This window comes from Tetrao urogallus (assembly GCF_951394365.1).
Source record: "Tetrao urogallus genome assembly, chromosome: 4".
NCBI lineage: Eukaryota > Metazoa > Chordata > Aves > Galliformes > Phasianidae > Tetrao > Tetrao urogallus.
The window spans coordinates 24,831,276-24,903,364 of record NC_136817.1 but is presented as its reverse complement, the minus strand read 5'-3'; the positions used below and the strand labels follow the sequence as shown (position 1 = coordinate 24,903,364).

Genomic DNA, 72,089 nt, shown 5'->3' with positions numbered 1-72,089 from the left:
CTTGCTATTCAATATTATCAGAATCCTTGGGATGTTAGTCAGCACCTTAGCTTTGAACCAGTACAGGCTATATATGGGCATTAAAATTGGAATTGCTCTATCTTACATATGGATAGAACATTAGACTTCTTGAATATTGGACTGTATGTTTCCATGTCAATTTGTAGGAAAAGGAGAGGCGGAAACAGCACACACGCAGCAGATACTCCTGGATTCTCCAGCGTTATAGCCACCACCCACCTGCTCCAAAGCCTAGTGAAGCTGGTAGGAAAATGAGCAGCATTTTGGCAGGCTCTTTCCAAACTATCCTCGTATTTAGAAAAATACTTCTGTCCTCCACCTGGGGTTTCTAACCTTCCAAGAATATGGAGAACACACTTCCACCTCTGAATTACTGCACCTCTTATCATGCTCCTCCTACGTCCCATGGTGCTTCATAATTAAAAAAAAGGAAAAGGAAAAACATACACCTTAAGAATCCCATAGTGCTCAAAAGACAGAAATGACTGAACACCCAAGGATGCAGACAATGCAGGTATCCCAGGACCACATCCATTTAAGTCAGTGGAGGTTTGCTGTAGCAGAGCTGGGAGTCAGGCCAGAGCTACCAGGGGAATCCCAGATGCCCACCTTAAGATAATTTCTCTTAAAAGACTTCCAATGGAGACATTCAATTTCTACACTTCACAGGCACTTAATAGTTCAAAAAGCAACCAAACTAACCCTAAATGGTGCCTGAATAACTCTTTCAGGACTTTCCATGCTGTAGTTTGAAAATGGCACCTGAATTACAAGAGTGCACCTGAGCAGTTTATAGCTGTTTTCCCACACTGGTGTATCTTTCCTCTGCCTCAGTGAACTGAGAGGTCAACCCAGCACAAACTGCCCTGGGTAACACCCAGGGCCACACAACCCAGTTCAGCTGCCCCTAGACTCTGTATGTTTTTGCTGAGCTCATGGGCACTTCTGTGCCCATTCCAGAGCACGTGCATATATGTGTGCAAGGTCATCTCCCCAGCCTGCGTCACTGCCCATTCTTATTTGGAACAATCAGGAAGAAACTCCTGGTGTTTCTTGGCTCCTGCACATATTTTTCATGCACAGGGGAGCACCCAGCCCATATAGAACATTTTTTGCTGCTGTAATCTTGATGGAAAAAGCAGTTGGTGATAGAGGAAGGCATTCAGATGGCTGAGAAGTGCCTGAGGGAAGAGAACATTCAAACATATTTGCACATGAGAAATCACGAACGTGCCACCAAAAAAGTCAGAAGAAGCATTAACAAGGCGAGGGGAAAGGGCAGGAGAATTTCCAGTCCCACAGCTGCTTTGTAATATACAGTCCAGTTTCTCCTGATCTGTTTTACAGGATCAGTTCGGAAGTTACAAATCTCACAGGTCCATTAAGCTCACTGCCCTTTGCCAGGCTCAGCTCACACTTAACATCGTATTCATGCTTATCTTGAAGTTCACAGTTCTGCCCCTTGCCATGAGAAATCTGCAAGAGAAATTTGTAGAAATTCCTACCTGGAGATTTCCACAGCCATCACTCCACCTATCACAGCCATCACTGGTCTTGCTTCTGTGTATAGACCCGGATCTGAATTGAAATTAGACAAAAGGATTGAATGCCATGGCACAGCCACCAGGCACTCAGCTGGGAACTGTGCCTGCAGTTATTTTTCTTACTGGAAAAACAAAACAGTATTAAAGCAGGCTGGATATTCTTCTAGATCTGCGTTATTCAGCATAAGGGCATGCAGATCAACACCAACACTGCATCAGGTGCTGTGCCAGAACTGCAGCGACTGCACCCAACAAACCAACATGTGAGATGCTGGGGATTTCCAAAAAGACCCGATGCAGATAAGGCCACGTGGCACCTTCCTCATGTTTTGCTCGTTGAACATCATCCTTCAGACAGACATTCCTTCAGCCTTCCCAGGTTGGATGTTAGGAAACATTTCCTCTCTGAAAGAGTGGTGAGGCTGCCCAGAAAGGTGGTGGAGTCACTGTCCCTGGGGGAGTGTTCAAGATCCACAGAGATGTGGCTCTGAGGGACATGGTCAATGGCTACAGAGGGGATAGGTTGCTGGTTGTATCTGGTGATCGTAGAGGTCTTTTCCAACTTGAATGATACTGTAGTTCTATGATTTCATGACACGAGCACATGATGCCATAGTCTCGAAGAGGGGAAAAAGGCACAAGAACTGTTAGCCAAAAACAGCATGATCTGGCTGTTTGCAGATTAGCAAACCAGGGATGCCCTGAACACACCAGGTCCTCCCTGTTATGCAAAGACACCACAGCAACCTGCTCAGCCTATGGGTTGGCACATAGCCTTCCAAATTGAGATTAGTATTTATTGGACAGCTTCCTGGAGCAGTGCTCATTCACATCTGCCACTGAGCTCTGTCAAACAGCTGGCAGAAGTCAATGACATGTGGTTCACCATGGGATTTTTCATAACAATGAGACACAAACAAACTTAGCGTTATGTACAGAGATGATGTCAAACAAATTAGCTTTGCCTGAGTTAGTCACATGCTCTTGCAAAGCATGGTGCTGTCTGCTCATGTCACAGCCTTGGCTATGCTGTTTCTCAGAAGGAGCTACAGAGAGGCATCTGCACAACAGCACTGAGCAGAGCAGAAAATCCCAGAGCTCTGAGTCAATTGCAGAGGTGGCCTTATTGTCACAGTGGGGGGAAAAAAAAAAAAAAAAAAAAAAAAAAAAGAGAGAGAGAGATGGAAAACTCCCAAAATATGGAACTCCAGAGCTGAACTGTATAGTGAGCATTTAAAACTGCCTTTGCCCTGGTTTGTGAAATTCTCTGGCAAATTTTTAATTTTCTTTCTCCCTTAAATTGAAATGTTAATTTGTCTGAATCAATCCAGACAGAAATCTTTTGGGACTGGCTACACAACAGCCTCAGGGTGGCTGAGGGAACTGCTGCTCCTGCGCAGATGTAACAGCCAGACACAGACCATAACCAACGCTTACAAATGATCTGCAAGGAAAACTCCATGACAAGGGGTACTACACTCACATTTTTTCTGTGTTCCTGCCTACATTTTGACTTCCTTTTCTGTGAGAGCATTTATCCAACTAAGTAAGGAAGACAAAAGATCTAGATTTTGGGCTATGGAAAAGTGACCAAAAGTGCTAACAGATTTCCATCCTTTCACTAGTGAGAAACCCAGCAGATGGCAGCCCTGCCCCAGGGGGGCTTCTTTTGGTCTCTTTCAGGTACTACACCTCTGCTGTTTCCCTTACAACCACCTGGGTCCAGGCTGAGTGGCCTGAGGGCCTAGGATCTACACGTGTGCTTTGCCTTATGGCACTTAAGTCTAATGACTTTGCTTTCCCAGGATTGTTTCCTTCCTCTTGTTCCATCTGACTTCCTCCAGAAGAGGTGTTCTTCTCTCACTGTGGTTATCTAACCTCACCTTTCTTGCAAGGGTCCACCTGCCTACATGGCCACGAGCACGTGAACTGAGTGAAACATAGCTCTCCACTCAGGAGTCTGGGCCAGAGCTCCAGTGGGTGGGTGCTCCTTCTCTCTGCACAGCCATTCCAAAACGGGCTAGGAAGAACAGTTCTCCAAGCAACACCACAATCAGTATCTTCCTCTTCTGCTCAAACCAGAGGCATCAGCAGTTCTGGGACATGTCCTTCCGCTCACCAAAATCTGCTACTCACAGAGCCTTCTCGCTCCCCTGCAATTCAGCGAGAGTAGGAGCAGACAGAGTCTTGTCATAGTACAAGATTTTATTGTTGTCATGATAATTAACAACTACATACAACGAGCTTTTAATGAGTACCTGCACTCTTTTTTTCCTCCCTGTTTGTTTGTTAACTGGATCATAAAGGAGTTCTGAATGATTTCCTGGATTTACAGTACAATGGAGACCTCTACAGGTGCTTTCCTCCTCAGAGCCAGGCTAATGTGACGTGTACACACATCACTGCAGGTGCCATCGGTGCTCCACTGCTCAGAGTACTTACAGAGTTGTGCAAGCAGCACTTCCAGTCTCTGTTGTCAGGTCCACATACTCAATCACAGCTTAGGGCCACCCAAGGCTTTGAGATGCTAGCGATAACCTGCACATCCCATCTATGCATTTCTTGTTTGTCAAGCTGATCTTCCTCAAGACAGCCATGAAGTTGTTCTGCTCTGAGCCAGGAGTTCCCAAGGAACAGGACCATTGGAGACCCTATACACAATGGGCTCAGTCTGCAGACAGCATTATTAGGACACAATCCAGCGTTATATGGCTCAGACTTGACACTAGGTGGCCTTATGCCATACACATCAGCACTCTTCAGGTGAGTTATTTTAACATGCACAAGCACCAGCTGTTCTGCCATAACAAATATTATTTTGCAAGGACAGACATTTTTCCCACAGGTTTGTACCCCATTCTTCTAAAGGAACCTTGCTGGGGTCAGAAAACTGCAGGGTATGTAGATGTTTCAGATGGAAATGAGTGTTAGCTACTGGACAGGTACCTGAGCCCCAGCATTAGTAGCAACAAACACGCCGAGATGCTGAGAGCAGGCACCTGTGCAGCAGGGACAGGACTTGATGGCCTGAGGACAGACAGGCTGGAGTGATGCACTGCCAGAAAACACAGTGTGGTTCCAGCAGCCAGGATCAGATCATAGGTGCTGTTGCCCTTTGGGAAGGCAGCCTCAGCCTTCAGCATCTGTCTGTCAGTTCTACTGAGCTGCTGCCCCCAACAAGCCTGACACAAGACCGCCAGGAGCCAAATATCACAGGGTCTCCTCCTAAAGAGGAGAGCATTCTTGGCATGTGCAGCTTCCAACTGTGTGCCATTACAGTAGTCTGATAAACAAGGCAGGAAAGACAGTCCCACTCCTCTGCCAGGCCAGTTCTGCAGGAAATTCCGCACAGTAAGCAGCAGCAGGCAATACCAGCCAGGCAGCATCTGTCACTGATGGAGGCAGGGCTCAGCACAGCCAACTCCACAAAGCGATCTGAGGCAGCATAGATTTCCTCAGCATGGTCACTGCATTGAGCCACACTCAATGGTGAGTCGTTCCTGCAGCGATGCCTCAGACCCAATTGGCCAGATGAAAACCTCAGAACTGCAGCAATGACTTTTCTTCCACATAGGCTACAGACTGTGAACACTGTGCAGACTGACAGAAAGCATCACCTGGGTGGGTGCCCCCCTGAGCAGGCAAGATGCTGGCAGCCTGCTCCCAGGTCCAGCTTAAGCACATATAGCACCGAAGTGGGGAGTAACCCACCTCTGGAAGCCTCAGCACCATTTAGAATAAAAAATATAAAGTAAAGATATCCTTTCCCTTCCTTCTCCCCACCTTTGTCTCTCTGTTTTCCTTTCCCTGCAGTTATACCAAGTCTCATTTTGCATAGCAGGGGCCCATCTGGCATTCTGCTCTCGAGCTTTTCTTCCATTAGCTTAAAAACCCAACCAGCTTTTACAGACTGCCCTCACAGAGCTGACTAAGTCCACAAAGCAACCAGAAGAAAACACTGCACAGTGTTTAACTTTCTCCCTAATTGAAGTACACACCTTCCTTTCCAGTTGGCTTAAATATTTATCAAAACATAGAAGAAGTAGCTATGCCTTTCTCTAGGTACAGAGCATCTCACTGCAACGAGTAAATTTCTTTCAAGAAGCACTACTGTATAGTCAAATACATCAATGAGAGAATTCACAAATGGTTAAAACACATACACAATAACCCATCGCTCTGTGACAGCAGGAGAGACATTCAGAAGAAGATGAACCTGCATGACAACGTTTTGCAGCTTTTCCTCTTTTGGACTGACCAGCAATTACAACTTTCTCAGAGGAAGATATCTCACTTGTGCTTTCCTGATGATATGCAATTTTTAATAGGCATTTCAGTTCAGGATTCAGCTACTGACCAGGAACCCCCATATGAAAAGCCACCAACTTTAGACCAGCCAAGTGCTTAAGCACATTTACCCTTGCAAAAGCCAGTCTTTCATATACATTTCAGCACTACCACTGTAGTCTCATAAATACACAGGGTTTTTTGTTGTTGTTTTTTTTTGTTTTAATAAAAGGATCACATTCATCATTTGGTAAAAACGAACTCATGGAACAAAGAAATTAAACTTCCCAGCAATTCACCTAAATTAGGTGAATTGCAAAACAAAGATTGCCAAGGTACCTAACTGTCTTTCCCTTGTAGATGAAAAAACATGGAAGAAGTGTCTACAGTTTGCAACAGCTGAAATGAAAAAAGTATCTGGGAGCCATCTCCAGTCCCATTAGCATTGGCAGGTAACTCCAAATGTCAGTGAGAAATCACAGTTAGTGTCACCAACATTGGAACCAATTTTCTTCCCTTCTCCATGAACAAAATCTTCTCTTCTTGCCTTTGCACTTCTTTGTAGGAAAGATGAAGCAAAACAAGCATCTGATAATAAATAACCTGTCTGGCTGGAGTGGAACAAAATCCTTATGCTCATTTCTTTCCTTCTTATTAGAGTGATCACATCATGCATGCAGTATGAGAAAGGAGTAAAGCTGTTCTGCTTCCTTGGCAAAGCTCTAGCAAATTTCATAACATAATTCCAGCTTCTGTAGCAACCAGAGTCTTGCTCTGAAATCAGAGTACAACAAGGCAAGGTTTGCTTTAAGTTTCAGGAATGTAATGAGCCACCCTATGATCTTTGGGAGGAGTTGTGTTCTTTGTCGTGAGTGCACTCAATAATCCATTGGCAGAAAGATGTCCAGTTCCTTTTGAAAGGCAGTCAACACTGCAACAGCAGAATCCAGACAGCTTCTCATCAGCATGTGATGTTCAGAATACAGTTTCATTGTGAAACAGGTGGTCTTTCTCCTCCAGAGCAGAAAAGGGAAGGAAAAAAAAAAAGACAGAAAAGAGCAGAGCAGAATACTCCAGTAGGGCTTGAAATGACTGAAAATAGGTGAAAGAAATCAATCCTCCCCTCATCAAATCTGAAGCACAGGAGAGCGTTGAGAAGGCTGCAAGTATTCTCCGCTGTTTTGACCCGCTCTTCTAGCAACCTTGTCTAAAAACATTAAGTCTTTCTTCAGAAGCAAATGGAGCCCATCAGTTCTGCAGGAGCTCCATTCATGCCAACACTCTGTCATTCTCTTTATTTCATCCCATCAGCGAGGCTGGGACATTGCTAGACTGCATGGAGTGGCCCTCGAAACAGAACTGCCTCTTGTTTACAGACACACTGGTAAGCATTTTGATGCCAGGGCTTCACAGTGCTGTCTCTCCCATGCAGACTTTGTAGGGAGATTTCAATTTCCTGCATCTAAAATAGAAGACATCGTAACATTTTAATTAGACAAATTTGAAACCATAGTAGCCTGAACAGAACTCAATTTAATTGCTTAACTCACTGAAGTAGCCCCAATGAAAGCCACTTTTAGTAACATTGTACTGTGCTATACAACTGGCAGAACAGACAGCAGAAGTATTGAGCATCAGTGCCTTTAAGATCACACAGCAGTGACAAGAACATACTCCCAATGCTCTGGTACAACTCCGCTGTCCTCCCCACCATAAATCAGATCAATTCAACGAGGTTACATATTTCCCATACCTCTTCCTTACGTAGCAGTAGATGATTGCAAGTATCCCACTTGTGAGTATTCCTATGCCAATCCCCACAGCAATGTAGCGCTCATAAGAATTATGCGCGTAGGAATTCAGTGTTAAATGTTCACACCTCTCTCCATTGTAACCTGCAAGGCATCTGCAAAATAAAGATACACCATGTGAAAACTATTGAGAACTTCTGCTCTCTATTTCAGAAATACATGCTGGTTTTAAGTAGCTTTAAACTATGTTGAATGAGTCTGAACTAGGAAGGGTTGGATGTGGTGCTTGGTCAGAGCCTCTTCCTTAAGACTACCAGTTGTCCCAGTCCATCTGGTTTAAAGCTAGCTCCAGTACTGCAGTCACAGCACCAAATACCATCTAAACATACCCTCATAGCAGAGGGTGTGGACGAAGAGTTGTGTGCCCTGCTGATCCTTAGCTGCTGTGATCTCCAAAGTTGTTCAGTACTTTAGAGATACTCAAGCACACCATGGTTCTGATTGGTATGGAAATAGCTGTGAAGTGATGGAGCTTCAGCTGACATCTTCAAATATCCTGGCCTCTTCACAGTTCTGATGTGAGATACCACCAAGTCAACATCTCTCTCTCCCCTTTCCTTGCTATCACATTAGCACTCCAGACTTTGCCAAACTTGAAGCCTGAAAAAAACTTCACTGGCACATGTAAGTTTGACTAATTTTCAGCAAAGCAAAATTCCAATAATAACTTGTGGCAGACAAAGAAACAATGCCACTGTTGGCAGTTCTCTAAGAAAGACACTTTAAAGCAATGCTGTTTACTTGCATATGGGTTTCCTCAGTTCGCTGTGGAAAGCACAGAGCCCATTTATGCAATAACTGTGGTGTTCTTCCAGACAGGCCTGCATGAGCTTCAGGAGCCTTGGTTGCTCTGCATAGTCTGCTGTGAACACAGAAAAAGGCCATGTTACATCTAGAAAAAGTACAAAAATGAAAGCATTTGAAAGTATTTTCACAACTCAAGACATCTGCAGAAACAAACTTAATATGTTTGCTGTGATGTGTCTCTCAAGATGGTTCGCACAATGCTGATCAGAACAAACTTCTGCAACATATCAATTTGGCTTTGAGGAAGAACAAATTGCTAATAAGTTACTTCTTAATGAGGAGTGTGTATAAAAATGATATGGAAGACTCACCCTGGCTAACACTAGTATTACCCAATGTGCTCAGAAAAAACATCCCAAAACATCAGGGGTTAAGGATACAACAACAGCATATGATTATTCTCAGCATGTTTCCCTGCTAGAATTCAAACAATGAATTATTTTTTTCTTCCAATCCCTAGACAAATCATTGCATTCCTGTCCCTCAGTGCTGCAGCTACAATTTCGTGATGAATGGTTCTCCGTGGTTCTATGTCAGCAGAGTGTCCAGTTATGGTTTTAAGTAATCAGCACTCCCCATGTGGCCTTTCTATGTGAGAGTAAGCCAGGGCCACAACTGCTCAGTGTTTAAACTTGAGGGCCTTAGTATTTCAGGGCACTGTCTTAGAGATGACTGATGGCGATTTCCTAACTGAGCATATGCCAACACCAGGCTTCTGCAATGACCACAAACAAAATAATATCATGCAGGAAGGTGACAAGGTCTGCTCAGTGATGAAGCAATGGGGCAGCAGCAGAAACCCTCCTTCTGACTAAGTGCTGAATCAAGCTTCAGAGATGGTACACTGAAGAACAGACTGTCAGATATGTATGCCTCCAGCCCTTCTGTGGTCAACTCGAGATGTCAAGACACATTTTTCAGGAGCAGTAAGACCAATTCCCCCATTTCCTTAACAAACTCTAGTCTGAGTCATTCCTTAGCCACAATCCAACTGTGTACTCAGCTTGGTGACTTTCTGTCCTTGGCGCAGCTGCATCCCAAACATGGCAAGTGATGGTGAACAGCTGCTCTGTGCTATGACCTGCTGAGGCACTTCACAACTTCATCCATGAAGTTGGTTTGGATATCAAAGAGGTTTGATACTATCATTACTAATCCAATTGAACACCAGTGCTTTGAAAATAGTGTCCTCCAAAATCTGAGAGAGAAATCTGACTCGGAGAGACTTATAGAGGAAAAAAAAATTTCTTGGAAAAGCACAGATGGACTAGCTCCTTGTTTCCAGGGAAAGCTGTGGAAGTGGTAGAAATCAACTTATTTTGAAAATAAAGTTGTTGTTGGCTGAGAAAAAGATTAAAAGAAAAAAAAAAAAAAAAGATGCACTTGTGAATTTTTACACTAGGGATAAAGCAGACCTACAGCTAGAAACAGTGCTAGAAGGTATCCACCAGATACACATTTTTGGCTGTTACAAAATGACACACATGCTGATGGAGGACCCAAAGGTTATGCCCTGTATTACACCCAGTAACAGTAATGAAGTAACAACGCTACAACTGCTAGCCTGTCCCCATCTACTGGAACCAGCACGCTGTCCCTGCTCAGAAAGCCTCATGCAGGGCAGACACACTCACAACCCTGGATCACGCTCTCTGTGAGGGAACCACCAGCAGTGATGGCACACGAGCTCCAATACAGAGCTCTGGAACTCATTTGGTTGGCATGGGAGCACTGCAGACACACTCTAGAGATGCCAGCCAAGACACTGGGCTCACTGGCCAAGAGCACAATCAGGAGAGGACCAGGCCTTGGAGAGGTAGATTTAAGGAAGACAAGGCTGATCCCATGAGAAGAGATTCATGATGCTACTCCGTCCACAGGACAGTATGATGAGTATGATGCTAATTGCTGGGAAAAGTACGAGATAAAACACAAGGCAAGAATGTCCGCAAAGAGCAGCATGCTGAGATCCAGGACACAGGAGAACTGCAAGGGCTGATTTTCACGATGTTGCAAGTGAGAGCTTCAGGGAACAAGCCATTCACACTCATTCATGGCTCTCCTCAGCTTCCAGCACAACAGGGCCAAACCACACAGTATGAAGCAGTTCAACCTGACCCTCAAGTAAAACCTTTCACTGCCCATCCCTGCTGCTCTTCCACCAGGCTCTGAGAAGACATTTACTGCATAGTCATAGTATTGCCCTTAGGTCTCTGCCATAAAGAAAAAGAAATGGAAAAGGTGCAAATACAAGTGTCAGATATGTGGAATGTGCAGTTGCCTCTGCTCAGACTTCAGCCCAATATCTCTCCTGGTTTACACCACTTCTGCCAGGAGATGGCAGCCTCCCATCCACCCACTGCTTGGGAAAGCTGCCTTTTCCTGTGGGCAGGAAAACCTCTCTCCCCTGTGGACCGTGGTGGTTAACATTGTCTTAGAAACAAAGGTCAGCCCAGAACAGAAACATGACTAGAAAGTGCTGGAGACAAACACTTTGTTACACGGACCACAGCCTCCATAGTTGTCAGTAGAAAGAGCTTTGTCCAGTTTTGGTTGCAAGATCTGATCTTACGTATACATGAACAAATCCTAAGTGTTAATTATTCTGACATTGCAAAAGTACAAATGATGACCTTCAAAAGAATGATGAGTCTCAAAAACAAAGATTTTCTAACCCATCCCAGAGCATGATGCTAACTCCTATCATATTATCCACCTCGATACTAAGCAAGCTGTTGAACAAACACATGTGCCTTTCAAGTCCCGTGAGGAAAGACAGACAAGCATGCTGTGTAAGCACCTGACAGCTGCCTGCAATTGAGTCACTCAAACAGATCCACCTGGCAAGATATGACACGAAGTTAAAACCTGCAGGTACCTGAAAGCCGAGGCGCGTCAACACAGACCAAGAGGCAACAAGAAGAGCGAGCCACCAAGGCCACTACAGCTCAGCCTTCAGTATGATGCTCAGAGAAGAATGAGAGCATCAGAAGGGGAGGAAAGGAGTCAGATCCAGGGTCGGAACCTTCCCTACAGTCACATAGAGGAAGGCTACAAAGACCTCCCTTCAGCTGAAGCTGTGCCTGAAATTCTCCATTCTTGCTTAGCCAGCTCCCAGCCAAGCATCCTCTCCAACCATCATTTTCCCCTGTGAGTGATCCACTTTGAACCTCGAGTACTCTGTTCTGTTTTGGGCTTCTCACTACAAGAAAGACATCGAGGCCCTGGAGCACATTCAAAAAAGGGCAACAGAGTTGTGCAGAGTCTGGTGCACAAGTCTTATGGGAAGCAGCTAAGGGAACTGTGATTGTTCTGTCTAAAAGAGGAGGCTCAGGGAATACCTTATGGCTCTCTACAGCTGCCTCAAAGGAGGTTGTGGTGAGGCGGGGATTGGCCTCTTCTCCTGCATAACTAGTGATAGGACAAGAGGAAATAGCCTCAAGCTGCACCACGGGAGATTCAAGTTGAATGTTAAAAAAAGTTTGTTCTCCAGAAGAGTGCAGAAGTGCTGCAATGGGCTGCTCAGGGAGGTGGTTGAGATACTATCACTGGGAGTCTTCAAGGAAAGGGTAGATGTTGTACTGAGAGACACAGTTTAGCGGGAACTAATGGGGATAGCTAGATGGTTGGATTGGATGGTCTCAGAGGTCCTTACCAACCTTGGTGATTCTATGATTCTACGACCATGGAACCTAACATTTCCTAGCCCTGGCACAGCTACACAGGCCCACTTGAGGTGTAAAATAAGGAAGCAGGACATGATCTTGTAGGAGGGATGCAAATGGATTTGTTCTTCCTTGAGCAGAAATGAACCTCCCGCAGAAAACTGCCAGCTCCTCCAGTGAGTCCTACCCAGGCATTCAATTTCTTTGGTGATCCTTCTGGCATTTCTTTCTCATCTTCTTGCCAGATGTTTCCAAGGGAAACATTCTCTAACCAGAAGCATGGGTACCTGGTTGATTTGCACAACTGCAACTAGCAGAAATACACATGGAACAATTGTAGTCATGGTTGTGCTCCTGTAAACAAAAATCTCTTATTTGTTAAAATCTGACCCATAATTCCTGCTTTCTAGAAATACTACTGGGTAATTCTGGAGTAACAACGCATATTACTAGTTCATTAAATTCCTGTATGCTCTGAAATACCCAAATCACAGACAAATCATTAAGCCAGCATTCAAGTGTTGTACTGCTAAGTCAAACTATTGCTGTCAAAAATCAACAGCAACTTGATTTCTGTATATATATATACACACGTGTGTGTTTATATTACACAAAGTAATAGCGTAACATTTATAGCATACAGATGAATGCATACATATCTGTAAAACTGTACCACTGTGAGAAACTAGATACAAGAAGAGAACAGAGCACAGCAGCTTGACTTGTTACGAGAAAAATAAACAGCATATGGATCTGCTAAGAAAACTTGCAAGACAGGTGACCTAAAATTAGCACAAGATGATTCGCATGCAATATGTTCTTTTAAAAGTACAAAGACATTAATAAGTATCACAGTTCAAATCCTTTCCTCCTTTACTGACCTGCCAAAACCTCAGGTCCAGATTGCATGGCTCTCCCCAAAGCAGTGACATCATTAGCACCTGAAGTAACATCAAGAATGCAGCTGGCAGGTTAAACACAGCGCTCTGGGCTCAAATGTTGGCAGGTAAATAGCTTGAGTTCACATTTCAGTCAGAATAGAAAGAAAAAAGAGAGCTAACACTCTGAGAAGGGCTGCAGAAGCCGTGATAGCCAAGAGCAAAACTGCAACAAAGAAAAACTCCTGAGTAACAGCAATAAAGGTAGCATCACTTTACATTGGTTTGCTGCATTCTCACTTGAGCGCATAAAGATTCAGACTGAAGGCAGACAGAAACCAGGCATTACTGAAAAACAACCATCAAAATTCCAGGCAATCTATCCCAAACAGCCTCAAAATACGTCCTTTTACTCAGTGATTAATAAACAGAACAAAGCACAAATACCTTCAGTGTTGTTTTTTGTCCAGCTATTCCACATTTCTGTGCTGAGGGATGAAACAGTGAGAGCCGCCTCCTCACTCAGTGCCCCCATTGCTGTGTAATGCAAACAGATGCTGACTGAAACAGAAAACTCAGCATGGCTATTCAAGGTTCATTTCATCCAGATAACATTTACTCATTTCGTGCACTTCTGATGCAATGCAGAAATACAGTATACGAAATTCTTGCCTCAAACCTCCTTTTGTTACAGAGCTACTATTATGATTGAAGGGAAAACAAACATTTGCAGAATCCCTAAATGCACATCCACTCTGTTCTCTATTCTGTTATCTATGTAACTTATGGCACAGATACCTGCAACGTACTACAAACAATGTTGCACCTATTTAACAAAGAAATTTCTCTAGGCCAGGTCTTGGTTCCATTCCATCCTTCCAAACCTTGCCCAGTTTCAAAAAGTAGTGAAACAAATCTGCTTCACATTGCCATGGTTCCCACCCCTACAGCTGGTTTCAGAAAGACTAAACTCTTCCTTAGGATAGCCCAGTATACCACGACATGGAAAAGACCCTCCAAACCCACCTTTCAGCAAAATGTAGATGAGCATTCCAAATGCCATGGCAAGCAGCTGCTTTAACACCTTTGCAACTCTCCTTCGCCGGTGCTCGTTGGCTCCACTTATCTGTGCTGCTGTGTTTTCTCTTGCACTTATACGCCACGAAGCGTCATTTGCTGCTCTCACCAATCAAAAGAAGGTGCGTCTGGCAGCAAGCTCAGCCCTTAGGGCAACCACACATTTATTTAGGAAACTGCTATTATCTAGCACTGGGATCAGGTTTTCTCTTGAAACCCCAGTTTCCTATTACCCGTGGGCATTGTTGTGCATGCAGAGATGTAGTTTTAGAGAGACCTGGCATCTGACAGAGCAGATCAATGATATATGGCAAAACCAGAAGGTTGCAAAACAAACAATATCGTGAAAAATGAGATCTTTGGTCCCTAGGTGATAAAGCCTTACATTACTTCCAGGGGGGTGGTCAGCATTCAGCCTGTTGCTTCAGGTACCAGGAGCCAGGGTCCAGTCCCTGCTGTGCTCTAGTTCCTCCTGCACTTCAGCTCCTCCTCATCCAGAAAAGGAACGGTGAGAACAGCCGTGCTGAGACTGAGAAGTGATCAGACAGAGATAACGGTGATATTCCCCATCAGTGACTGCCAGCAAAAGGCTTTGATCACAGCTGGAGCTGTGCAAGGGTGGCCACCTGGAGATTTGTACAGACACACGGTGAGAGTGATCATGCTTTTTACATTAAGAACCTGTAGGTCTTTAATACCTGATATACACGTTTCTTAACGCCACTCTCCACAGCCCTAAAAGCTGTCAATTCCTTTGTCACAGGCAGCTCAGAACAAGCAGGACTGCTCCCTCTGCAATGTTGTTACATAGCACTGAGGCACATCACCAGAAATGTCCAGTTCAATAATGGAAAAGCAGATCAACAGCCTCAAAACTCTTCACTCTCACCCCAAGAGAGCTGCTATCTTCACTTCAAGTTTCAGTTTCCCCACTGTGAGCTTCAGAAAATAATAATAAAAAAAACTTTTCACAACTTAATCTTTTCTTTAGCCAAAACCTAGTGACAGATGCTCTAGCAACTCCGGTCAGCTTGAGTTCTCCCTCTGCACCAAGCTCTTTGGTGATGTATGGGATTCAGTGTAACCACTTCATAAGCTCAGGGAAAAAACACAAGCTGGTTATGCACACTTTAATTATGTGTTCTGATGCTCATGGGCTGCTTTCCAGGAGGCTTTTCCCTTCCTTCTGTATCCTGAATGGCTGCATGCCTGCACACTGATCGAGTGCAGCCTGCGCACTCCCCACTTGCCAGGACTGGCGTTTGTGCTACCTGCAGATCCTTTGCTATCAGTCCCAAGCAGAGAGCTTCCTTTCAACATACTTCTACACAATGGGAGTTTAATCCAGTGTGAACGTGAGCAGTGGCTCTGTCGTTGGGCAATGCAGTGGGTGTGGCAAGAAGAGGGCAGCAGATGAGGCTATGGCTGTCCCCACCTGGCCTGATCCAGGCACACGAGCGCTTTGCAGGCTGGAAATAAGAATCATAACCCTTCTGCAGATTGCAATGGAGAACAGATGCATTTGGCAGCTCTGAAAACAGCTTGCCACTAAGTGAAACCTTGGTCCTGCTGGCTTTATGTCATACTAACTCACTCGTGGGAGGTGAAAAGAGAAAAAGCTGAGGATGCACTATAAGCTGCTGGGAGGATATGACAGAGGCAGACTCATTCCAGTGACATAAGCGAAGTGCCTCGAGTTGTTATTCCACCAAAAATGCAGACTCTATTTTTAGCTAAAGCAAAGTAAATGAACACGGATTCGGAAAAGCAATGCAAACAGGTGAATTAAAGGTAATGAATGAACACGCAAAAGGCTCCTGTTGTTACACTCTTTAGATAGAAAGGAAAAAAAATCCAACCCAAACTGTATCAAAGTATCTCACAGAAAGATTAGCAGAATAGGCAAATTTTATTCCATCTGAGCCAATGATGGGTTAAATTATCTGAGCATTACCTGCACATGCACCTGGATACCCCTAGCATTCTCATAACCCCTCATTTTGAACAGATACACGGGTGTCTGCACCATTGGTTCCATACACTTAGTAATGGATCTGTCAAGCGATTCTGCAAAAAATGTATTTATGCAAAACTCTCAGAGCATCAGAAGAAACAAGCAGCACAGAAGCAATTCTCCATCTGTTTCTTTTTTTTTTATTTTGGTATGCACTTTTTTTTTTTTAATAAACAGAAGTTGTATTTAGCCACGCCTTTTTGTATTCTTACTTTGAGTAGTCTTGAATCTACTGGCAATCACTAAAGACTCTTGATTAAAATAAAGTTACCCCAACCAAGATAAAAATATGGAGATAGCAGCCCAAAGTGACTCCCACTGGCTTCAATGGAAACCAGGGTAGGCTCTTCAAGTCAATACAGCATATGCATATTCAAAGTGGCATCCTAGCAGTAACATGACTCTGACTCTTACACTGCATGAGACTATTCTGAATTCACCTTTGGAACACCTTAGGGTACAGAAACGCACTGATAATCATTTCTCTCCCATTTATTTTTATGATTTCTATTTCGTTTTACAGCAAGCATCTTATTATCTCACACAGTCCTCTCTAAGAAGCAAAATATTGTCAACAAATACTCACAGGGCTCAGCCTTATACCAGGAATTAAGAACCCTTCATGTTGCTTCAGAAAATAAGAGAATAAACAAATGGCTTAAATTCCAATACAAGCATTTCTACCAAGGGTAAACTTTTGATTTTCTCTTCCTCTTCCCCTCCATCTTATACAAGAAGTACATACATAGCAGCTTTAACAGCATTCTATCCAACTGAAGTCCAATCCAACCACATCATCTACTCAAAACCTTTTTGTGGTATTATGCATGAAAATACCATCAACCAAATTCAGACATGGAAAGAAAACAATTCTGGCCTCACAACTGCGAGTACTTCATGCAAACCTCTTGCATACATTTCAGAGTAGAGTTTAGCCAATATTGAAGTACACAGGACAGCTTTAAATGTGTACTGAGCATTTGTATTCACTGCCAGAACTATTGTCTAGTAGCTGAAACAAATTCAAGCCTTTCGTTCCTTTCAGACTCCAGATCACTGTTATATAAGCGTTTTCCAACTTCACATTACACCCAGAACATTCCACATTTTCCATAAATATCCACTATGTTGAAACCTACTTTTCATACAGATTGAGCATATCTAATGCTTAAATAATCGCATCAGTAGCATCCCATCTCAAAATATACAAGCATAATTCAAGCTCTGGAATTCAAGTTCAGTTCTTCACTTCCACACACACAGCTGACCAACAACACGGTACCAACAAAGTCTGCACCATTCAATTCAGTGATGCTCACAGTAAGTCAGCAGGAGGTAACATAAAGTATTGTAACATTTTGTAAACCATCAAGTTCAATATAGTTTACATGAAAAAATAAATACAATGTAGAAATAAATATCTTTCTAGTAAAAAATAAAGGTTTTGTATAAACAATAAATAGAACTTGCATTCTTCTTCTGAGACAGCCCACTTCCTCTAGTAAATGAGCTTCTTAGCAACTATCAGCGTGTTCTTCAGAAGCATTGCAACAGTCATAGGTCCCACCCCTCCTGGCACTGGAGTGATGAAGCCAGCCTTCTTCTTCACTTCTAAGAGAAAAGAGAGAAAGGAATTGACTAAGAATGTTTCCAGAAAATTTTTTCTCATTCATTTTTCCAGAAAAGTCCAACTGGCAACAAGCTTAAAGGACCATGATTTGGACAATACTGAAGAATATGTGAAAAGTTACCGCAGAAGTCCTCAAATCCACAGTAGTTCCAGGATGAGTTTGAGGGACACGGTTTAGTGGACATGGTGGTGATGCACTGACAGTTGGACTAGATGGTCTTAGTAATCTTTCCCAATCTTAATGATTCTGTGATAGGATACAATCAGGACCAGAGTTGCAAGGTAGTCCCCTTCTTGTCAATGTCATTATCAAGGCACCAGTTTTGGGCTATGGTTTTCCCACCAGCTTAAAGCAATCTGCCTGCAGAAGGCTGCCTTTTCCTCATGGGAGTACACACCTCCAGCCAGCCTGTAGTCAGCCACCTAAACTGCGTGTGTTTCTGAGGAACTGCAAGAGCAGGAGTCCATCAAAAAGAACAGCTGAGCACAAGCACAGCCTTCTTCCCCCACTGCAACCTGAAGCTTCTAATGAAAATACTCTACCTGTTCTGAAGTTCTGAAGGGAACTTCAGAAAACTACAGTGGGAGAAAGTACAGCTTCCTGGTTGGTTTGTTTTCTGCTTCTCAACATGGGCAAAGAATAAAACAGAGCTGAGTCTGTAGAAAAACAAATTCCCATTGCAACAACAGCCATAAATGCTCTGCTCCTTTAGAGAAGGTGTGGTTTTGTTGTTGTTTAACAAACAAACAAAACCAAAGCAAACCAAACCACAAAACAGCCTTATTATGGTGCCTACATCAAACTTGGACTGGGAGGCACTGGTCTTACTGAAGCGTCAAAGAAAGAATTTTGACAACTGAATTAGCTGCAACTACCCAGGCTATGTGGCTGTCCAAAGTTAGCATGTACCTTGCTAAGAGATAGATACACCTTTTTTCTTATTTTTTTTAAAGCATTTAGTTAGCAATGCACTTTAGTTAACAGTGGCATACTACTGACTGCTGTAGATATTTTCACAAGTGCCACCATGAGTGGTGCATCACACCACCCCTGCTTTTTTTTTTTTTTTCCCCTCCTTCCTCCATCTCCCCCCCCCCCCAGTGTCTGAAGTAAGGCAGGGAAAGTAACTGCAAGCATGTCATATAGACACACTCTATGGTGAGCATTACTATTTGAAAAGCAGCTGAGAAGAGCTGTTAATTACACCAGGGAGGGCTTTGATTACTCTACTAGCTGTACCACCAGATATACTGTTAAAATACTTGGAAAGCTTAACAAATTGCAACTTGCAATGCTTTTTGTTGTTACTTTGTTTTTGTTGTACATGCAAGTTGTAAGAAATAAATTAAGGTCCCATATGACAGTTATTCTTAATATTCTCACACTCTTACTAATTATTCTGAACTACCTGCTCTTTGAGATTGGTGTTTATGGTTAGCAGCTACTGAAAATCCCTAACTCAATGTCATAATTATTGAAATGTACCCACATCTGAAGTGAACACCATCATAATTGCCATACAAATTGTTTCAGCCATTTAAAATTGAAATAAGTCTATTTCCATGGCAATGTTATATGCTTCTCTTTGTGGTGCTATTTGGAATACTCTTATCTTAGTTACCAAATGCTGCAGTTCACAGCTGCACATAAGGAAAGCCTTCCAATGCACATCGTGCACAACATCATTGCCTCTCGTGTTAGGAGCTGTACTGAAGAGCACAGGCACAGAGCACAGTGTGCTGCTCTCACAGGTTGCAGAAGATTTTCTCTCCCCATACTCTATCATTACAGAAATCACTGTGGCTCAACGTGGCAGAAACCACAGTTTATATTTTGCATACAACCACCTGGATACCTTATTCACAAAAGCTGATCCAGATGTATACACAAAGGCTGCTCCAGAAGTAATGCCTCCTGTTTTATTGTGTTGGCCCACAACATAAGAGGTGGATGTCAGTTGTACGGCAGTAGAGGTTGAACCTTCCCACAACTATTCCACATGCAGTTTCTTGTTCATCACTGAACAAAATGCATATCTAACAGTGGTAACTATGTCAAAAAAAAAAAACAACAGTGCTTTGTAGGTAAGAATTTGCTCTATGAAACAGTGTTATTGTACTCCTTGTACCTGTTAGAGTTTCCACGGAAATAAACAGGAGGCATTACTTTTGGAGCAACCTGTGTAAACAAATGACAGTTGTCTATGTTTAGGAACTACCATCTGATACATCTCCACCTAGAAGAGTAAATACAGGTCAGATGAACGCAATTCTCTAAGATGAACATTAGTGAGCAAAGGGGTAAAAACATCAAAAATGCTAACAGACTCTCCTTCTCTTGTGAAGAGTAGAAAGCCAAAGCAGTCCTAAGGCAGCACCTTGGTGTGACCCACCTCACATCAGTAAATCAGGTGCTGCACCTTTGCTTCCTTCGGGAGGTCTCGTTTCTGCTTCCCAGCAACGGTAAATCTCTAACCTAGCTTCTGGAGACCAGCAATTTGTAAAATGTTGGTACACAAATGAGATGTCTATGGGGAAGGAGCTGCTATTTTGCACCTTCTTTAGAATCTTCAAGTCTTCCTTTGATTCTTCAGAAGAAATGAAATGTAGATTATTTCCTTGACAAACAGGCTCTGCTGCTTTGGAAGCAGCCCTTCATTCCTCTGTTCCTTTAAAGCAGGAACATCAGACACGGAATAGGGTTCATCACATAAACCCAGGGCAAGTCTCAACCTGAAGGTGGCTCTGAGTCTGGCGCATCTGCATTGAGTGATGCAGAATAATTCCTGCCTAAGCATTGTTTGCACATGGCTTTATTAGTCCCTGTACAGCTTCTCCAGGATCACTGCATCCGTGCAGCAGTGCACAAGTGTGAATCACGTGCTCAGCAATCATAGTAGATATCCCATGATCTGCTTGCTTTACACAGTCTGGAATTTTCCTCACTGTGCACTGTGGAATAGTAACCTGAAAACAATGATTCCATTTCTCAAAATTCCTTCTGTTTGATATTATCCCCCTAATGCTCCCCAGCAGAAAATTAAGCAGCACAGCTACTTTCAGATGCAGCTAATTAGCACAGACAAGTGGTTGAGATATTGCAACAGCCTTGGGATAAAGAGCAGTAGCAGCAGAAATTAAAGGTCCCAGTGAACATTTCCTTAGACCCCTGCATGAGATGTGGCCTCCTCTGTGAGAAAGAACCTCGACTTCTCCAACCCAAAGCAGAGTGACACTAGGCAGTGGTGCTCCATGGCCTCCTGGCAGCCACCACCCAGAGCTAGCAGTTGCATTTAGCAAACATTCTGTCCACAGCCCTCTTTAGAAGCTCAACTAATCATCCATTGCAGCTGGGATCCTAGTGAACTATGAAAATAGCCTCCAAGCCACCATTTCAGAAGTAAGGAATGATAGAAAGCCTTTAGAATTTGCAAAATAAAATTAAAAAAAAAGAAAAAGAAAAAAAGTCTTGCATTGGCAAAGCATACCAACAGGCAGATCTTCCCCTGAGTTCTACCAGGCAACAACACAGAGACAGTATTACACAGTTTGGACTTCTATTACTTAAACAAAGAATGTCACCTCTTCAAAATGAACTAAAAAAAAAAAAAAAAAGCAGTAATGAAAGCAGTTGGAATACCCATGTTCTGTTTTCAGGACTGCTGTTTGGATAAGCAGCATCAAGAGATTGTTTGGAAAGGATACAGAAGTTTGAGAGGAAAAAAGAAAGCTCACAGCCTGGAAAGTAGTGCATTGAATGTGGAACAGCAGAAAACAACTGTCAGAATGAACTGTTTCCACAACACTTGCACTTCTACATCCCACCAACTCTAGGTAAGACACAATGCCAACACTTAGGTAAAAAATTTGGCTTTGAAGATGATCATGGTACATTTTTTCCACTACCTGAACAAGTTTCAAGGCACTTGTCAGCTCACCCAATGGATTGGTAGGAATTAGTTCTGTAGTTAATCAGAACAGGATACATTTCCCTGGTTCTTAGTAAACTTATGTGCCTTTTGGTACACTTGTTCCATCTAGAAGTGAGCCTGGTCCATTCTGCATACTTCAGCTTCATGAACCTCTCCAGCTCATTTCCAGCAATCAGTAGCCAACTTCATTTCTAACAATATATGTCATGAACACCTAGCACCACGAAGACTTGTGTGTTCCATGAACAGCACACCACAATTCAGCAACAGTGCCACCTTCTCACAGGCTGTGAAGATTGCAGTGACAACTGAAGTGCAAAGCTCCTCCCTTGTTTTAGTACAGCCCTTTAAGACCACGTTGCCAGAAGCCTTAAGAAGGCAAACCTCAGCCAGCTGCTCCCAGCAGCACCCAGGGGTGATGCCAGAGTGTTTGGCCAGCAAACCACAGAAAATGTTTGGGAGTTCTTGGTGCACAGCTTCAGAAGCAGCTCTGTGCTCCTAGAACATGGGCAGATGCACCACTACCACTAGGTAGATAGGGTGGGAGTGGAACGAGGATAGCAGTTCTGCATATTAGAACATGGGCAGGTCCACCACTGTCACTGGGCAGGTCAGGCAGGAGCAGCACAGTAGTGAGCACCTCTGTATCAACGATCAGCTCCAGCAGCGCCGCGCCACCACCCTGCTTTACAGTGACTCCTGGAAACAGTGCTCCGCCCTTAAGAGCTGTTCCAGTTGCATGCTCTCTTCAAGCTACATAGTCAACCTCCAAATGCACAGTGTTTTCCCGTCTTGCTCCTCTGGATATCTTGTAATCTCACATAATAGCACTCTGGGCACCTTTAACCACTTACAGCCAAATGGGACATGGCTCACACTGATGCCCACTTTAGAATACAGATCTCAGAGCTTTAAAACTCATCTTGAATAGCTATTCAATACTCTTGGCCTGTGCTAAGAATATTTTCCACCAGGTATTTCTTACCTTGAGTTTATGAATCAACAGTATTAAAGAGATATGTATTTGAAATGTCATCTTGAAGCTTATTTGCACTCCCAGAGGTTCTCAACCAAATGACCTTGTTAGGTCTGCCATTCCTATCCATTTCTTACAACAAAAGTTTGACATAGGATTGCCCAGTTCAGTCTCTCACACATCCCCTTGCTTCCACTCCAAGTATTTCCCTACTTCAGGAAGGAGATGATGAAAGAACATACACTAGTGGGCTACTTTACATTACACAGCTGATGTATGTCATGCCAGCTTACATATTGCAAAAAACATTTTGACATAGACTTAAGCATAAATTCAGTCAAGTGATCAAAAGGAGGATAAGGATAAAACAATTTGGTACATAAATAGCCTAGCTTGTTCCACTTCCTAACTGGCAAATAGAAGATTTGACACAAGTGATATGGTTTGCATATTTTTTTTTTCAACTCTGTACACAGGGACAGTTTTTTTGTTGTTAGAGATTTAGTGAAACTTTCACCGATACCAATAAACCAACAACAACTTCCCTTTGGCAATGCACAGCAAAATGCTACTTGGAGTTGCAGTGGCATAATCGAGGTTGAAGATCCTCCCTCCTTTTTGGATCTTCCCTCCCCCCAGGTAAAATCATGAGAGCAACCCACAGCAGACATGACAAGACACATACGGTGCATCGCTGAAACTCTGAGTCATGGCACGGCCACTGAATCAAGCCCAGCATTGCATTCAGAAGGTTATGCATTTAAAGAAAACAAACAGAAAGGAGACATTGTCAAGTTTCTGAAAGTCATATTCAAACATGCTAAAACAAACAATCAGAAACAAAAAAATTCCTGGAACTCCTCTCTATACTTCATTTCCATATTCAGAAATTAACTAAAAATCATCTTTTACTTCTGAAGGCACAGGGAAGATAACCACACAAAAATTGTCCTGTAGAAATGTATTTTTACTGGAACTATTTTACAAATGCAGCTATATCTCTCTAAATGCATGCTCAAAGCATCACTGAACTCACGCAGGTCATTCCATAGACTTCAGCAGACAGATATAAAGTTCATTGAAAAAAAAACAGGCAGGAATGAAGCAAATGATATAATTTCAAATACATCTAGTGGGCTAGAAACATTCTGAATATAATTAAGCTCTGAGACATTGTGCCAGCCAAGATGTTAATAACTATTAAAAAAAGCAACAAAAACAGTGGCTGATTTTCATACTTATCAAAATAAGGAACTGTTGAGAACCATTAATAATGTGGGTGAATGCTGTCTAAGCTTCCCACACACAGCTCTGCCAATAAGCTTTAATTTTCAGCTGCAACAATCCTGCTATTCCAGTCTGGAGCTCCTCCAGAGCAGAGAGATTTAATCCAATTACACTATGAACTCGCTCTGCAACACATTCAACATGAAAAGATCAATATGTAACATCATATATTATCTCAGTTGGGCTTGCCTAGACCAAGATTTTCAAGAGCTTGAGATGAACCCACCTTAATCCTCAGCCTAAAGAATACTTCTGAAGCAGAAGTGAATATTTTCAAATACAAATTTGAAGAGGAAGACTGAAAGCAGGCTTGAAAACTTGTGGCATAACAGTATTTGCTACGATCAGTGAGAAACATACATTATGAAAAGGCAAAAACTGGATTGCTTCTGTGTGCACGCACGTGCAAATACTTTTGGGAGGCTTTAGAGATTCTCAGAGTATGAAAGAAGCCTGGAGACAAGCATCTCTAGAACTGTTGCCACCATACTGCCATAAAAGCTCATCGGTAACTCTTAAAGTTTGCTCATTTGCAAACTTTGCAATTTTGCAAAATTACTTAGCACTGCCTTTCCTAAAGAACATATCATTTCTTAAGAGCAGGCATACGAACAAATTGCTTGTTGAGAACAAGCACTTCTGTCAGTGCTGAGACATAGGCTATTCAAAGCATTTATTATCAATGAATCCACTTGGTTCACATAAGGAGTGTTTCACTGACCTTCGAAGTCCACATCCCCAACTAATTTGGTCTTTCCAGTTAGAGGATCATGGATATGATTGATGCCTACATCTATCACAGCTGCACCTTCTTTGACCATATCAGTTGTAATCAACTTCGGGATACCTGCAATCATCAAGATATTTTATTAACATGGCCAAATAATCTTAGGCCATCAGTTCCAAATTATTAAGTTTGCATGCACCCCCATACCTCTCCTCCATCCCTCCCGTGCTGAAAAATAATAATATATATTTCACTTAATAATTAAGCATAGTGAGAGAATCTGATCTATGCCACCAGCTTATTTTTCATTCCTGTAATATATGAATGAGATAGATAACAGGAAAAAAGTATCCAACTCATATCTACCCACAGTGTCAGCCCACTCTGCAAGAGAGAAGCAAAGACTTCCAAGAACAAAATCTTAAAGTTAATTCCTGGACAGATTCAGAAAAACGAAGCAACTCCTCAATTGTTACGGCAAATAAGTATCTGAGTGCAAAGTCACTACATGCTATCAGAGAGTAGGTAACATAAAGCCATCAGCTAACATCTGCATGCTATACAATTTTATCTTAAATGCAACATCTGCAATCTTCTTTGTGCACCTGCTTTAAAAGACTCCTAAATTTATTTTCTTCTATGCAGCCTCCCGCTCTGAAAGACAGGAGATTTGAACTTGGAAACAAATTCAATTTTTGCCTTGCTTCTTGGGCAAGCAGCAAGCTCTATGTTATCTGAGGAACATCTGCCTCAGTAACAGAGCATCTCCAAAGGGGGATTCTGAGCTCACCCTGCTGCCCCCCCCGAGGGAGACTTCTCTGAGGTGGGGGAAAAAAAAAGAAAACAAAACAAACAAAAAAAAAAAACAACAACAACAAAAAACACATTAAAAAAAATAAAGAAAAGGAAAAGAAAGCAAACCTGTATGTTTTGAGACCAGTGTTACTGGAGGCAAGCACTAGCATATGAGTGCTATGACTCCACTTGAAGTGCTGGACCTTGGCCAGCTTGTCATTTGAATCCAGGCAATAGAAGAGCTTTTCTTTGCTCTCCATTTCTCACTCCCCCATAGCACACAGCCTTGAAACTCTGATTTTAATGTTGAGCAAACCAAGACCTCTTTTTTTTTTCCTATTCTGATGATAAGATCTGGATACATCTCCTTCATCACACTCTTGTGCAATCAATTGCAGGCTGACTGCTAACTGGATAATGCCTCCGTCTGATGGGGTTAACGATCTGTGCACGATAGGAATGGGAGCATATTAACGGAAGTTGCACAGTTACACCCTTTGTAAAATGGCTTGATAATAGGCCAAATACTTAAGAGCAACAAATAAACTAACCCCCAAAGCAAATGAACAGATCCATTTACTTAAGCCTGCTTTGCATACCAAGCAGGGAGAGATAAGCATTGGAGTAGCAATTCCTAAAATGCAGCGATTGAACAATGTGAGAATTTTTTTTTCCTTTCTACTTTGTAGAAAACAGCGAAGCATGCTTTAAACAAGCAAGCAAACAAGTCCCATAAGATCCCAGTTTAGGTATAAGGACTGTAAAACAGTAAAATACTAGAAAGCAAACCAGCCACAGGCTGAATCAAGCAGTCCAGGAATTTAGCAGTTTCTATACAGAAGGGCCACAGGTCATATCCAGAGGGATGAGGCAAGAAGGAAACTTTAGCCAAAAAAGCAAAAGCTGTGTGGCACAGAGCTTAGGCAGCTCTGGCTGGAAGCAGAGAACGAGAAGGAAGGAACTACATCAATAGCTACAAAGAAGAAAAGCTGCACAGCCAATTCTCTAGGGTGGAAATAAACAAGAGACAACTTCTGAAGACGGGCATTCTCAAAGCCTAGAGTAAAAATGTGAACATCTGATTTGACTTATTTGACAGCCATGGATGAAAGTGAATAAGAAATTCCTCAGATAGATAATAGGAATCTTCCTACTATACACACAGTACACATAGTTTATGTAGCAAGGTTTTGGTAGTAAGAGGCTTTTCCAATGTATTCTCTCTCACTTCCTTTGAGAAGAGACAGAGTGGCAGTGGGCAGGGCTGCACGCTGTTTGAAAAAAGCCCAGAGCTGGACTGTGTATCACTTCAAGTCTATCTCACATTGCGTAATAACTGTTGTATCATGCTCCTCTTACAAAACACAAAGGGAGAATGAATGAATGAGAAGAATGAATGCAGCTAAATTGCTACTGAAGTGTTTAACTACGAGCCTAACTGATGACAAACTGTTCAGCATGTAAAAAACCTTGAACTATATTAAATCAGCAGCATGAATGTTGATATTACTGCTTTATTCCCAAATAACGCACATGTTATTTTTCATTCACAATGAACCCACAGTTGGCTAATCACATGTGGGAGAACTGAGCCACTTCTTGTTCCTGACCTGGCACAAGAAAGAGATGACAGTGCAGTGAAGCCCTGAAGGAATGGACATCTTGCTTCAACAGGAAGCAAGGAGCTTCAGACATGTGCCTAGCTGTCTTCCTCTGGAAAATAACTTCCCAAGATCACATTTCAAGGATGGTGAGGAGGGAGAGAAGGAGCACAAAAGAGTAAATATGCTCATATTTCTCCCCATTTATGATCCTCCTAAACCATACAAGAGAAGAAAGATATCTCAAGTTGCACGGGATACAGAATTTTATCAAAGACTGGTTTGTTTTTAAGTTTAATTTTACTAATATCTATTGATGGAAATAAAAGTAAAACCAAAGATTGCTCAGAAGTAGCACTGCTTATTTCTTTGTCCTAGAAAACCCAAACAAAGTATTTCACAGGTCTTTCAGAGCCCCTCCTTTTGCCACTTGTCATTTTCTTCCTTTTTACATGATAATTATAAACAAACAAAAAAACCCAGCCATGAATAACACGTCAGTGTTACCAAAATTACTATTTAATTTGCTATGTTTGCCCTTAATTCAAACAGCAAGAGAAAGATACCATTGTCTTTTATGAATGGCACCTCCAGCTGATTTAAAGAAAACTTCCTGCCAAAAATTAGATGACTCATGATTTTTGCACAGTACAGAGAATGTCTTAATTTACATAATTACACCTGTATAAACTACACACCAACTGGTTCCCAATCTGGAGTTCACTCTGGAGTCTCCCTAAGGGAAAGGTGTCACACGTGATGAGAAACATTTTATGAGTCTACAAATACAAAGGACAGGAACAAAGTGCCAGATCACCTGTCCATCTTACAAGAAATCCTGCACACTATGACACCCTTGGCAAGCATGAGCACCATTTATTTGGTAAAATACATGAAATAGCAAGTAGTGCCACCAATTGACTCCAAGCTTTTCTTTTTGGGTTTTAAACATTGTTTTTGGTTGTATTAACCACATTACCTGCAGCTACTATGACAATGTCAGCAAGTTGAGTATGGATCTTGAGCTGTTCCTTTGGTGTGTGCCTATGCGCAATGGTCACTGTAGCATCTCCTGAAGCATAAAGATTGACAATTAATAGATAGAAAGGGCCTATATAGCAATTACTTTCAAGTACAACTGACTCACTTTGGTACATGGAGGACAGTAAAGAAAACCATCAAGTCTGCCTAGTGATGCATCACTTGTTTCAGCATCGGCAGAATGCTCACAACATTTGCATTTTATGTATATGAAAAAGCACTTGCTCTTAAAAATTGACACAGGATTAATTAATGCACACGCTTCGGACTGACATTATTTCTTACTGATATTCCCCCTTACAAGAATGAGCTTGGCTGATAATCTGACCAACAAGAGAAAAATACAACCAAGGCTCTCCTTGGCCTGAACTATGAGGTTAGTAGCTATGACAACAATGAGACTCTAGGGCCAAGAGCCTTCATAGAATTATAGAATCACAGAATGATTTTGGGCTGAAAGTGACCCCTTAAGACTATCTAGCTCCAATCTCCCCTGCTACAGGCAGGAATACCTCCCTCTAGACCAGATTGCTCAAAGCCCCATTCAGCCTGCCCTTGAATGCTTCCAGGAAGGGGGCATCCACAAACTCACTGGGCAACCTGTTCCAATGTCTCACCACCCTCACAGTAAAGAATTTCTTCCTTACATCTAGTGTAAATCTACTCTCTTCCAGTTTAAAACTATTTCCTCTCATCTTATCGCTACCTGCCCTTATAAAAAATCCCTCCCCAGCTTTCCTGTAGGCCTTCTTCAGGTACTGGAAGGCTGCTATAAGGTCCCCCCAGAGCCTTCTCCAGGCTGAAAAGCCCCAGCTCTCTCAACCTGTACTCCTAGGGGAGGTGTTCCAGCCCTCTGATCATATTCGTAGTCCTCCTCTGGACCTGCTCCAACAGCTCCATGTCCCTCTTGTGTTAGGGGTCCCAGAACAGGATGCAGTACTCCAGGTGGGCTCTCACAAGAGCAGAGCAGAGGGCAGAATCACCTCCCTCAACCTGCTGGTCACATTTCTCTTGATGCAACCCAGGATATGGTTGGCCTTCTGGGAAGAGCACAATGCTAGCTCATGTTGAATATCTAATCAATCAACTCTTCCATCTAAACAACGATTGCACACAAGGGTCAGACAGCCAAAGCTTTTTGTCAACTGGAACATCAACAGATTTCATAGAGAAGAAATGTTTTTGAACTCACATGCGTAACACAATCAACATCAGCATCAATATTTACACAATCTGTACAATTTCAGTCGGATATTTTCCCCACACACTCAAAATATTCTAAGTAATCATTTTACTTAGGTCAAATGCAACAACAGGAAAAGACTAAAAAGGTACTGGGATTTTGTAGATGCCTGACCAGCTCTTCTATCTCCTGATAAAGCAAAAACTGCTGAACCTGTACTTTATACCAGAGTAGGAAGTGTTTGAAGTTATCACAAGTGCAAGACCACATCCTTTCGGGTAAACTCAAAAGCTCTGGGGCCTGCTCCTGCATGCACCCACATTGCTTGGCACAAAGCTACAAATAAACCCTGCCAGCAAGACATGAAAAGTCTTGTGCAGATCAATAGAGATGCTGAGGAAAGACCACTACACACGAAACAAAATGTCATCGGATTAGTGACTAAAATAACATATAGAGTCCAGCAGCAGGAGTGGTAGTCTCTCTGAGACTGCTCAAAAAATGCAAAGATAAAAGCTATTGAAAGAGATTGTTCCCAGATTCTGATGCCATTCTCCATCAACTATTTGTTCTACTCAGTGTTCTTGTGTTCATCTCCACCTTCCATCCACCATGAACTCATAAGCCACTTTATTAACCATTAAAGATTTTTGCCATCTCAGACATTAACACCACAGATGCTTCCTCTGGAATGTGTCTGTCTAATCTGTGCCTCTTATCTCATTAACTCTCTTCCCCAAGAATCTCATCTTCAATCTGTCTGCGCTCTGAATTCACTGCTCTTTTCCCTTATCTCTCATCGCTCCTCTCCTTCAGTTATCACCAGTCCCTTTTCAGCCTCTGCAATCATGGAGAGGCAGATGAAGACATTTGCAGTTAATGTCAACAGAGAAGTGCATATGTGCATAAACTATTTCTACTATTTCTATAAACATAAGGGGAATTCCTAGGAGTTAGAAATCTTTCACCAATTTTCTATAACTTCCCCTGCACTTAAGTCCATCGAGAGCTTGGAATAAACAACTGCCTTCAAACTACCTCTGCACTTTCTTAGGGTAAAAACATCCCAAGCAGTACATAACACCTGCATGTCTACTTGCCTTCTTTCTCCCCTCCCCCTTTTCTGCAATATCACCTATTGATATCCAAAGTAACTAATAATAAAAAAATAAAACAACAAAACTCAAGGGGAACAGGACAAAGGAATGGAATAAGGATAGAATAAAAAGGAGAAAGATATCCTGCCTCACATTGCAACCCCTACTACCAAAACTATACATTACGAGGTTCTTTTGATCTCTTAAACTCTATTCAAGGGCTCTGAGAGTAAACAGTGATCCAAAGCTATGTATATTCATAGCTTCTAAGCAGTAAAATCAGTACTATTTTCCTCTCCAGAGCTTAAGGAGTCTGTGGTCAGCTCCTGAAGCCAAAGAATTGCTCTCATCACTATTAAGGAGAGGTGGGGGAAAAAAAAAAAAAAAAAAAAAAAAAGATTGTCCCTACCTTCAAAATAGCAGTTTACCTCAGAAAGAGTGGGTTTTCCATTTAGGTGTGATCATGCCAGAACAAAGAATAAGTAACTTAACTTTGATAATGCTACTTCTGATAGAAAAAAAAAGAGGATATTAGCAAATAAGGCCTAGCACCATATTGCTATGTTAAGTCACTAGTTTATAAAATAAGAAGTGTCTTGATCTGTCTATGGATAATACACTGTTTTGTAAGGAACCCTCCCCTATCTAATCACATATTGCCACCTGCAGGACATTGCAGCTGCAACATAAAAAAAAACATCACAGATTAAGACAGACTGCAGCTTTTCATTTTTGCTTATCATCTCCAAAAAACTGAAAACCTATCTAAAAACATACCCTTTAAAGGAACCTTTAAAGATAATCTAGTTCCAACCTCCTTGCCATACGCAGGGATTCCTTCCACTGAATGCGGTTGTGCAAGGTCCCAATCACAGAATCAATCAGGCTGGAAAACATCTTCAAATTTAAACAGAACTTGTTTCAAAAGGAGGATAAAATGATGACATAACATCAGAAAAAGCCCAGCCCAGAAACTGACCTTTTCTGCTGAGAAACCATCAGCAAATGCATTAGCAATTAATCTCCTTGCTCCAGGTGTTAATGTCATACAAGAGAAAGGCTTTCCCTTTATCCAAATGCTCTGGTGAGCTTTATTTTAACTAGTTCATTAATTGTTAAAATGGAAACATTACAACACCTGACAACACAAACTTACCTCCAGGCCTTTCATGCTCTCCATCAGTATGCAGAAGCATTGAAATGGGCATTCCAACATTCTTAGATCTTCCAGCTACAACAATATTTTTCCCAAATGTTTGTATTCCTTATGAGAAACCAAAACAGAACACAACATTTTATTCTGCTATTTTGAAATACTAAATCCCTTCTTCTCAATGCCAAAATAATAGCAATTATTTGCTATTGTGGACTGCTGACATCAGTGTGACTTGGAAACCCACAAGGCTGAACTTAAAGTATGAACCCACAAAATAACACTCAGCTTTCACAGCAGAGAAACAAAACTGGCAAGTAATTGAGTTTTTCTGAATCATCCTTTGTAGGCTAAAAAATTTTCTTTCCTGACCACAAAGTGAAATGAAAACTCTCTTGTCCATTGGTAGGAGCATACTGTACTCAGAAAATAGCACCTATTTAATTCATCTTTTCCCCTTCTAGTAACCAACTGAATATTCCCATTTCTGTTCTGCACTTTCCCCCTTACCCTACAGGGATTTACGCATTGCAGTCTTTTATTTGATAGCTACACAGGAAGTAAGCACAACTCCTTAAAATTCTATGCAACACTAAACAGTAGAAAATAAGTTACTATTCAAAATGCTCAAAGTCTTTGACATGAACTATAATCTACATGTAATATTTATAACACTGGCAAAATATCCCATCCTCCTTGGCACTTCCTTATTATTTAGACTAATCCTCTAAATACTGGCTCTTCCTTGAGAGCAGTACCTTAAAGACAGCCCACATCTTTTAACCCACACCTGACTCTATCCTTCATTCCTTCTATGCTTAATAAAAAGAATAATTAAATACAGATGAATTTCCTACCTGTCCGCTTTATGATTTCCCAGACAGCAGCAGCAGTGGCAGGTATTACAGATGGCTGATCGAGACACAGACGTCCAATGTTGATAATGTGAAATCCATCCACATCCTTTTCAGGTGCGATAGCATTACAAACTGTCCGCTCATCTATATGGTCTGGGAAACATTGCAGTTTTGCTTTCAGTTTCCACTTTACAACAAAAGTGGCTTTAAGAATTTGTTAATCATTGGGATCCAGTTATGTCCTACTTCAGAAAATTGAGAACACAAATAATTGTTTGAAACTGCTGAGCTCACAACATAAAATATGGCTTAAATGGTGATACCTGATTATGAAAAAGATATGCATTAGCAAGTGTCATCTCTGAAAAGTTACAAAATCAAGTTCAAAGCCTGCACAGATTTGGACACTCCAGGGGAAGAGCGCTGTAAACCATGTCCCCGTATGACCTATAAAGGAAATTCTGTTTGAGAAATATATTTATCTAGTGATATTTCAGTCAATTTTAGTCTGATTCGTTGTTTTACAATTTCCTAAACTTTTATAAGAATTACACTCAAAGTTCAGTATCATCTCAGAATTACTATTTATCTCTTATATGATGACAGAACATCCATTCCAGGCAAGATCTCAACGAATCTCGCATTGAGGAAGGTTCAACCTCTACTATCATATCACCGTTATCTGCCTGTGACATTGTGGGCCAAAACAATAAAAGAGGAGGCATGACTTCTGCAGCAGCTCTTGTTAACCAAACTTGCACGACGACACTGGCCATCACTTGCCTAGCTACTCCAACATGCTCTCCTATTTACACAATAAGCATGTGCTCTCCAGTCTAGACATACTAGAAATGAAGTCCAGCTCTCAAAAGAGAAGATTGATGAAAATAAAAACAGGGAACAAAAAAAGATTCTGAGAAGCGTAGACAGGGAGCAAAGAATAAACCGTTCCAAAGCACAAAGGGACATGATGTTTATCCTAATTTATCCCACAATTCTTTGCTGCTTACAACTAAGAAAATGTCAACTTTTTCACATTCTATCTCAAATCAACATCAAACATGTCTTCCTATCTTCCAGGCAATTTAAAAGATAGAGCAAAGTCTCCACGAAGCCATTACCACATCAGAAGTACAGTGCTCCAGAGGGGCACAGAAAGGAAGTTTTCCTCAGGCAAAGATGGTAATCCTCAAAGTTAAGTTGCTGCAGCTCACAGGACTGAAAGAACAAAGCTATCCTCTGCTTCTATTTTTATTCCAGTGTTGATCAAAAGCCACACCTGTGTGTGGCTTATTGTGAAAAATAAATATCCAACGCTCCACACAACAACCCCCCTATTGTGGGATTAGCAGACACTGCTGATTAGGTTTTCACAACTTCTGGGCTTCGCATCCTTCTGTTACAGGATAAGTCAAAAGGATTTTTGGAAAATTAAGTACATCAGTTTTCTGCCCATCTCTCACTCAAGTTGCATGGAGGGGACACGGTGTTGCCGCAGAAATAATAATTCAGTAATCAAAGTTATATCCAACATCTATTGTAGAAATAATTTCCTGAAGATTTTCAGTTCATGATGGTTTGGATATTTACCTTTACTAGATAAGTATACAAACAATGTAACACTGAAAACATAATACTATTCATCAAATGCCTCTAAGGTTTTAGTAAGGTAGACAGCAGCCAGCCCTAAAACAACAAGTTTCACAGGCTGAATAGACTATTTATTCCTAACGTGGTTATGGTAACAGACATATCACAGTTTGTAGGGAAGTCACTACCTACCTGAGAATTTAAAACATTAAAACATATCAGCAACAGATATCTAAACTGACATAACTAGAATTATGTTCTGATCCTTCCTTGTGAAGCGTTCAACAAGCTTAAAAATGACAAGTTGCAAGGCTCAAGTCCCTTACTAAACTATTAAAGCAGACCGCTCAGGAGGGGATTGCAATGACTTTGTATTATGTCACCAAAAAAAGAAGTACTCCTGTAAATGGTACCCAACCATTTTATGGAGTATCAGTGCAAATAAGATGTATACAATACCTCCCATTCCCGGAGGACACAGCAGTGGATTGGGAATCCAGATGAACTATGAACTATAGTCTGTGAACTACGCAACACACAGAGAGGAAGATTTTTATCCCCAGGTGCTTAACCTTTTGTATAAGTTCTTAATATCGAGGACAAGTCATTAAATCACCTGTTTGCCCTAATCTGTTATTGCAGGGATAGATGTTTCCCAAACCAGCCCACCCTTTAGTTGTTCCCGACTTTGTGCCCAGGATTTCCTCCTCCTTCCTTGTGTTCTACTTCCACCTAGTGGCTAACTCACTGCAGCAGATGGCAAACTTGTCCACAATCATCAGTTTTCTCATGTAATACAAATGACAGAACTTAATAATGAACACTAGTTATTACAAACATGAACAAAGCACATGCTTCAGTTCCTCCATGAACTCAAAAAAAAAAAGACAGTTCCTGCCCTTCAGTGCCCAGAAGCTCCTGCCCAGTGCCCACATATCTAAATATGTGATAAAAGACAAGATTTGAAAATAAAGAAGAGGGGGAAATTCAACACATCACCCAGTCTATTACAATGATTCTCTTAGCTTTGGCAAATCCCTAAGAGAAAGCATACACTGGTTTAATGAAGTTAGAGACTGATATGAAGAGCTACAAATTTTAGCACTAAGTACCATATTGCCACCTGCTGCCAACTGATTCATAAGAGTGAGATTCTTGTACAGAACTGGAGTGGGGAAACAATCGACAGGAGCATGCTAGAGGCTTTCAAGTCTTTGGCACAATGCTTATCTCAAATATTGGTGAAAATACACAACAGGCAAATGAACATTTAGGGCACAAACAAGAACCACTCTGAGAAAGACTGTCCCACTATCTGCTAAGCAGCATATCTTGGCACAATGCAGGGGAGGAAGACATGGCAAAGGTTTTGGTATTCAAGACAAAACACTGCAGTGTGGTAGGAAAAAATAAAATAAAATCAGAGAAGTTAACTTGACAAAGTTGAGAGAAGACTTGCTATTTATACAATAACAGAAAAAGACATCTCTTCATCAAGCCCCTCATTATCTATTTGCTCTCTTTCTGGAGCCTCTGATGTCACTATGATGCACTTGCAACAGCAAAAGTTGTCAAACATTTTCCTCTTACATGGATCATATGTAGGGAGTGAGATAACACCCACCTGGGAGAGGCAGCTGAACTAATACACCACTAACTGTTGAGTCCTTGTTGAGTTTTAATGTCATATCCAACAGTTCTTCCTGAGAAATATATTTAGGCTTCAGTATGACCTCACTAGAAATTCCTGACAGAAAAAGAAAGACACTTATTTGTATCAGGAAACTTAGGGAGAGCTTACTCACGTTGTATAAAAATCTGTTAATGTTCAACAACTGTCTCGAATAAGACTCTCTGGTCTTTAATGCTATATTTCCAGTTATCAAGAGCAATCTCACAACAAAGTTAGTAGTTTGACACAGCAGCTTCAAAATTAAAACAAAGACAAAAAATATTTGGAAATCAATGCATATAATAATTTGTCTATAATGATTTGTCTATAACCACGCTCTTGAGAATTATGAGTAAAACCAAATGGACCTAGCTTTGCTAGTAATGCTGGCACCATCTGATGGCTCTTCTACTTCTGCAGAACCAAACTTACAACAGATTTTTCAAATCACAGGAGAAGATTGCAGCTCCACCAAAAACAACAAAATGCTTTCTGCTTAAGCTGTGATGCTCTTCCATTCTGAGGTGATCGAGTCATATTCCAGGTAATCAGTCCCTCAGCTTTACTATTTGATTTATATCTGAAACTCTGCCACTGACATACACAGTTATGAAACTTTGTTTTTGGATGAGATTGCCTGGCTTTACTGCAGACCTACAGCATCCAACAAGCCAGAAATTCCATGAGATGCACCACATATATATGAAGGTAAATATGATGTTATGAAAAAAAAAAGTTTTTCCCCAGCACTCACATTTCATTTGCAGTTTCTAAAAGTAACAGTGCAAAATACCTCCCAATATCATTTTAAGGTGCACCGTTAAATTTATGCCTTCCATGCACATGACATAAGAATTACTTTATATATCACTGCAACTTTTTCACCTTAGCTAAATCAGAGAAGGTGAGGAAGAAAAAGGTGTGACATGAGATGAAGATCCAAAGGGGGTTCTCTTCCCCACTTTTAGAATATTTTAAAGAACAGTGTCCTGTGCTCACCAAAGGAACGTTTATATTACCTAGTACATACCTACAGCTGCAGCTGCTTTTACCTTATTTCTGACATAGATATGACTAGCTGGGTTGTCTCCTACTAATATGACAGTGAGATGAGGTCTCTTGTTCCCACAGGATATCCATGATTCCACATCCCTTTGAACTTCCTTCAAGACTTGTTTAGCGAGCTTTGTCCCTGAGATAATGGCTGCTTCATCACTAAAAAGACAAAAGTACACACAATAGTCACATCTGGACAGTCCATAACCATGGCACTTCTGAGCACACCATCCACTGCATTAAATACTTGCATATGCTTTGATGCATTAATTTGATAGTAATTCCAATACTACTTGAAAAATACTCATGCAGCTTCCTGCATGAAAGACAGAGGGAAGCTGAAGAAAGAGTCTTGTGCCTCAAGCTTGCCTCAGCACCTGCCACCCACCCCCTTTTCCTCTCTTTCATTGCTGTCATCAAGACCCCAAGCACAGATGTGGAAAGCCCCATGCACCCCATCAGTCTGCAATAACCGAGAAGCCTCCAGCATGCACTGCTTTCAAATGCTACAATCTGCCACTGCTGTATCACGTAATCCAGCCATTAAACACAGACTTTGTTGGATGGGAGACAGAAGCAGGAAGGTATGCAGGAAAGAGACTGGGGCAAGAAGAAATCCTCAAAAGTACCCAAATCCCAAACTGTGGCTTCATTTATGCAAGTCTTCTACATCTGACTGACAGATGAAATCCAGGCTACGCTTGTATTAATTACCACAGAGCAGTTCTATGAAAACTTTGCTGCACAGGAAAAAAAACAAAGTATTCAAAACCACACAGTTCTGGACCAGAACTAAGAGTACCCAACTCTTGGATTTTTCCTACTGCTCACTCTCTTCAAATAACATAACTTTGGAGCAATAAAATGACAATCATACAACACAATAAATGAACACATTGTTGACCTCAATTTTACTCCAGCTTTAGATACATCCAAGGTTATCTTTGGCATTACTTAACTTGATTTTTTTGTTTTTAAAATCAATACATGTGTTTTTATTCTTTTCCTAATGGCATACTCTGTACTTTCTCATTTTCCACTTCTCTCCTTGCTGTTAGTCAGGTTTAGGCCATGTATAGCATTGGCACAAAACATTTGTTTCCACGTACTTCTTTGCCAAATAAGTAGTTAGTGCTTAGCAATGTAGCAATGGCATAAATGTTTAAGGATAGAAAGAGCTAACAACCTTCTGGTGCCAAAAAAAGGTTCTCAATTCACACACAAAAGCCAATAATACTATTTTTGCTCTAAATGCATGGCCAAAGTACTCATTTTCTCAACTTTGGGCAACTGATTTCACGTGTATGCCTCTCTCTTAAAGGTATAACCACATACTCATTTAGTAGGTCTCAAAGATCAATCCAAAGCAAATGAAGAGAACTACAGTACTAAAAAAAACAAACAAACAAAAACACCCCACACAAACAACCAGCCAAAAAAAAACAGCAACCCACAACCATGCATGCACACAAATAGAAAACACTCTCTTGCATCCTACAAGCAAGGATACAATGCACATTCTCCATGAGAGCCAGGAGCCTGTCAGCAGGCTCCCCCATGCTTGGATCTTTCTGAAGATAGCATAGAGCAACTTTTACAAGCCTAAGTGACAGTAAGTTACAAAGGAGAAAAACTTTAACGGAAACTCATACAGGGGTACCCCAGGTACCAGGGACCAAGTCAGTGCCACACATTAGTTCACACATGCAGAAATGAGCAAGCAACATTCCGTCCGACTGTCTGTGAGCTATTCCTTTTTGATGTTAAAATAGAGACACTCAGAAGACACAGAACGAGGTATTAACTTAAAGAATAGTAAATTCTTTAAATAGTAAATAGAATAGTAAAAGAATTGTAACTTAAAGAATAGCTTTATTTTTTTGTATTCCTAACTTTGAGGTGCTTTGGTGTGAGATGCTAATGAGCAGACACATTCACAGCAAACAGCCAGGAGAGCAACTCCCAGTCTCAGAGAGTATCACAGTGAAAATAAAGTACAAAGAAAAGGAATACTTGGCTGAAATACCAAGCTAGCACTTTGGAGACTGCCCACGAACCATGGAGCAAGTGAGACAAATCTTTGGAAAATGGAGTACCTCAGGGAGATACAGATAAGAAGTTCGTCAAGCAATGCATTCTTCTCTCCTCAAAGGAAGGGAAGAGCCAACCTAAGTACAAAGCCATTCATGGACGCTTTTTTTTTTTAGCAGAGCACAGTAGTTCTATAAAGCTTCAGCAAGCCAGTGCTCCATTTGTCATGAGTCACGGGAGATTAGAAGTGCTCCACATACCCACCATTTTGGCCTTCTATTGGTAAATGGCATGACTACACCCAACTTGTCAATATGGCTACCTCGAGAACCATTACATGTAGCACATGCGACCTTTTCATCAGCCTTCCCTGAGTACCACCTCAGTGGCCAAGCACCCAGGAGTTTGGCCTCATCTCAGCCAGTATCTAAATCTTTACAAATCTGATGGCAACAAATGAACAAACAAACAAGCACACAATAAATATTACAATACTTAGAATACAAAGATTATGTTCTTGTACACAGATACGCGCTACCACTCTGTCTATTTGGTTAAATGCAACAGCAAAGACCACCTCACGCTTACCATTAACCATACATATTCCAGTTACACAAACCCAGATCTCTATCAGCACTTAAACAGTCAAATGAGGACCACTGAGAGATGCCCTAAATTTATTGTCAATACAACTAATCTATCTCATCTGATTATCATGACAGCAAGCCAACATACTATTCTTAGGAAAGATTTCAACAAGCAATTAATTCTGGCGATTAAATTTATCTTTACATATTGCACTCAATTACTTTGATATCTGTTACTTGAACTTTGCCTGTCACATCAAACAAGATAAGAACCTGTGCTGGCATTTTGCCTCTGTTTTCTAGGAAGGCAGCAGTATTTATTATTTCTCATCATTATTATTAATTTCTAGCAGGTTCAGAATTTTGTCTAGAGTTCTAAGACAAACACAGAAACTCAAGAGTATGTGGAAATGTGCACTATGTTTTGTCTAACAGAAATGTGTTTTCAGCTCCTAATAAAAATCATTCTGGGAAAAAAAAAAAAGTTGTACAATCATTTGGAAGGTAGCTTGCAAAAGCAATAAAACTTCTTGGTCAGATTAAGAATGGAATGACTTCCCACCTTTACAAGCCTGATCAGTATTTGGTTTCTCTCCTATGTCACATTCTTTGGGGAAAACAAGCCTGCACTTTTGGAACATGCAGAACAAAGTTTTGAGCTCTATATTGCCTTTACTATAAGAAAGTATGAGACCACAGTGCAACAACTTGCAATTAACAACTTGCCACATAATTGCTCACATCTGTATATGTTTAGGAGCACAGCTAAACAAGAAAAAAGGCAATTCCTCAACACATGGCAAGAACATCAGGTCAGACATTTGAAAAAATTTTACTCTTTGAAAGAGCAGTGGTGGATTGGCACCAGCTGCCCAGGAAGGTGGTGGGGTCACAGTCCCAGGGGGCATTCAAAAACCGTGGAGATGTGATGCTGAGGGATATGGTTAGCAGGCATGTTGGTGATGGCCTGATGGTTGGACTTAGAGATCTTTTCCAATCATAACGGTTCTGTGATTCTGTGCCAATGCTTCTCAGGCTTAAAATCTCATTTAGCTCCTTAAACAGAGACAGGACTCCAGAACTACAGCGAATAGTAAGGCATCAGGTGCAGAGGAAGATTGCAGTGCAGCAAGTCAGTCCAGGCACTGCAATCAACATATCCCCACTGAAAACAACCGCGTGTAGCCTCTGAGTGGTGGGACAGCAGCCAGCACCGCCACTGTGCCCTCCACCCCACTGCATCCATGGGTCACGTTCTGCATCCTCCTCGGTTGCGCTGCCGACAATGCGCGGGGCATCACACAGCGGTAAGCTGCTAACTTAGACCTGCGTCTACACGGCAAGTCTGAAAGCAGGAGCTGTCACAACAGGATCTTCTCCAGCCCACTCACACTTTGTTTCCCAACGGAAGCATCCCTAACGCTGAACCGACGCGAGCACCCGCTGGTATCCGCGCTGGAAAACAGCAGCTCCCAGCAGGTGACCACAGCAGCAGCGCGCGTTCATCCAGAAATACCGACACTGTGCCCAAAGTAGAGCCCCATCCGCCCCGGGGAGGGCCCGGCCCGCCCGGGAACACAAGCACCGGCAGGGCAGGGCCGGGCCTCCCCTCCCTTCAGACAGCGCGAGGAGGAGGAGCAGGGAGGACGAGGAGGAGGAAGGCGGCGTGCCGTACCTGGCGGCGCTCCGGGGGACGCTGCCGGCGTGGCGGGACGCGAGGCGAGGGAGGGCGGCCCGCCATCGGCACAGCGGAGCCAGGCCCGGCCGCAGCGCGGAGCACGGGGAGAAGAACGCGGCCGCAGCCATTGCACTGCGCCGAGCGGAAGCGCCGCCGCCCGGAGGGGCCGGGGAGGGCGGTGCCGGTCGCTGTGACGGGCAGCGGGGCTGGGCGGTGCACTCGCTACAAGACGGGCATTGAGGCGGTGGAGCGTGTCCAGAGATGGGCGACGGAGCTGTGAGCGGTCTGAGGCGTAAGTGCTGCGGGGAGCGTGCGAGGGATCCGAAGACTAAGCCCTGAGAGAACGTTACTTCATCACTAAAAAGACAGAAGTACACACGATAGTCACGTCCAGGAAGCCCATAACCATGGCATTTCCTTCCAGTACTGTTTGAAAAATAGTCACGCAGCACAAACCTGGCAGGGGAAATAGGTATTCCCCCTCCCAGACCTGCAGAGCAGTCAAGGCTCTCCAGCACATACAAGAGCATCCTGCCGTCCACTCCCTGCCTTCTCAACGCGCATCACCAGCCTGCTTTGACATCTAACACATGTAGCCTGTCTGGCTGCACACCTGTCAGATCTTTGTAACTGACATGAGAACATTCTGACACCCTTGAGATTTTCTGTCTCAAGGAAGTTTCCTACTCTCATTCTTTCCAGAAATCTCCCTCTGCCCCTCAGCCAGCGTACAAACATCAAACTAAATCCATGATAGGTATAACATAACTACAACCAGCATACAGCCCTAAAGGGAAATGCCTTATTTGTTTTTGCTCTTAAAATGTGCTTCTAATGCCTTCAGATACCTGAATAGAGACTGCAGGCTTCCTTTTGTTCCCTAAAACAGCCTTGCAAGCACATCTTTTTTGTAGGACTAACTTAATGTAAAATGGAAGCTAATTTTAGCTTGAATTGAGCCAGTATTTAACAGGCTTGCAGCCAGTTCTAGACTGTTTACACATAGAAAATGTTCTTTTTCCTGCTGCTTTTAAGAATGGATATAATAAACTCCACAAGCTTAAGAAATACTCAGGGTCCCTAGGACTGAAAGTAGAGCACTGGATGCCTTTTTCCTAACATGTACCTCATCAGGCATTCACAAGTGTCTCTGTGATGATTATTTCTTGCATAAACAGACCATACTCAGTCTTCTATCGAGGCTCAGGCCTTGAATACAATCTGTGCAATTCCTGAAAGGATGACTGCTTTTACCCTTAAAGGACATGTGGTTAAGTTTGCTGAAGTAAAAATGTGAATTCAGATGTGATACTAAATAACTTTGCTCTATGTTACTATGTAAGCAAATAACAGGAACTGTTACTTATCAAATATACTGTATTTTGTGATCAGTGAATTTATAACTGGATGTTTTCCTGCAAACGGCTTCTGCCGTTTGGGTGTTTTAATTCCACAACTAATTTCCAATTAGACATTCCAATGCTAACCATTAAGTAAGGTTCTACCCCTTTCCTGCTCATGAGTGAATTTTAATTAGAGAAGCTGCAATAATTCAACTTTTGTGCACACTTCGTTTTCACTAGAAGCTGAACTCAAGATTTGTGTAAAACATTGTTGGTGAGTTTCATATTAAAGTATCCAATGATAAAGATTTGGGACTTTATGAAAAGCACTTAGGAATGCATTTGAAACAGAAGAGTGGTGGCAGCACGCTGAGAGATACTAGTCTGACAGTTTTCCCAGAATTATGATAAGTATACACATGTTTTTATTTGTTTGCTTCTGTTTTTCAGACCTTGCGCATGAGTACCGATTCCCTGCCTCGCTGTACTTGTTTGTATTGCAGGACATTTGGCATTAAATTTATGTGATTGGTTTGCAAGAGTAGAGCTCCCAGCATCCAAATGCTCAAACTTTGTTTTATGTGCATTTTCTCCCTTAATGCATTATCTTCAGAATTAATGTATTATCTTCAGAACAACGGTACACAGCTTAAATACATTTGTTAAGCTTGCAATTAACAAAGCTTTGAAAATAAGAGACAGTGGTGAGGAGTGTTATTGTGCAGCAAAAATAAACTAATTTAAACGGAATGTAATTTTAAGCCATGCTACCATCAATTTCTCTGAATAGAACTCTTGAAAGAACAGAAAGATATGGAAGATGAACACTCCAAACTCTTGTAACTCCAATGGTCAGAAGGGCATACTATTTTTTTTTTTTTTTTTTTGCTTATATGTTAGAAAATAGACTTCAGAAAAATAAAGATCTGAAAATATGCGGGTGCGTTCAGAAATGTTCATCATAGCATATGAGTTGTAGTGTTTCAAAGCTCTATAACCATAAAAAGCACTAGCCAGTCTCTTTCCTGAATGATTTTTTTTTTCTAAAATACTTTGCCTAAAAAAAACAAAATATGCTTTACAGTTCACAAACAATAGAGAAACATGAAAGAACAATAGGCCAAGACCCTACCTAAATTCAGAAATGAACTGCTTAAAAATTTCATTTTATATAATCAATGAATATAAGGATGCTATAGCTATGAAATAAATAAGAGAGCTTGGCAAAGCATATTACGGTAACAAACGGAAAATAAACAGAAAGCTTACCCCTATGCTAGGCTCACTCACAAAACTCCAGCAGAGCAGAATCCCAAAAGAGACCCTTCCCCCTTGGCAGTCAGCTCTTAAATGGGTCTAGGAGAGGTGCAGCCAGGCTCCACCCCTTCCGGCAGCACAGCTGAATTGCCTTCACCTGTGCTCCTCTGGCTGACTCATTGCTTGCCTCAGATGATAAATCAGAGGTTCAGGCTGTGACTCAGCAGTTCCCATACACATTTAAAAAAAAAAGCCAGTAAATTACTTTATAAATTAGTTTTGAAAATTATAAATTCCTCCAAGGCTGTCATTCCATACCCTGTTAAATCCTCTGGTTTCTTTCAGGTAGTCAGATCGGTCAGCAAAGGTGCCTCTGCCCATTCACAATACCATAATCTGATTTATTGTCATCATTTAACTTCATTTAGACAATTGTTTGGAGATGTTTGACAGCCATGTGGAACTGCCTTAGGACACGAACAGTAGATCTCATTGAAGCTAGATGTTCTTGGAATATATACAGACAATCTACCCAGCAGCTTAAGAGCAGCACTCATAACTACTACATCTCAAGACACTGTTCGGTGCCAGCAAAAGTTTTGTTGTTGGCAGATACTGGCTCTTGCCAAATGAAGTAAAAGTTACTGTATTTTCCTAGAGAAGGAAAGAATGTTTAAAACTTGCAGTAGTTTATTCAAAGAGTAAAACCTTGAAGGTATTTAAGGAAAAGTCCAGCAGTGCCCCTAGGTGCTTGGAGAGAGATAGAAATGTTCTTTATAGTTTTTTTTTTTTTTTTTTTTTTTGCACTGTGTGTATACACATAGTGCTCTGAGGTGTATTCTCTTAGTGTGGACATTTACTTCTAAAAGTAACATCACGAGGAAAGATGAGATAGGAGGAAACAATCACGGGATGAAGAGCTTGCCATCTTCAGATTTATACGTCATACTTTATTGCTATTTTTAAAACATCACAAATATTTGTTTAAAAATTTAGATAGTTTTATGAGGTCCCAAAAGCTTTAAAAACAGAACTAAGCAAGCAAAGATTGTAGCAAAAAGTGCAGAGAGGGATGTAGGGGGGAACAGTTAGGTCATGGCCTGAGCTGTTGATTGAGCATCTGGTGGAGGGTTGGCCCAAGAAGCACAGGTGCAAACAATTTACCTATGCTTCCCACATGACCAGAATAAGCGAACCCAGGGTATGCCTCTCCCCCCTCTCCTCCCCCGGCGTTTCGGGATTTATTTAAAGGTTAGCCTCTGACAGGAGAATGTCTTCTGGAAGAAGGTTACTTCTTGAGGTGGTGTGCTTTGCAGGCAGAGATCCTTATCAAGATCCTTATCACCAACTGGGTGAGTCGCCTTTTCTTTCTCTATGTATGTATGGTAATGTCACAGCCTGAACCATTGATTGAGCACCTGGGGAAGAGAACCGTTTGCCCTGGGAGCACAGGTGAAGGCAATTTAGCTGTATGACCAGAAGGGGTGGAGCCTGGCTGCACCTCTCTTAGATTCTCATTTAAGGGCTGACCCCTACCCTGAAAGAGTCTTTTTCTGGAGGTCCCTTTTTTGTGGAGTTTTCCTTGTGGGCTTAGATCTTCAGTAGGGGGTGAGCAGACCTTTTTTCCTTCCCTTTCTATTGAGTTAGTTTCTCTGTTACTATGTCTCTTGTGTTGGTTTTCCATTGTGTTGATCTTTCTGGTTGTTACAATGTGACTATTGCTGTTCCCTGATACTGTTAAAGAACTTACTGGAAGTAGTTTTGCTCTTCACAGGACGAACAAGAGCTTTCATGGAAGTGCTAGTAGGATATGTATCTAGATTTTTCTTCTGTTATGCCTGTAATGGAATTCCTAATACCTTGTTGCAAGCATTCATCTAATGTCTGTGTATGTGTAGCACTCCATTTTAAATAGCCTTAAGATTTGATGCTTAAAAGGAAGAGTAGTGATCTCTAATTTTTCTCACAATCAATTGTGCTCAGAAAATAAGGAATCAATAAATATGAAGCCACTATTCAATTACAGAGACAAGCAGGAAAAGCAGAAGATAAATTAAGATTTTTCACTTACTCTTTTGGGTCTTCAAAATTACTAAAGTAACCTCTTCAAAAAATCTTTTAGTGAAATGTTGTACTAGCTTTTCATATTGAAGCTTTTTAACTAGCAATGTCTGTAGCATCAGACTAGGTATTTTCCAATTCTTTTTTTTGTCTGTACAGTATTTTGAATATATTTTGAAAGTATTTGTCTAAGCGTAGGTAGCGTTTCTTTTGAAGGACATTTTTGAGAGTGTTTTCTGTTATTTATACTTTTTCAAGAGCAGGAGAGGAAAAAAAAAAAAAACAAAACAAAACCCAGAAACTAACTTTAGGATTGAAATCATTGCTGTTCATGAACTGGTATTAACAACAAAAAAAAATAATGTTGGGGATTATCACTTTAGTAAATTCTGGTTCAACTTCTCAACAGCTGTTGTGTTGGAAGAAAGATCATGCTCTTCTCCATCAGTAATCTGATTAAATTTCTGATATAGTTCATAGATTCTCAGTCATTTAAATTAAACTAGATGCCTTCAGACATTTATTTATTATCATTGCTTTTACCCCATGAGCGAATTAAGTAAGAATACGATAACAGAATCAGATTAACTCATGAAAGTAATGTGAATGTTGCTTCTTATGAACTTCATTTCTGCTTTCATTTTCTGAAGTACTCGCTGTGCTCAAAAGTGGTGTAAAGCTCCTTGATGAAGCTGGGCAAGCCCTCATCCAAAAACCATACACTTGCTGTTTAACTCTTGAAACACTAGTCGAGGGTAAAAGGGAAGAATGAGTTTGATAAAAGCTAAAGAAAGAATTGAAATATAGCAAAGAGCTTTAGGTCTAAAGGAATTTCTTATTTTCCTTATGGAGAGCGAAACAGGTTTTTTTTTTCCTGGCTGGAAGAAAGCAGCCTATCAGGGCTGCAGCAGAGGTTTTCATGTTATTCCTTGTCTGAAAGCTGAAAAGAGCTTTGGAACCAGGAGAAGGACTAACCAGAATTAATTATTTTCCTCTTAAGGGCGAGAAGTAGTAGGAAGCAGAAGGAAAGAAAAAAATGGCCCCCTCAAAGATTAGATGGCTTGGTAGATGTCAGAGTGGGTGGTTGTGGAGTATTTCTCTAGGGTATTTTGTAGTATTGAGAAGACTCAGACAGAAGATTGAGCTTGCAAAGGTGCTACTTTCTGCAAAGTATGTCAGTATGTAAATTTCTGAGCAGCTCTGTGGGGTGGGGTCTGTAGGGGTCACAGAAAGTGAGCCAGCTCCATGTGCTTGTGGCAGGGCCAGTGAACTGCATTTAGTGTTGCATTGGAGGGGAAATAGCCATCAGGTCAAGGGAAATGATTATTTCTCTTTGCCTGGGGGTGCAGAATTTTATCTGGACCATATCTGTGTAGTTCTGGATTTCTCACTGCATGAAGGTATTGACTAATTAGAGAGACCAGCTGAGCTCTACCAGTGCCTTCTCAGGGGGCTGGAGTACACAATGTCCTTGGCTGAGAGCAGGGCTTACTTAGCAGAAGAGAAGGCAAGACTTTACATGCAGCATCAATTGCTGTTTTCACTTAAGGAGAGGAACTTACCAAGGAAGCAGTGGCTCCTTAGAGAGCTGCACAGCAAAAGGGAAAGGGACAACTCTGTGCTCAGCAAGGGAAATTTTGACTGTATTAAGGAAAAAATAATGAACAAGAGCAAGCGCATAAATGAGTTGTCCAGGATATATGTGAAACATCATCAGGAATACTCTTCAAGGATGGAAGATGCTGGGGAACAGCTCTCACTTGCAATTTGGCCTTACTTGGAGCAGGTTGGATGAGCTGAATGCCAGAGGTCTCTTCCAGTCTGTGTGTTTCTATGCATTTGAGATCCACATTACTTGTCAGCTACATTTCTCTGGCTATTTTTGAGTTCTGTGCAAGATTCTTCATGTAACTTAACTGAATTTCAAATTCTGTTTTGCATATGCTTCAGCTCCAATCTTTTTCACCTTCTGATACTGTTATACCTATTTTTAAGAGGTGCTGGCAGAGGAGTAACGATATAGGGTTGCTGATTTGATTGCTTTGGCAGTAGGAGATGGGCTTCTGTGCAATAAACTTTCTCATGATTTGTGGAGAAAATGTTCTTTGGCAGCAAAGTTATTTGGCAGTGTATAAGATGGTGTCAAGTTGTTTGATAAGAGTGCTGGTAAGCTTAAACCTTGCTTTTTGAATACATTTCCTCAATTTAATAGCTGGTAATATTGCAATACAAGGAATTATATATTTCTTTTGCCTTTGGGTGTTTTGAATGTTTTTTTTTTTTTTTTTACTGTTTCAACCTCTGCTTTAAGTTCGCTCATGCAGACTTCACAAATAATTAGAATTTTGTATAGTAGATGTAGTCTGGCCCATCTCAGGCTAAGGAAAGAGCAGTTAAAAAAGCAGTTAACTGTGCCTGTTCTCCTACCTCTCTCCAATAGTATGATTGTAAGTTTAGTCACCATTTTACACAGCTTCTCTTCTCCTTGGACTTAAAGGGTGAGCGCTGTAAAATGTTTTGTACACCAGAGTACTAGGAAAATATTGTTTGCTACTGTTAAGTAGAATTGGGCATGGAAGAAATGAAGAACTGCATAAAATGAATGGAAGTCTTATTTTGTAACTTTCTTTTGTTTGAAGGATGTAAGATCTTTTACTGTTTGGAGGCTGATTTTCTAGGAAAGAAAATTACATCAACAATATATGACAGACTATAGGAACAGAAACAAACCACTGGGGGGATGGGGGAGTGAAGGGGGGGGAGGTTCCACATAAATAAGGACATTACCTGTATAACAATCTGGGGAAGAGAAATATCTTGAGAATCCTTAATATGTAGAAGCATGCTAGTTCAGCTACTTTACCCTCACAGGTACAGAGGAAGTTGACTTCTGATAAGTCAGTTTCAGTTTATGTTCCTGTTTGGGAGCATTAAAAGGAAAATAGCTTGCTTCCCTCTGGAACTTGATTTTTTTCCTTTTTAACTCAGAGTTCATATCTCAGATAATTCAATGTTGCTTCTCTTCAGAAGGTAGGGATCTGATTCTGTGAACTATCTGTTTGCAGAACTGTCTCTTGGGTGTGGAGAACAAAAAGATTTCAAATTCTCCTCTAATACCTTGTCAACATACTCCATTTGCAGCAAGTAATGAAGTCAGTGATTTTCAGTAACTGATGTAATATGCTCCCTATGGTTAACATAGCTAAGTGGGTGGGCAGCCTACTTCTGACTAAAAGCAAAGGCTGGTATTAACAAAACAAATAATTTGGGGGAAAAAGCGCTTTTTCTTTGCATGCAGTCACATATGAATCATTAACTTTATATCACCTGTACATTCAAATTGTTTGTTTTTTCAAGTAAATATTCATCAGCTTGAGAGAAATAACAGCTACACAAGGATTTCCTTGGCTCTAGCTACATATTTTGATTTCTTACTTGGTCAACAAACTTTCTTGATAAGATTTATGGGAGACCATGGTGGTTTTTTCATTAGTTGTACTTTAAATCACTACTGATGTTGTGTCATCAGTTTCATTATTTTTGTTTCTTATCAATCTAGCCACTTACCAGTGTACACTAATTTCCCTTTTAGACTTTTAAAAGAAGAAAAATGGAACTTATATACCTGTTTCTGTACTAGACCATTTAAGGTACACATGTATAGCTATCAGCAGCAGCTCTAAAAATCAAGCATATAAAATCAAACATCCCAGAATACGATCTGCTTGTTTTTTTTCAGAATTTATGAATATACTTTGTGTACTACTCTGTTTAGACTGTATACATGTGGAGTATATTCCCTGCTCATTTCAGTGATACAGACTTGTTCAGGCCACAGTGATCTGGGCTGTATGCCTTTCCTTTATAAATGTCAGTTGGTTTTGTGAATTGAGAGTATACCCATAGCATAACTTATGTTGGAAATAAGTTATGTTTTATGGATATACAAGCATTACAACTCTTGTGGTGTTTGATTGTCTTCTGTAGTTCTATTTATAAGTATAGGAAGCAGTTTATGATGCAGCAGTGCTCTCGGGGGGAAGCTGGCATTATAGCAGAATCTGAATAAGGCAAGAAATAGAGAAGCATTCCTATAAGTGCATCTGTCAAGCCATGAGGTGCAGGATAAAATGAAGTGACAGGTTGCACAGAAAGAAATAGCATAATATGAAATGAGTTAGTGATGCCAGCAATTCTTAGTAGTTGAGAAGATAAGGGCTGTGAAGGTGAGGTGGCACTTCGTGATTTATGTGCAAGAGGCAGGCAAAGTGATATTTTTAAAAATGTATATTTTAAGCTGCTAAGGTGAGTTTGTGTGTTCAATTTCTATGTTGCCCAGAATGAGCACTGTAATTAGAAAATCTGTGTTGCTGGGCTTAAGTAGTTTTTCAGTGGCTTTCTGTCTCTTGTGGTCCAGCTCAAATAGGATGACATGCTGTTTAGAAATATTTATTGAGAATCAAGAGTCTTGCTTTTCTTATGCCAGTTGTATGCTGGCAGGGTCTATTAATTTCAATTAGTAACTCCTGACTTTCATTAGTAGAAGTTTGTAAGTATTTATAATAAAATTAAACTTAATTTTAAGAGAAGATGTTTGTTTTGTCTCAGTATGTTTATTTTCAGCCTAGTCATAAGATACTATGTTGGGTTTCAAAAGCAAATCATACCATGCAAAGTACCTGAATTATTCATATTTGAATTGAGCTGTGGTATTTTCTTTATGAAAATCACTGAGAATGGAAGGAGTATACAATTACAAAAAAGCAAATTTTATACACTGTCAAAGTTGAAGTAAATAGATTCCAACAAATATTGTAACTATTAAATGATAATCATCTTAGAGCACAGCAGTACAAATACTCAATATGTTGGTTGTCAGGTCAACTTACAGTAGTCACTGCTCACTGCAAGGATAATAGCTTATTTATATGCATTTGTTGGAGTATGACTGATACAACCCTCATTGTACTACAGCATTCCTGTGTTCATGACAGCTTTGCTGTACAGGACTCAGGGCCATAAATGTATTTACCAGCTGCTGTGTAGAAGGAAAATCTATTGCAAGAAATCTCTTGTTATAGGAATGCAGAAGAGGTGTTGACCGTTGAATCAAACAATGGGTTCTCAGGATCATTGTAATCAGGGCAGGCAAAATACCTTTTTGATGTTGAATACGCCTGTTAAAGAACTTCGCCTGAATCTCATCAGTAGTTGGCAAACTCGAGTGCTTTAGCAATGTTCTCATTATTGCTGTGTCTATAAAATGGCATAGTATGTTATATTGTTTTTCTGTATTCTCAGTGCAAACTAAGAATATATTTTAATTCTAACCTGTTAGAAGTATAAGCAATGTGCAAGACAAATCTTTGTGATTTTATACAGCACATCCTATACTGGAAACTTCAGTTTCTGTGCTAATTCAAATCACTTCACTGTGCTTGAAAAGAATGTGCTTAATCTGTGAGCTACATATGTACCTTTATTTTAAGACTTTGGGTGTGCAGAAGCAGTCATGTTCTTTACTGTGTTTTTCTAGTAATAGATATGTGAATGTTGTCCGTTAACTGTTAACACAATTATTATTCATGGTGGAGAGCTCAATGTATTAAATGAGCACTTTATAGAATATTCTTTTAACTTCATACATGTTATTTATCAGTTTTAAATGGCTCTTTGCTCTTATATTATGAAAGAAAATAGATTTACCTCAACTTTTTTACCTCAACAATTCCTTTTCAGAAATCATGAGCAATAGCTCATGAACTTAATCTTCTGAAAGATTTTGGAGAAATGCCTTTAAATTATATGCAAGTATATGCCTTCTTGTCTTCCCTACAGCTTATCATGCTTTAGGAGCATGTGTTGATTTATGCATGACCTTGCTGTATGTCAGTATGCTCCCTGATAGTTCCTCTTCTTTTTGAATATACAATCATCTCTAGTTCTATGGTGTTGTACCTAATCTTTATGAAGAATCATGTTAATAAGGCTTTTGTTTCTCTTGAATGCAATTTCATATTGAACATACCTAGTGTCTTAAGTTCATCACAGCTATGCAGTGCCTGCATTACTGTGTTAATAGCATTCCTAAAATTATTACAAATAATTATCCTTGAACTACTGAATAGTATACTGTATCACATATTCTTTTGCTATTCCTGCAACTAAATTGCAATGGCAAGGTCATCAATATGTGTGACTGACGACAAATACAAGCAGTTATCTGTGTATAAATGTGCCTGAATTCTGTAGGCAGGATTACTACTTTGCAAGATTTAACTTCCTTTGTAGCACAACACATACCAATGGAAAAGGATTAGTATTAACACAGGAACCCTAACTTTACCACTAAAGACATAATTGCTGTGAAATAACTGAAAAGTTTTTACTAAATCTCAAATTACAATCTTTTTATTCAAAGAAAGTAGTGATATAGCTATAGAAATTATCAGTATCATAAAGATAGATAAAAACTAGAATGAAAACCCACTACAGACAGGCTGTGGCAGATGTTATTTTTGGAGCTTGAGTATTTCTGTATGACTTGTGAATTTCTCTCATGTATTACTATCAAAGAAAGGAGGAAATAGCTTAACTTCAAGGTAGTGCTTTAGTCCTTTACATCTTTACATCTTTTTCCACCAGAGGGTGGTGACGCACTGGAACAGGTTGCCCAAGGAGGTTGTGGATGCCCCATTCCTGGAGGCATTCAAGGCCAGGCTGGATGCAGCTCTGGGCAGCCTGGTCTTGTGGTTGGTGACCCTGTACATAGCAGGGGGGTTGAAACTGGATGATCATTGTGGTCCTTTTCAACCCAGGTTGTCCTATGATCTAACTCAAAGCACCTGTCTCTCTTCAGAAATAAAAACTATTCATCTGTCATTCTCCAGCTTGGAACTGGATGTTCCCAGGTACTGTTTTCCAGGTATTATAACATCAGTTGCCACAAAACAGTAGGTTCACTATTGAACTATCACTGTTAAATTGAGTTGTAGGGAAGAACTAAAATAACTAATTGAAGTTAGTACATGGTATTTCTTTAAAGGTTAAGGTTAATATAACATACACTGTCAAGAGATTGGTAGCAAAGGTGATAATAAGGAGATTGTTATGATCACAGTCCTTAAGTCCATATATGTTTGCTCTTCAGACAATTGTGATTCAACCTGAATTCAAATGATGCATTGAATTAATCAGTTGATTTCTGAATTGTGTAGAGCTGCATTAGGACAGACAATCCATAAGCCAAAAGGGCAACAGAAATACATATGCGAGCAGCTACCCCATCTCCATATCTCTGGTGAGGGATAATTATTAGCTGAGAAGTGGTTATCTCCATCTGAGCTCTAACAATGTTGACAGATTAATATTTCAGAAAGTATTCTGAGAAAGCAGGATTATAGTGTATAGATGCTGATTTTTAAATAAGAATAAGAGAACCGTTCCAATTTGTTTTCTACAGAGCAGTTAATGCAGTACAGCTAGACTCAAAATTAGTTCAGAGCAGGAAAAATGGAGGTCAAATACTTGTCTGTAATAAGTAGAACCCTAGCTTAACTCCCTTGACTTTATTAGGTTTACAGTAGGGATGAACTTAACTCACTTTCCCTGGCTGAAACTAGCCTCCAGTTGTTGATGTTATGAAGTTAATTGTTTGGCACATCAGTCCATGTCAACAAAGCTTTCAGAGTGCTCAATGGGATTTCAAGTGTCAAGCTGTGAGTTTTTTTTAAAAAATGGTGAATTTACATTCAGGTAAAACAGTGCCCTTCAGCTGTAATAATGAATCACTTCTTTGTTTACAGATGGGTATTCATCATGAGACATAGCGTGTGTAGACACTTTTGAAGGGGCAAAAGAATTAGGACAGTAAATGATCTTTGCAACTAAAGCTGGATACGCAGCAAAATGGGAAGAGGGAGAGCATGTCAAATTATCTTTTCAGAAAGGAATTATGAATGTAAACACACACTGCTGTTGCTTGACCCATATTTAAATAGGAACAAAAGATACAGTTCAATATTAAGATGTCCTTCAGTAAAGACAAATCAGCACAATGTGAGGTTTCATTATCTATCTGAATTGCTTGGTATACAGTTTTGGACTTTGAAGAAAATACTTTATTTTATAGTGAAAGGCTACATTGTCTAATATGCAGCAGCTGCCAATGGTCTACCTCCCTCTGGCAGCCAAGGAAGATTCATCTGTATTTGCTGTTCTTCCCTGTACTTCTACAATTTCTTGGAGAGATTAATGTTGTTTATTAGACCTGACTGATGAAATTACTGATGATATGATCACACAGTTAATTTAGTGAAATTGATTAGTCTCACAAAGGTAGTAAAAATACAGCTGCACAGGCTTAAGCAACCCAAAAATGTGCACAGAATTATCAGAACTTACACTGTAGTTGCCACCAAATTACTAATACTAGTCATATGATATTTATCAGTTGTATGCTCACCTGTCTTGCAGTAATACCTGTCTCATGCCTTACAAGTCTATATTTGGAATCAAATTTCTTAGTTGTGTCATCTCCAGAGTGGTCAGTATTGTGTAGAGAATTATTTTCCATTGTTGCTCTCCTAACATATTAGTTGTCCAGGAAAACCTCAGAAGTAGAAGTGAGTTTTTCAGATGAGCAGTTTAGAGCCGACGTTCTGTAGCGGGGATGTGTAAATGTGAAGAGTTCCACAAAGCTACTTAATAGCATAATCCTAAGACACATACCTCAGTGAACTGCTGACATAAAAAGTGTCATATCCAGATCTTTAATTCTAAAGTTCCAAAATTTCAAACACAGTCCATTCCTCAAGAGAGGAATATGCTTTTAAAAATGCAAGTGTAGAAAGTCTGTAATCAGATCATCCAGTCTGGGTACAATCTCTCTTGGGGTAAATAAATTCTAAGACTCCCAAGTAGCCTTTTCTAGGATATTCTGTGTCTGAAAGTCCTGAGAGTAGTCTTGGAGGATCTCTTCACAGGTTTAGTCTGTTAGTATCTCAATAGCATAGATTGATAACAAAACAATGCCCTGGTCAAAGTGCTGTAAACTTCAGGTGTAGAGACAGTATTTCTCCTAGATAACTAGTGATTTGGAGTTAAGGAATGTTTCTGCTTTCCTCAGAGTATGAGAAAGGAATCTGTGAAGTCAATTGTTTAGACAATGATACTATTCTTAATTTGTAAGGAAATTGTCCTGTTTTTGAGGATTACAGTTTAAGAAAGCAAGGAAGAGCATGTTGCCAAATTCAATGCAGGGATTTTCTTGGGGGGGAAAAAAAAAAACCACAAAAGAGCAGAACTGAAAGTCTGTTATCTCAACAAAATATTTTTTAAAGTTACAACTCAAGTGGAAACTATTTATGTGGTAGCACACCCAATTGCAAAAATAAATAAATAAATAAAATCAATATTTACTGGTGGTTATTAAGAAATGCATGGAAAGCGTGGCAGATATAGTTTGTCCTCATTTAAAAAAAAAATTAAAAATTGTAAAATCAGCTTTTCTCCCCAAACTGTAATTGAATTGAAGAAATAGGAATACCTATGGGAAGATATTTGTAGAATAATTCTGCTAGATTGAGTGTTAGGCTAGGTAGTAGATGAAAGTACTGTTGCTACTGTTATTCAACTTGCCATTTTTATTAGTCATATTGATAATGAATGTAATGTAGTTGTAGAAATGACTTCTTTGCTGCCATTGAAAGACCCAACTAAATCTCTTCATTTGTATGAAGCAGCAAAAAGTGCACTGAAGTAATTTTCTTTATCCTTTCTCAGAATATCTGATATGCTTCTGATGATGCTCCAGCAATATTGGTTTTGAAAAAAAAGAGAGACTTCTAAAATGAATCAAAGATGGTGCAATTACTGGTGGCAACTCAAATTTGATGAAATAATTACATCTTATATCAAGAAAATTTAGGCACAAAAGCTTTTAAAGTGGGTAATGTTATGCAAATCATTGTCAAAGCTGTGAGTTTCATGAAATCCAGGGAGCTGGCATCGTCAATTCCATGAGTATCTTAGAAGTATGGAAGCTGATTATGGGGACGTAATTTTCTTCTCTAAAGTAAGGTGGCTAAGTTAGCATAAAATGCAGAAAATATTTGACCATTTGAGAAACAGAACCAAAGGTAATGGAATCAAAAGGAAAATTTGTGCTAAAGTTTTTGATAAAATTGGCCTCTCATTTAAATGAGTTAAACATCCATCTTTAAGGCAAATGATCAACTTAACTGTATTGCTTTGTACCATAGCAGTATTCAAGATGTTTCTTAATATACAGGAAGCTCAAGTTATGGCAAATAATTTTGTGCCTTTTGATACATTGGCTAAACACACTCCTGTGAACAACAAAAGAAGCACGCAGCCTTGTTTTCTGCTTTGAATTTCAGAAGAGATTTCAGAATTCATAATAATTCATAATTCAGAATGCCTCATTCATGTCATTGATTTTGGCAGTATGTATGTTTGCAAACAACTGTTTTCAAAGGTAAAGTACAGAAATGGAGCAATATCATCAAAAATCTGACAAACACCTTGAGAATGCTCTAAGAATTGCAGGCACTTCAACTGAACCAGATATTAATGCATTCGATTCACAAAAATAGTATCCTACTTCTATGGTTTTGTTACATTTTCTTCAAGTTTTAATAAGAAATACAATTTTAGAAAATGTGGCTCAGGCAAGCCAGAAGGTTGAACATCCATGCTTTAGATAGAGAGACGAGGAAGTCAGCCAAGAATGGTAAAAGTTTTACTGCAGCACTCAGATTTCCTCAGGTGTTTCTTAGTACTTTGGTTTATCTGATATAGAAGAATAGCTGTTTGTGTGTCAAAACCTTGTTTTGAGTCATCTGAAATTTTGGCCTTTTACCTTCTGTGGATCTTTACTATCAACTTATTTAGAATTAGTATGCTTACACTCTTACATTGTAATTATCTCTATAATTCTAATGAAAAAATCAATTTATTACAGAAGAATTTTCTGCATATTTTGCTTATTTTCTTATGTGTGTCACTTACTTGCACAATGATACTTCTAATATCTAAGACTAACATATTTGTAACACAGAATACTGAGAAGTAGTACATCCAGAGCTACATAGAGGGAGCTCTTGCTTTATTTTTCCATGACAGAAGGTCAAAATATTTCTGGGTAATGAATCATTTTGAGTCATGATGAAAATCATTTGTTAGAGGGTAAAGGATCAGATGAGAAAGTCAGCTATTGTATAATAGTTCACTTAAAATGCCAATGCTTTCAGCTGCCATTTCTTTTTTATGTACACATTAAAAGAAACTGTGTGGCACTGAATTTTCATGATACCTCAGTACTCAAAGAAGAAATTTCTTACTCCACTTTGTATAAAATAAGAACAATAATGCTGTGAAATTAACTGTGAAAGAGTTAGTACTTGTCATGAGCCCCGTGTAGCTTGGCTCCCTTCTTTATCTTGAATTTGTAACCCTGGGTTTCGTTCCCATCATTGTTAACCTGTTATGTAATCTGTAGATGCAGTTAAGAACCTTTCATCTGTTCAGTGTGCTTGCTGTGTTTCAATTTGCCTTTTCCTGGAGTTGTTTGCTTTTCATAGAATGTTTGAAGTCTAGCTGCTAAACAAACGCTAGAAAGAATGAGGTTTCCTTCCTTGTTACCTATATGGAAACTCAATTTCATTTTTATCACAGATAATGTGAAAGCATTTTCTTCGGTAGGAATCAGAAAGAACATGCTTTGTAGGCCCTTTGGGTAGCAGACTGAGTTCTGTGTGAGGAAAAATATGAACCCACACCTTAGCCTGCATATAACTAATAGAACAAGTACTCTAATTGGTGTAGTTTTTATGAACCTCTTTCATAACCAATTTTCTATCTATCACTGTATTCATCTTAAAGTTGTTTACAGTCTGCAAGAAAGACAGTATTTTTAAATGGTGTTACATGTACAGTTTTTTTTTAAGAAAATGTTTCACATCAAATACAGCATATTTATGAAACAATGTGGAACATCTATAAGCTTTGATATCTTTTACAGTTCAGCACACTGTGTTTTTGTGTTTAATAAGATAAAATAGTTGTATGAACTGTCTGACTGTCAATCCCAAAGGGCTGAATAGGCTGGCTGCTCAGGCAGGATATTATGCTATGTTACACTAGATGTGTTGTGAGGTACCAGGGGGTAGTATTGCCTCATGTCACCATTCCCCCGAGTTATTCCATTAAATCTGTAAAGCATGAAAGATTTAATAGATATCTAGAAAAAAACTAATTTAAGCAAAGTGAATAGAACTTGCATGGTTTATAGAGATGGAAGACTATTTGTGATGTCTTTCTTTCAAGATGCTTTAGAGAACAAGATTTTTGTCATATTGAGCAGGTTAACTCTCCTGGAATGTGGAGTCACTATATCTGTTTATGTAAGTTTACAGTAAACATGCTTGCGATTAGGTGTTTACTGTAATAGCAACAATCTGAAGCTTTAATGAGTCCTGCACCTGTGTCTAGAATCAGTGTTCTTGTAAGAAAAATGTTGTTCACTGGCAGCCATAGCTGAAGAGTCCTTTTCTTATGTTATTTGTATTAGAGTGCCTTCATTTTCTGGGAGAGGGAGGTCAATACTGCTAAACCACCAAATTGCAGAATGTCTCAGGTTGGAGCAAGAGATAGAATCTCCTTGTTCAGTTCATTGTTTGGCTTTTTGGGGGGAATGCAGTATGTTGTGCCATAAGATGATGAAGAATTTCTTTCCATGTTTCTTTGCAAATAGTGTGTTCTGTTCCCCAGTGGTATTAAGCTTTGTAGAGTCCAGGCTTGTACAAATTTTTGAATGTTCTTGAATTTGCTAATTTGTATGAAAAATGAAAATATATGATGAATGCAATTGTCATTTGCTTCCATCTTATAAGTTGGTGTGTCTGTCATTCATTTAAAAAAAAATCCAAAAGTAGGCTCATGCCTATGAAAGATACTATAAAAATTTGTTATATACCCAATGTCCCAACACTTTCTTATTCAAAACTGAACAATGACTGGAGTCTATCCAAATGCAGACAAATACGAAATGTTGCCAGTATACTGCCAGTATAAAACCAGTCTCTCTTGCTAGTGTTCAGTGTCCCTAAGGGAGTAGTGACCTGTACACTTCCATCCCTAATAGCTACTTTCCCAGGAACAGAAGGGAAGAGAATGTTTGTACAATCAACTTTGGTGAGTTCAATTGCTTTTTCTTCATATTTTGTTGTGGTCTAGTGGCAGCCAAGGACCCCCAAGAAAGGACTGTCTTACTGAATGAGGTTTCATGAGCAAAAGCAGAGGAATCAGAGGAAGTTTTAACTCTCTACTCATCTATTATGATACATTGTTTTCTAGTCTGTTTTTATAAAGTCCAGTAAAAATTGTCTCATTATTCCTTCAATTTTGCTGTAGCCTAAAACTGTTCATCAACTTATTTGGAATACCACAGCACAGTTCAGTTTGAATTTGGTCCTTTTGAGCACTAAAATATGAGAGGCCTTGCAACAACTGCCCAAGAGCCAAGATTGTATATGGGAGACAAAAGGAGTCTAGGAAGTCTTAAATTAGGATTTTCCCCATCTCAGGCAATGTCTACAGGATGAAACCACCCCCATAGTTCTTAACAGAGGAGGATGTTTCTGATAGCAATCATCTGATTCAGACAAATTCTTAAATAAGGATAAGCAACATAACTCATTAGCTAAGCAGTCTTCCCCTTTGACACAAGTTCCACATTCTATCCAGAGTTTATGACCATGGGAAAGGAAGTAAGAATGTTCCCAGATCTTTATGGGCTAGACAGGCAGAATCTGAGCTATTCCAGAGGAGCCTTATCTTCCTCTTCCATGTCGCAGTTCTGTCCTTAAGTTCATGAAGACAGAGAGCTATTCACAGCATGTCTAGAAAGACTCAAGAGCTGAGGAAAGGTCCTATGCACTGTGAGAACACTACTAGATGAGCAGGGCCTCTTTCATTGTAAGCAAGAGTATTGCAAGAGCATTTTTATCTTTAATTAGTTCAATTGAACTGCGTTCATTGATAGTAGCAAATTGTAAGAGTTTGTGTTAGCAGAACAAGATCTCGCTGGTGTTTAAGTTTTTTTCATTTTTGATTAACTGTCATTTAATAAATTCAGACTTGTGTGCATTACCTTTAATAGGGGAAGTTAATTCAAGAGTGTGCAGTAGGTGGTGATTATGAAGTGAGGATAATGACAACAATTTCACACCATGCTGTTTGTTTAGTACTAAATTTTTGTGAGGATTTGCTCAAGTTCCCTACTGTTTGCTCTTGCTTCTGATGGGATTAGCAATGACTGGAGTATGATAAATAGGTGCAAATATTGTGCTCTGGTTACTAATGTTATTGGATAATATTTCCTGAATATCTAAGTATCTATTAACTACTCCGCACCCTATGTTTTGACTTTTCTCTGAAGTTAACTAAAATTTTGAGAACAAGATGAGTAACAAGAAGAGAAGCAGTGGTGGCTCTCTTGACAGTGGTTGTTTGTTCCTGTAAGTGTCTCCTATAGAATTTGATGACAAGTAGGCTAAAATTTTCAGCTGAGATTCCTCTGAACAAAATGAGAAACTTTGATTTGATGCAAGGCACGGTAAGCAGGAAGACTCATGTGAATGGTGTACTGCAGGTCTAAAATAAAACCTTAATGCAGATCTGTGAAGAATACCCTGGTGGTACAGAGACAAGGGGAAATCCAGAGGGTATCAGATCAAGTAGTGATCTCAAAGGATTGCATGCTAAGTAATGTTGCAGACCATGGTTTCCTTCCTTTTGGTATAGGAAGACTGGCTGCATTCCTGCTGTTTATCTCCACAAATGTGGTCATAGCAGGTAAAGTGAAGCTTGGAAGTAAGTTACTGTTGTAGGTGTGTGCTTGATGCGACCTGAAAATGCTTGATAGCTGTGGACAGTGCTTTTTATTATTGTCTGATATAATTTATTACCTTGATCATACAGAAATTAGGGTTTAGTCTAAGAGAATAAGCAGGGTGGTACTTGGTGAGTATATTTAATTGCGATTTTCTTAAATTCAGACATTGCAATTATTTCTGTGGCTGGGGTTTTTTTGTATGAGAATCATTCCTGATGTTTATAATTATGAAGAAGCTGCCCTGTTAAGTGCTGTACAAAAATAACTGAGAGATATGGCTCTGAAAAATAAAATACCAGAATAGCAGAAAAGAAAGAGCAGAAATATCTTACCCTATTTCAGCTGCGGAACAAGGGTGTGAGTGTGTTTCATTAGTGTAGAGGCAATTGACTTCATGTTGCTTTTCTTCCAAATAGAATTGTTCGTTCCCATCTCTGCTGCAATGAGATGGTGCTGGTATCTTGATAGATGATTTTGGTGTATACATTTGGTGTATATGTTTTCGACTTCATTTTTTGCAAAGTAGCTTTATTGTTTTCAAGTATACTCTATTATTGTGATGATTTTCTGACCCTTGTTTTGTTCTGAGAACTACAAAGATAGCTGTTTCTGGTCTGATTCTGTAAAGTAATGAGTCCCATTATCTTTAGTAACTCGCATTAGCTCACTGAAGGATCAGATGTAGTCTAACTGCAAAGTACATGATCTAAATTAAAGACTGTAATGCAACAGTTAAATTACATGTCACTCAGTCAATGAGGTGGCAGTTTGGGAAGTATTCATCAGATTACAATTTCAAGTCTTTATGGATTATAAATGTTGTTGTCCACTCTGCAATACTGTAATTTCATAATCTGCTTTGAGGCCATCCTATCCTTCTCATAATATAATATTTTCAATCTTTATTAATAAAGGAGAAAGTACATCCAAAAATATTTATCTTAGAAGTTGATAAATATGGACTGCAGGTATTGGAAGGTACTGCCAAGTCATTATGATAAGAAGTGGAGAGTAGAGAACTATCAAGAGAAGATGTTTACACAAGTACTCATCGGGAACACCTGGATACATCAGCTGTATTAGTGAAGTTAATTGTTGAGCATGACCCAGTGTCCCTTCAGCCTAATTGCACTGATTCCTAAATGTCTTGAAAAACCAACAGCTGAGCAACATGCAGCTGGGGGAAGGGTTTCAAATGCAGATGTTTTCCCCTTTTTAACAGTGATTTAGAAAGTTGTTATTTGAGAGATCATTATGATAAACAGAAATCTTTTCCTCATGTAAACTGTGGGGACAGTCTGCCTGCACTCTGCTTTCTCATGAGAGTTCAGTGGAAATAAGAACATGCAGATCTTTGCTCTAAAGAACATAAGTCAAAAACTTGCCTGTTACTGATGGTAAAGTAACATCTTTGTGCCTGAGTGTTCATAACTGAATGAATTCACCAGTGTACTAGTGACTCTAGCTGAAAAGCAACTCTATTCCTTTGTCATGTCAGAATATTTCTTCAGAATTTTGTTTGAAAATACTTGCCTTTTTCAAATACTTTATTTTTCAAATGCTTCCTGCAAACTTTGTAATTCTCCGTCAAAATGAAAAAAATATTGGGTAAATATTTCAAAAATATTTCCACTAACTTTGTATATGAGATTCAGGGGTAATAACTTTGAAAACACTTCATGGTCTGATCTGAATCAATTGCAAATGTATTTGTTTGATACAAGTTGATACTAAAGACATTATACCACCTAAGATGGGCAGTATTTTGCTACTTTTTCATGATATATTCAACCAGTATGAGCAATTCGAGCTCACTGGGATTAGCTTTCTCTTCTATATGGAAAAATATGTAAATATGATAAAAATACATTAATCACTTAATATTTTTAGCGGAAGAAAGAGTTCAGTTGCCATGAGGAAAAAATATTAATCTTCTATCTGTCAGCATTTCTTTGTTTTGAGACTACTTTTTTTAGTGTGTAAATACTATGTGTATTGTACAGATATCCGGTACTGAAGTGGAACTGAGTACAGTTCACAAGACTTTTACTCTATTCTTTTGCTGAATATAGAAAAAGTCAAAGAACTAGTGGAAAAATTAACCTGGCTTTTAAATAAAACTCAGTGCTAAATATCTGTAATCAACATAGGAAAATCTGCTAGAGAATTTCAAGCATCTTGTTTTTGCTTGATGTACAGTTTTCAATCCAAACTACTATAGTTTGTAATCTACTTCACATGACTGCATTTGGCAAGGAATTACAGCACCAGTTGAATGTTGCACAAGCTCTGATTTCAGGAGGGAAATCTGAGCATAAATTTTCTTTAACATCCTATGTAAGAATATGCTCTGCATGAGACTTCTCTTTTTTTTTTTTTTTTTTTTTTTTGCTTGATCCCATATTACATTATGGTAGATTGGATTTAACACTGCAAGTTTCTTTGATCCTTACTTCACGCAGTGCAGAATCAGTGCCTCATATCTGTGTTGTAAAATTCAAAGTAAGAAAAGTTAGTTAGTTGCTTTCTTTTTTATGTTGATTTAAATGGATTGTGTCTAAAGAGTGGTGGTATTGTAGTTACCTTTTATTCTCAACATAGTTTTTGTAGCGATTTTGGGTTGCTTTACATTTCCATCGGAGATCAAGCAGAATAATTTAAAAGAAATGCATCTGCTCTAATTCCATATCCTTCCTCTTCTTTTCCTACCTATTTCTGATTGCTTTCCTGGAACGCATAATTAAAAATGCACCATGTTCAGCATGACCTTAAAAATTTCACTGCCTGAAAATTTTTTTGTTATCTGATCCTGTTTTTTAATAAGTACTTTTTTTTGTGATTGTGTGTAACTTTATTCTTGTATAGTTTCTACTCTGGGATACAATTATGATGTAAAAACCAAATTCTTATTCTATCATAATACTGAATTTTGACCAAATGTGTTTTGATGATTTTCATGTATTAAGTGAGTTTAATTCATCATGTACATACATGTGCATGTACTTAATCCACATAACTACATGCTGGTTCTCTTTTAAACATAGCTTTGTATTTCCGTCTTGCTCAAAACTTTGTTGTTAATTCTCATTCTCAACTTGAAATACATCTTAACACATTCCAGGTACAGTCAACTCTTGTAGAGAACTAGAATAAAATGAAAGATTCTTGGTAGCACTATTTCCTATAGTAGTCATGTTAAGTGGATATCTACTGATAACTTTACATTTATGCTTTGGTTACTCTACCATGTTTAAATCTGATTCAGCTAAAAGAGACTTCAAATATATTTCCTTTCTTAGGAAGTGCCACAGTCTAAACATTTGAGACTACCTGTTAAACCTCTTTCTTTTTTTACTAAGTAGTATTGGAATGATGTGAATATCAAGCATCACTTTCACCTTTAATTCATTTTAAGTAGCAACATTGAAATGGAGTACATAATTCTTATTAGAAATGCTTCAGTAGGATGTGCAATGTCATAACAGCACCAACTAATAGAAAGAAGCATTTCTAAAATAGGAATGTTGCTTAGAGTATGATAATTCCATTTACTTGATATATCAAAATTTGATATCCTTGTAGTCCTAAACGAAAGTGTAAAAGCTATCACTTAAAAGGAAAAAGCATCCCTTCTGTGGGACAAAATGTCGGTGATGTTAGAGTTCCTAGAGTCCAGTTTGCTTTAATGCAAACTGTGCACTCCTGCTGATCCTGCAAGACTCTGGGAGACATCACTTTTTTCCTTCCATGTAGTCAGCATATTGACTTATCTGAATCCATGGACTTAAGAAACCTTGCTTTTTTTTGCCAAGATTTAGTAAAGCACAATTTGTATGACTTCAGTTAGAAACTAGAGGCTTCTGAAAAAGTGTGGTTTGGTCTGAAGTTTGTCAAATGGTTCCCCAAGGTGAATATGAAGACTTAAAAAAAAATCTGAAGTAACAGAAGTAAGTCCTAGAAACACTTAAGTTCAAAGAGTGAACTTTGTATGCAGAAGGTTGCATTTTTTTGTAACAGTTATAGCTGACTCACTCTGCTCCCTTGATTACTTTTTTGAGGTCTGTTTTTGAGGTCTATATTTGTTGTTTAAATTGTATTTCTCTGGTTTATCCTATGCAGTAGGTGATAGTGGGAGATGTTCAATCTGTGAGTCCACTTTCAGTCAGGAAATATGATTCAGAATCACAATTTCTCTATGTCATTCGCTTGCTCTGGTGGGGACTGTTTGCAGGGAGCAGTCTGCTCACTGTTATTTAAATGGTCAGGGTTCTTTGGCTAGCAAGTGTCAAAACCTCATACTTCCATGTATGCATGTGGGGAGAGAAAGCACAAATGATGAATATTCAGCTTGAAAAAATACCATAAACAAGTTTATTCAAATCATAGAATGGCCTGTGTTGAAAAAGACCATAATTATAATCTGATTTCAACCCCCCTGCTATGTGCATGGTTATTTTCCCGTGGAGCCAATAAGATGTGTAAAGTAGCATTCCTTATTAGCACTGCAATCTGCTACTGAACTGATATTCCATACTGTTATTCCAATGATCCAACGTTGCAGTTGAAAATCTTTATTGTACTGGAGCTCAAACCTGAAAAATTCTTCTCTTAGAATGACTCCTTTGTGGATAGGAGTGCTATGTGTAAAGAGTGTAGTTTCTTGCTGTCGTGTCACATCAATTTCGATTATGAATAATGTAATTCTTTTTATCTAATTGAGAAATAACACCTTAACACTTGTAAGTGTTCTCCTTTTCTCCATTAATGTATCTCTTCATGTTGAGATTCTCTACAAGCACAGTCAATAAAAAGTCATAGAAATGCATGTATTTCTCCAGTAATACTAAGAAAAAGCATTGCAGACCTGAAGTAGCAAAGGAATGCATTCTATAGAAGACAACCTTCAATTTCTGACAGTTGCTTGCTTTCAAAAAAAAAAATAAATAAATAAAAGGCTTGGCAAGTATTTAAAAAAACACACAGCAGTGAACAAAAACAGTAACAGAACACTGTGTTCAATGGCCATGTTTCAAAATGAAGTGAAATTAGATAGTCCTTTTGCTTTGTTAAATACTGAAAATCATTAAGCCAGTGTGAATCTGTTCAAAAACTCACATGCATTAATGCACGGCACATTGTAGTAGACATGAAAATTATATCTGATTTAGCAAAATAAACAGCTTAAAGGAGCAGATTTCTACCTGCTGGACTTCATTAAATGCTTACTCTCAAAGTGACCTCTGAAGACTTAGCAAATGTGTGTTGGAACAGGCAGAAATTTTCAATTCTACTAATGAATGTGTTGTGACTACAATGCCTGCGTGAGTTTTATAGACACAGTTGAGACTTCCTCAACACAATGCCATTTAAGTGCTTTTTTAGATAAAATATGATCATTACAGCAAATAATGTCATACAGAATTAGCTGTAGGTTTACATAGCCTTGTTTATCTTTATTCATATCCTTGCCTTTATCCGCTACACTGCAATAGTAAGCAGGCTGATTGATTTCAGTGAGAGGAAAATGCCAATTTTTTCATTGTACAGGACATATGTAAGTTCACTGTTATGAATGATATTCAGAAATTAGGATAAGTGAGGTCAAGATCATGAGCTGATGCTGCCATTATGAGGATGCCAAGCAAATTGTAATTTAACAGATTGCCTCCTGCATGTGTTGTAATGGATAAATTGGTCAGCAAGTGTTATATCATATTTCAGAGATTTTAATTGTCCAATAGCAACATACTGAGACAGAGACATCTACGTTCTTTCAATGATTATTTATAATAAAATGTAAAACTAGTCTGAATGAGAAGAAAAATTGTCTAATTACGTGATTTTTAGTAAAGCTTGATTAGTTCTAGTCAATGGAGTCTTTTATTCACTTTGTGAGGGCTGAGAAAGGAACTTTGTCACATCCATCAGAGTTGCATGAAGAAAGAGAGATTATTATCTCTTTGGACTCTGTTTTTGGCTTTTGCTCTTGTTTCCCAAACCTTTGTTTGAAACTAAGATGGAAGAAATAATTGATTTAACTGAACAAAGGGAGGCCAATATTAAATACAGTGAAGTGTCTGACTGCCAGTGTTCCTGGGAGCTTGATTTTTGTAGGTGATGAGAGCACAACTGGACATCTGAGCAGCTACTCCCACAGAGGGGATACTAGTAAGGAGTTTGTTTCACATTCTTGGTAGAAACAACAGATTCTATTCCAGCTTGGAAAGCCCACTGGCATGCAAAGTTCCCTTGCCCAAAGGCCTGCATCTTGCTGTTATTCTTTGTGTGCATATTTCTGGTGAATGCATTTTGATGTAAAAATTCATTTAAGAAGCATTTTTATATTGTGAAAAACAGATTTTGCAATATAAACACTTAAACAAGCATTGCGCTTTAACTTACCTAATAATAACTTATTAGACTCATGAGAGCATAGTGGTTAGTTCTCTTATCATCCACAGAGCTTTCTTCAAAGTACCATCTCTGAGAATTGTAACTAATAATATAACAGCACTCTCCCTAGTTTTTTTTGTCTGAGACCCAATTGTATACATGTTTATGGGCTGGGTGTATTATATGTCACAGATTCCAGAAGCATCCCTGCATTATTTATAAGAGTAAGTCAGACATAATAAAAATTGTGTTTTAAATTGCAGGGCAAAGAAGGGTGTAAGACTTCTTGGAGAAGAGGAAACTGCAGTTATATAAAAATATTTGTATTTCAGTTTTGAAAAGTGTGATAAAACTAAGCATTTTCCTACTGCATATGTTATGTATGAAATATATTCTGAAGGGAAATATTTTTTGTAGAAATACTTTCTTATGAAGTTAGACTATTTTTAGACAGAAATGGTTTTCCTTAACATAGCAAACTTTGTATTAAGTTCTCATAGTTCTGGCAATCCAGGAATGAGAGCATCTGCCCTCCAACTGTTTGGAGACTGAATGGCACAAAGGTTATTGATAGACCATAGGCACTTTTATTTAAACAACAGTAAAAAAAAAAAAAAAAATCTTTTTTTTTTTGCCTGCATCCTATGAAATACAGGCTTTGAGCAATCTTGTCATATATGTCCCAAATGAGGTTACCTCTGTTGCTTGTAGCTGTATGTGTATATATATGTACTTGTATGTATTTCAATTTAAAATTTGCTTTTCTTTTAAGAATAGGAAAGGTGGTTTTCAAACCCCAAATAGTAACTACATGTATAAAGCTAATTGTAATGATGTGTGAGAATGTGAACTTATATTTCTTATACTATAATTAAAAATAACTTACAGCATTTTTTTTTTATTTACTTAATTCAGCTCAAAATCATGAAGCACTACAAATACTACATATTATTTAGGTACTGTTGCATCTAGCTTGGTTTCCATATGTGATAAATACTTTGGTATTCTCATCATTGATACTGTACATATTTCTTAATATTTTCTAATATAAATAATTGATAGCTTTATGAAATTTTTACTTCAGATTCTTCATGCAAATCTTTGAAAAATGAACACTATTCAATTATTATAAGTAACCAAAATTCATCCAAAACACAGAATGTGATGGGACTGCAGATAATTGTAAGGTCACAGGAGAAATATTTTTAAAGTAAATTAGTTTCACTCGTCTCACTGGGTGGGAAACCTGATAGGACTTTGATTTCCTAGGTATTCACACGGTAGATTCATTTGATTTAGGTTTCTAATTTTCTAGCTGCTAATTTTAATTTGTGAGTTATAAAGTAAATAGGCTGAATATAGAGTGTACAATTACTCAGAGTAACAAAAGAAGAACAGAAGTATTAACAAGCAGACTATCCTGTTAAATTCTTTTCTTTTTGGAATTAATATATCTAGGAAAACATTGTGTTGAAGATTACCATATGTTTGACTGGTATGAACTTTCCCAGTTCTTTTTTTTTTTAATTATAGAAAATAAGATTGAGGATACTGTGCATGAAATCTAGGAGAGTATGTCCTGCAGAATTCAGCTGTAGCACAAAACATATCTTTTATTAGGTGCAATAAGTAAATTAAAGTCAATGTCCATTCAGAAGCAAGAGATATTTCATTTACCTCGATAGAGATATAATGACTTAGGATTATAGGCTGTTTACTAACATTGTCAAATGTTAGAGCCAGACTGTGTATGGTTCTAGGCAGCCTAGGCTAGCGGTTGGTGTGACTCTGAACATAGCAGGTGATTTGAAACTAGTTGATCATTGTGGTCCTTTTCAACCCAGGCCGTTTTATAATTGTCAATACAACAAATGTCAGAATACTGCAGTGTTTCTATGCTGGCTCTGAGTGATGAGCTGTTTATGTTTCAGGCTGCAAATGAGAGAAAAAAAAAAAAAAAAACACCCCATGAAGCTGCGCTCAGTTATTTGTGAATTCAATTTGCTGGAGAATGGTGATTATTGAGGGACTCTTTCAATCTAATTCGGAAGAATTTATTTGTCCGTTTCCCAGTATTTTACAGCAAAACATCAAGTAACTAGAATCTGTAGTATCTGATAATAGTAGATGTGATATATGACTGGTGAGAGGGGCTGCAAGCACAGTTACCTGTTTTCCTGCCGCTTAAAGCTTGATCAGTAATGAAAGGAAGTAAGAGGAAAAAAACAAAAACAAAAAAATTCCCATCTTTGTGTCTTCCACATTGCAGGAGGTCAGCTGCTTGCAAAGTCTACTGAAACCAAATTTTTGTGGTATTTTTTGAATGCAAACAAGTTTTTTGAATCATCTGTACATTTTATAATGATGTATTGTTTTTGCACTCTGAAAAGGTTTAGATAAAAGATCTTAATAGCATGCTTTCCCACTGAAGAAAAGTTAGCAAATTTATAATAAACACTGAGAAGAGATCACTGAACAATATTACAGACTGTACTGAAATATAAATTATCTAACCTGTTTCTCCATGCTTGAATTCTGTGATGACTTTGCTGTTGGCCACCTTTTAAAATTCACTTAAAACTATGCAGAACAGATGCAGGCACTAGAGGGAGATGTGAGCACACGATCTTAACCGGCGTATTGACATTGTGATTTTTGTGTTGTGAGAAATTGCTGAATAGAACAGGTGAAATGTTAGCTCTGAAGGAGGACTTTAGATAACTATAAAGGTTAAATATATGATCAGTAATTTTGGGAGCTCTAACTAGCCTTTTTAGATTCCTCCTAAATTCGAGTCCAATTGCACATCAACTGACTTGTTTTCAGTAACATATCAACAGTTAGAAATACCCTTTCAAATATACTTAAGTGCAATATGTGTCATCTAAAACTTACAAAAGTGCAAAGCAAAAAAAAAAAGGAACTATTACAAGGTTCTTTACAACTTTACCTGTACACTTCTGCCAGTATTTCTGTATTAAGACTTATTTTGGGGCAAGCATTTTTGGGGAGTGATACGCTTGTCTAGAAGGTTGTTAGACAAATACACAACATTCTCTCTGAGAGGCACAGATTATTCAACAGTCTCCCTATTGAATTAAAGGAGTTTGTTTTCTTTAACTCCATTCACTGTGGTGGTTTGTGCATATAGAACATTATTCTTACACAACAGTTTAAAAACACAGTATGTTTATTTGACATCTTTAATAATTTTGACAATAGTTACTCAATGTTTTTTCAGAGTGACAAAATATATTTTGCTGAGATATTACACATTTTTTGAAAATAGAAAATGGAGGCAACATTGCCCAATGAAACACTGTGGTTTGGGAGCTACTGTTGTAAAGAGAAATTTAACTCTTCCTGCTAGCTCTAACTTTGGGTAAATTCTTAATGATCTGTCAGAAAATAAATATTATAATACAGCTAACTTTTCTAAGACAGTAAGTTTTGTTCTCTCTGGATAATGCTGGTTTACCTCTTGAGATAATACTCCTGAAGCCTAAAAGTTATTACCTATGGAAAGTAAAAGTTTAGTCACTTCATGTGATAATTTTCATTAAGTAAAATAATAAAACAAAAAAATAAGAAGGGGGGGGAGGAGGGAAAGTGTGTATAGGTAGTCAGAAGATGTGCTTTTCCCAACTATAATGCTTTCTTTTATCTGTAGGCATGTGACATTTTCATGTTTTGTTAATATGGTTATGGAAAGGCATTTGTTAATATATTATGAGAAAGCTGTGGGTTTCTTCAACAAATAAGAAAAATGATTAGATTCCCACTTCTATTCTGTCTCCCCCCTGCATGCACTACTTGCTGTGTGTCAGGGAAGAAATTTTCAAGGACTCACAATACAATACTGCTAACACCTCTTGACTCTTTCTGTAATGGTAAAGTGTAGCTAATAGTGGCCCTGGCCACTGAAGTTATAGGTGAATTGAAAAATAGGCTAGAATGACATATATTATAAATTTTTTACATTGAGAAAACTCAATGACATAGAAAAATCATTTTTTAAATTCAAAATATAAATGGGTACATTTATGTAAACGTTTTTATGTAAAGTAATTGCTGGAAAGGTAATAATCTGAAGTTGAGATGTTTTTAAAGTCCATTTGGTGGTAGAGTAGTATTTTTTTTTTTTTAATGTATCCCTACATTGTGTTTTCAATTATACAATTACAAAGCAAGGGCCACAAGGAAAGGCCCAGAATGAGGTAATGTTCTAAAGGCACTAAAAATAAGTAGAATACAATTTCTGTTGTATTTTATTAGAGACAGTCTACGTGACTGGGGAGAAAGATCATATGAATATTTGTGAAGCTATCATGTGGTTGGGTTTAGTCCAGATGTTGTCTGCAAAACTAGCTTGCAAAGGGCATAAATGTGAGATCTGCTTCATGTTCTTTGTAGAAATGAGCTTTTTGAAAAGACCCACTCTTTGCTCTCAGAATATAGGTACATTCTTAAGAAAGAATAGGAAAATGAACAAATAAAAACATACACGTATGATTTCCAGCATCCTAGGCGAGCTGAGACATTCCTTCACTTGTCCTGCTCCTGCCCCCCCCCCCCCCCCCCCCAATGACTGTTGAAGTATTTAGAAATTTTAACATTGTCAAGGGGAGAGCCTTTGCTACTGATGACCTTCTCCCTTCAGTTAATGGACAGTCAGTCTTCTCCTTTAGTGTAGCAGTTCAAATTACTGCTCTGTGTCATACAAAGCAGTGGTATTAATGAACAGCTTTGAAGCTGTTGTGCCCCATCCAGACAAGTTTTCTAGTTCTGTGGTTTGGTTCTTTGTTTTCCCTACTATTTTTTTTTATTTAAAAAAGCCTTCATAAATCAATGAACTTCATTAGGAAACCAAATTTGGCATGGTTTTGGTCACATCTGAAGGGAATCATTATTTCCAGAGAGGCTGTATAACTAAGCCTTACTCTTCAGTACTATTTATTCCTGGTTACTCATCAGCGTCTAATGGTCTTTCCATGCATTCTGAAATTATGCTGTAGTCAGATGAGGAGCTCAAATATCTATTCTGGGATTCAGAACTTAATCACCATGTGTTTCCATTGTTGTTGTTGTTGTTGTTATTATTATTATTATTTTGCCTAGTAT

The 72,089-nt window shown here is 39.3% G+C and overlaps 2 protein-coding genes across 2 annotated transcripts; both read right to left on the bottom strand.

The window, feature by feature from the left end:
• Positions 1-7,259: 7,259 nt before the first annotated feature.
• Positions 7,260-14,076, bottom strand: EPGN (epithelial mitogen; the record flags this gene model as incomplete). The annotated part of the gene is made up of 5 exons (XM_079534241.1): positions 7,260-7,314; positions 7,606-7,758; positions 8,405-8,525; positions 13,461-13,550; positions 14,040-14,076. 5 exons carry the CDS (start codon positions 14,074-14,076, stop codon positions 7,260-7,262), a joined length of 456 nt encoding a protein of 151 aa, XP_079390367.1.
• Positions 14,077-17,602: 3,526 nt separating this feature from the next.
• On the bottom strand, positions 17,603-41,125 carry MTHFD2L (methylenetetrahydrofolate dehydrogenase (NADP+ dependent) 2 like; the record flags this gene model as incomplete). The annotated part of the gene is made up of 8 exons (XM_079534483.1): positions 17,603-17,715; positions 24,651-24,776; positions 28,032-28,124; positions 31,530-31,637; positions 32,384-32,536; positions 35,598-35,720; positions 36,676-36,860; positions 40,995-41,125. The coding sequence occupies 8 exons, from the start codon at positions 41,123-41,125 to the stop codon at positions 17,603-17,605; spliced, it is 1,032 nt and encodes a 343-aa protein (XP_079390609.1).
• Between the last annotated feature and the right edge of the window lie 30,964 nt (positions 41,126-72,089).